Raw genomic sequence first — 66,643 nt, forward strand, 5'->3', positions numbered from 1 at the left:
ATTTTGGTCAAACAGTCAAAAAATAGCGACCAACGTTGGTCGCTATTTTGGTCAAACAGTCAAAACTTAATTAGCTACCAAAAATAGCGACCAACGTTGGTCGCTTTTTGTAAATCCAGACTCAAAAACGGGTTTCCCCCTCCCATTCTCTTATTTTCTAAAACAAAATTTCCCCAACTCTCTCTCAACACATTCCCCTCCCCTTCTCTATTTCCCTCACACAAATCAATCCCCCCACCCCGCGCCACCATTGTGACCGCCTGAGCCACCGCCGGAGCCGCCTCTGCCACCGCATCCACTCGCTGCCGCTGCCCCTTTTCTCTCCTTCTCCACCTAAAAAAAAATCTAGGTTTGAATTATAACCTTGAATCTTTGTTATTTCTGGTTTTTGTTTCAATTATTTCAATATTGTAGTTAAAGGATATGAATTAGTGTTTCAATTCTTTGAACATTGTATTTTATTGAGGATTAGGGTTTAGGTCTTGTTTTAGTTAGCTTTGTTAATTAATTTTATTAACTAATTAGTTTAATTAGTGTTGAATTTAGTTTAGTTAGATTTGAATTATACTTTGTATTGTCTTGATAGTTTAGTTAGAATCTAGGGTTTAGGATATGAATTGAACATTTAGGATATGAATTGGACTTTTAGTTTATGAAGGAGTATTTTAGGATATGAATTGAACTTTTTGGATATGAATTGAACTTTTAGTTTATGAACTGAACTTTTAGTTTATAAATTAAATTTTTAGGATATGAATTGAACTTTTAGGATATGAATTGGACTTTTAGGATATGAATTGAACTTTTAGGATATGAATTGGACTTTTAGCTTATGTATTGGAATTTTAGTTTATGATTTGAACTTTTAATTTATGAATTAAACTTTTTGGATATGAATTGGACTTTTAGTTTATGTATTGGAATTTTAGTTTATGATTTGAACTTTTAATTTATGATTTGAACTTTTAATTTATGAATTGAACTTTTTGGATATGAATTGAACTTTTAGTTTATAAATTGAAATTTTAGGATATGAATTGAACTTTTAGTTTATAAATTGAGTATTTTAGGATATGATTGGACTTTTAGTTTATGAATTGAACCTTTTGGATATGAATTGAACTTTTAGTTTATGAATTGAACTTTTAGTTTATAAATTGAACTTTAAGTTTGTAAATTGAAAATTTAGGATATGAATTGAAATTTTAGGATATGAAATTAATTAACTAAAAAAAAGATTAGATATGAATTAATTAATTAATTTGTTCTTATTTTATTTGTAAAGATGGAACATCGTACTTGGATGTACAATAGGAATTATCCTAATCGGCAGGGATTGCCGGAGGATTTTGTAGAAGGGGTGGATGACTTTATTAGACATGCAATGTCACTTCCACCATACCTAAGTGAAGGAGTAATTAGGTGCCCTTGTGTTAGGTGCGACTGTATGAAGTTTGGAAAACCGGCGGAAGTTAAGCATCATCTTTATAAGAAGGGGTTTATAGCAAATTACTTTGTGTGGACTAATCATGGAGAGATCAATGGTAGCCATGGGATATTTCATAAAGGAAAGAAAGCTCGCGCATCTGAGAAGGGAGGCTCCTTGCACACTGGAGGTGCGATCAGCCTAGGGACAATAATAAGAAGATTGGTACATAATTGCTTAATTTATTTTAATTTTCAAAGTATATCTATTCTGTTTATTAACTAAAATTTATGAGTTTTCAGGAAAAGAAGTTGGGGCGTCCGATGAACCAAGACGAGCTATTCAAGAAGACTCATATTGTAAAGAAGAAGAAAGAGACGGATCAAGAAAGGTGGGTCGAGAGCCGAGCCTCGACTGTACATGTATGTTTTTACTTTTCATTAAGTATTTTGATTTACTTTTATATAAAGTTTGAAATACTAATTCAATGTAATTTTTCTTATAGGGTCGCCTCACAGCTGACGTGGAGGAATTCATACGCAGTCAGCCACGTAATGAGTCGGGCGAGCCAATCCAACCTTCGGACGAGGATGCTGAAAGAATGTGGACGGAGGCTGCTGGCGGTCCAAAATGGGGGAAGGTATACAGGCTTCCTACTAAGAAATTCCATCGCTATAAGTGTGGAATGCAAGGAATAGGGACTTCCTCGCAAGGCGAGCAACTTGATGGGGAGAGCCTCTCCGCTATGTGGGAGACTGTGATAAAGCTCACATCCGAGCTAGAAGCGGCCAAGGAAAGAGAAAAGCTTAGAGATGCTCAGTACATTGGCATGCAAGCTCAGTACCAGGGCATGCAAGAGCAGCTCAAATCTCTCCTAGCTTCTGGATGTTTTTCGATTCCCTGGTTTCGTGATTCATCGCCAGAGGCTCGACTTGAACGTGAGCATTCCTTCCGCCCTCCCCGTGCTCGTTCCTCCCATCCTCCCCATGATCGTTCTTCCCGTCCTCGACAAGTAGACCCTTCTACATACCGTCTTGGTGATGAAAGTTCATCAGACGATGATGATAATGATGTTGTACAAAACACTCCTTGACTTTTATATTCTTTGATGTGATGACCCGGCCCGTCGTCACGTGAGTTACCGCCCCGTTTTCCTCATATTCTGCATCCTTATGTTTTACTATAAGAGTCTTGAGTGAATGAGTCGATTTGGATTGGTTTTGGATGGAAATGAGACACATAGTCTCTTGAAGGAAGGTTTGCCTTGGAAAAGTCAACCGGATGTTGACTTATGAGTTAGAGGGCTCGGATGTGATTTACGGTGATTCGGTTAGCTTCGGGGGATGATTTGTGACTTAGGAGCGTGATCGGAATTGGTTTTGGAGGTCCGGTGTAGAATTAGGCTTGAATTGGCGAAGTTAGTATTTTGGCGAATTCCGGTTGTTAGGTGAGATTTTGATCTGAGGGTCGGAATGGGATTCCGAGAGTTGCTGTAGCTTCGTTAGGAGATTTTGGATATGTGTGCAAAATTGCAGGTCATTCGGAGGTGTTTTAGTCGGGTTTTTGATCAAATGCGTAATTCGGAAGTTTTAGAAGAACTTAGGCTTGAATCTGATGTAATTTGATGGTTTTGGTGTTAATTGTGGTGTTTTGATGATTGGAGCAAGTTTGAATGATGTTTTAGGATGGGTTGGCACTTTTGGTTGAGGTCCCGGGGGCCTCGGGGTGATTTCGGATGATCATCGGGATGATTTTAGACTTGGTGAAATTGCTGGTTTTGCTGGTATCTGGTGTTTCCGCATCTGCGGAAGAAGGGCCGCATATGCGGTTCCGCAGATGCGAGGGGCTGGTCGCAGGTGCGAGTTCCTGAGGAAGGGGCTATTTCCGCAGGTGCGGGCTTGGTCGCAGATGCGGTAGTTTTGTCGCAGAAGCAAAAAGGTGTGACTTTGGTAATTCCGCAGAAGCGGACAAGCATCCGCAGAGGCGAGGTCCGCATATGCGGAAAGAGGACTGCAGAAGCGGTGGGGGGATTAATGAAGATCCGCAGAAGCGGAATATTAACCACAGAAGCGGTAGCCGCAAATGCGGTAATGGAACCGCAGATGCGAAATCACTGTTCTCAGAAGGGTTTTAATGCTCATTTTGTTCCGCGAGTTTAAGTCCATTTCCACCATTTTTGAGCAACCTTAAGAGCTTTTGGACGGGAATTGAAGGTGATTTCGACTGGGTGTGATTGGAGGTGAGTTCTATGACCTAAATACATGATTTAATGGTAGAATTAACATAGAAATTTGTGGAAATTCATCAAAAGAGGGTAAAGCTAGGGCTTGGAAATTTTGTATTTCAAAGTGGGATTTGATGGGTCATTTGGACTCGGATTTGGGAGTTTTTGGTATGTATAGACTCGTGGCGAGATAAGGAATCCGGTGATGTTAATTTTTTGATTTTTCGAGAAGTGGGCCCGGGGCTCGGTTTTGCCAAATTCATAAATTTCGATATTTTTCGAGTCTTTCCGATTGGGTTGTGTTCCCTTAGCCTATTGTAACGTATTCGTTGTGATTTTGACCAGATTCGACGCGCGAGGAGGTCGATTTGCGAGGAAAGGGCATAGCGAGCTAGGATTTTGGCCGGCTTGAGGTGAGTAATGATAGTAAATGATATCCTGAGGGTTTGAAACCTCGGATTTGCACAACGTAGTGCTATATTAAGGTGAAACACGCGCTAAATGGCGAGCGCGGGGTTGTTTACTACTGGGGATTGTGACTTGGTCCGTCCCATTTGATATTTTACTGAGTATTTGATTAATCTGATTTGTTTATCATCATGATTTGGGCTAGTTGCCATGTTTGGCGCCTCGTGCTGACTTGTAGAAACCTTAGGGGTATTATGACTGATTTTCCTCACTTTACTTAGTACAAATCACATCCTCAGTCATGTTTCTAATTGATTAAACAATGTGAACCGTTTTTATAAGTGTTAATCCTAAATGAGGGGGGATATGTGGGCTGAGATCCCTACCCTATACTATTGTGTCCTAAAATGACTGAGAGGGGTTGAGAACCCAACAGTGAGGATATTATATATATTATGGATCGGGTTGCACGCCGCAGCAAATACTCATATGGATCGGGCTGCACGCCGCAGCAAATGTTTATGTGGATCGGGCTGCGCGCCGCAGTAGTATTGCGCTTGTGCTGTAGGAGCCCCTCCGGATTTTGCACCCCCACAGTGAGCGCGGGTACCCATATGGATCGGGCTGCACACCGCAGTGATGGATCGGGCTGCACGCCGCAGCGAGATATGGATCGGACTGCACGCCGCTAGTGGTTATNCCTAAGCAGGTAGTGCAGGGATTACAGACTCCAGAGGCACCTTCAGCTCAGCCAGTTGCACCCGCGCAGGAGTTCAGGGTTCCAGCTATGCCCGAGGATGAGCAGCATCGCCTTGAGAGGTTTGGTAGACTCCAGCCTCCGACATTCAGTGGTGCTGAGGGCGAGGATGCCCAGGGTTTTCTCAATAGATGTCAGCGGATGCTCCGTACAGCAGGGATTCTTGAGTCCAGTGGTGTGGCTTTTACTACTTTTCAGTTTACTGGGGCTGCCTTCACTTGGTGGGTGGCGTATGAGAGGTGTAGGCCGACCGGTGCAGCACCCTTGACTTGGCAGGAGTTCTCCACTCTCTTCTTGGAGAAGTATGTACCGCAGTCCCACGGAGAGGAGCTGCGCAGACAGTTTGGGTGGCTACGGAAGGGAGATATGACAGTGTCCCAGTATGAGATGAGATTTTCAGAGTTGGCTCGGCATGCAATTTGGCTGGTTCCGACAGATCGTGAGCGTATCCGGAGGTTTGTTGACGGTCTCAACTACCCTCTTCGAGTTCTTATGACTAGGGAGCGAGTGTTGGGTGCCACATTCGAGGAGGTGGTTGATATAGCTCGAGAGATTGAGGCGGTTCACCGTCAGGATCGAGAGGAGAAGGAGGCCAAGAGGCCTCGAGGTTCTGGTAGTTATAGTGGCGCTCCTTCGAGGGGCCAGTTCCAGCAGGGTCGGGGTCATTCTTTCAGGACCGCTCAGTCAGCTTGACCCGAGTATCGAGGAGGATCTTCAGGTCGTGGTTATCAGGGTTCTCAGCAGAGTCAGCCATCTCTCATCGCTCTTCCAGCACAGAGTTCGTCTCGTGCTCCATCTGCTCAGGGTTCTTCCAGGCCGAGTGCATCAGCTAGTCACTCCGGCGCGAGGGGTTCCCTTCAGTCCCAGTTCCCAGCCCCGGGAGTTGCTATGAGTGTGGAGAGTTCGGGCATATGCGGAGGGAGTGTCCTCGTCGTGCGGCTAGATCATCTCAGCAAAGGGGTCAGCCCTCATCTTCTGGTCCAGTTCAGCACCCGACCCGCCAGCTAGGGGTGAGGGTCAGGCAGCCAGGGGTCGCCCCAGGAGTGGTGGTCGATCGGGAGGTGGTTGGGCTCGCTTTTATGCTCTTCAGGGCAGGACAGATGCTATTGCTTCGGATGCTGTGATTACAGGTATTATTTTAGTCTACCACAGAGATGCCTCAGTCTTATTTGATCCCGGTTCCACCTATTCCTATGTGTCTTCATATTTTGCTCATCATTTGGGTACGACCCGAGGGTGTCTTGCTTTACCTGTTCATGTATCTACCCCGGTGGGCGATACGGTTGTTGTAGACCATGTATACCGGTCGTGTTTGGTTACGATTGAGGGTCTGGAGACCCGAGTGGATCTATTGTTATTGAGCATGGTGGATTTCGATGTTATTTTGGGCATAGACTGGCTATCTCCGTGTCATGCTATTCTAGACTGTTATGCTAAGACAGTCACCTTGGCTATACCGGGTGTTCCGAGGATCGAGTGGCGTGGTGTGACTGACTATGTTCCCAGCAGGGTGATTTCATTCTTAAAGGCCCAGCGTATGGTTGGGAAGGGTTGTCTTTCATATTTGGCATTTGTGAGGGATGTGGGAGCCGAGACTCCTAGCATTGATTCTGTCCCAATTGTGAGGGAGTTTCCCGATGTTTTCCCTGCAGACCTGCCGGGCATGCCCCCGGACAGGGATATTGGTTTTGGTTGACCTGGTGCCGGGCACTCAGCCCATTTCCATTCCGCCATATCGTATGGAACCAGCGGAGTTGAAAGAATTGAAGGATCAGCTTCAGGAACTCCTAGATAAGGGATTCATTCGGCCTAGTGTGTCACTGTGGGGTGCACCGGTTCTGTTTGTGAAGAAGAAGGATGGCACCCTGAGGATGTGCATTGACTACAGGCAATTGAACAAAGTAACGGTGAAGAACAAGTACCCCCTGCCTCGTATTGATGATTTATTTGACCAGCTTCAGGGAGCGAGGGTGTTCTCCAAGATTGACCTCCGTTCGGGCTATCACCAGTTGAAGATCAGGGATTCGGATATTATGAAGACTGCTTTCAGGACTAGATATGGGCACTATGAGTTTCTTGTTATGTCCTTTGGGCTGACTAATGCCCCAACAGCGTTCATGCATTTGATGAACAGTGTGTTTTGGCCATATCTGGATTCATTCGTTATTGTTTTTATTGATGATATTTTGGTGTACTCGCGTGGCCAAGAGGAGCACGCACAACATTTGCGAGTTGTATTGCAGAGATTGAGGGAGGAGAAGCTTTATGCAAAGTTCTCCAAGTGTGAGTTTTGGCTCAGCTCAGTAGCTTTCTTAGGGCACGTGGTATCCAGCGAGGGTATTCGGGTCGACCCGAAGAAGATAGAGGCGGTTCAGAGTTGGCCTAGACCGACCTCAGCCACGGAGATTCGTAGTTTCCTTGGGTTGGCAGGTTATTATCGCCGGTTTGTTCAGGGATTTTCCTCTATTGCATCGCCCTTGACCAAGTTGACTCAGATGGGTGCTCCATTTGTATGGTCGGACGAGTGCGAGGAGAGCTTTCAGAAGCTCAAGACAGCTTTGACCACACTCCAGTGTTGGTTTTGCCATCAGCTTCAGGTTCCTATACTGTATATTGTGATGCTTCGAGAGTCGGGATTGGATGTGTATTGATGCAGGAGGGTAGAGTTATTGCATATGCTTCTCGTCAGTTGAAGCCCCACGAGAAGAACTACCTTGTTCATGATTTGGAGTTGGCTGCTATAGTTCATGCTTTGAAGATTTGGAGGCACTACTTGTATGGCGTATCTTGTGAGGTATTCACTGATCATCGCAGTCTTTAGCATCTATTCAAGCAAAAGGATCTTAATTTGAGGCAGCGGAGGTGGCTAGAGTTACTCAAGGATTATGATATTACCATTCTATATCACCCGGGGAAGGCCAATGTAGTGGCCGATGCTTTGAGCCGAAAGGCAGTTAGTATGGGGAGCTTGGCATACATTCCAGTTGGGGAGAGGCCCTTTGCAGTTGAGGTCCAGGCTTTGGCCAATCGGATGGCGAGATTAGATATTTCGGAGCCTAGTCGGGTGTTGGCTTGTGTGGTTTCTCGGTCTTCCTTGTACGATCGCATCAGAGAGCGCCAGTATGATGATCCGCATTTTCTTGTCCTTAAGGACAGGGTTCAGCACGATGATGCCAGGGATGTGACCATTGGTGATGATGGCGTGTTGAGGATGCAGGGCCGGATTTGTGTGCCCAATGTGGATGGGCTTCGGGAGTTGATATTGGAGGAGGCCCACAGCTCGCGGTACTCCATTCATCCGGGTGCCGCGAAGATGTATCAGGATTTGAGGCAGCACTATTGGTGGAGGAGGATGAAGAAGGATATTGTAGGGTTTGTGGCACGGTGTCTCAACTGTCAGCAGGTAAAATATGAGCATCAGCGACCGGGTGGCGTACTTCAGCGGATGATTATTCCTGAGTGGAAGTGGGAGAGGATTACTATGGATTTCGTGAGTGGTCTCCCCGGACTTTGAAGAAGTTTGATTCGATTTGGGTGATTGTGGATCGGCTGACCAAGTCCGCTTCATTCCAGTATGTACTACCTATTCTTCGGAGCGACTGGCAGGGATCTTTATCCGGGAGATTGTCCGATTGCATGGGGTTCCAGTGTCCATTATCTCAAATAGGGGTACTCAGTTCACTTCTCAGTTTTGGAGGACTTTTCAACGGGAGTTGGGTACACATGTGGAGTTGAGCACAGCGTTTCATCCTCAGACGGACGGGCAGTCCGAGCGTACTATTCAGATATTGGAGGACATGTTGCGCGCCTGTGTTATTGATTTTAGAGGTTCTTGGGATGAGTTTTTGCCGCTTGCAGAGTTTGCCTACAACAACAGTTATCAGTCGAGCGTTCAGATGGCTCCGTATGAGGCGTTTTATGGGAGGCGGTGTAGGTCTCCGGTGGGATGGTTCGAGCCCGGCGAGGCTAGGTTATTGGGGACAGATATGGTTCAGGATGCCCTAGAGAAGGTGAAGCTGATTCAGGAGAGGCTTCGTACAGCACAGTCGCGTCAGAAGAGTTATGCGGACCGGAAGGTTCGGGATGTGTCATATATGGTGGGTGAGAAGGTCTTGCTGAAGGTTTCGCCCATGAAGGGTGTTATGCGGTTTGGGAAGAAAGGGAAGCTGAGTCCGCAGTTCATTGGACCTTTTGAGGTACTTAGGAGGATTGGGGAGGTGGCTTATGAGCTTGCCTTGCCACCCAGCTTGTCGGGCGTGCATCCGGTATTTCATGTTTCTATGCTCCGGAAGTATGTTGGGGACCCGTCTCATGTATTGGATTTCAGCACTGTTCAGTTGGATGATGATTTGACTATGATGTGGAGCTAGTGGCTATTTTGGGTCGTCAGGTTCGAAAGTTGAGATCAAAGGATATAGCTTCAGTAAAAGTGCAGTGGAGAGGTCGGCCCGTGGAGGAGGCTACTTGGGAGATCGAGCGAGAGATGCGGAGCAGATATCCTCAGTTGTTTGAGACTTCAGGTATGTTTCTTGACTCGCTCGAGGACGAGCGTTTGTTTTAGTTGGGGAGGATGTAACGACCCGGCCCGTCGTCACGTGATTTACCGCCCCGTTTTCCCCATTTTCTGCTTCCTTATGTTTTACTATAAGAGTCTTGAGTGAATGAGTCGATTTGGATTGGTTTTGGATGGAAATGAGACACATAGTCTCTTTAAGGAAGGTTTGCCTTGGAAAAGTCAACCGGATGTTGACTTATGAGTTAGAGGGCTCGGATGTGATTTCCGGTGATTCGGTTAGCTTCGGGGGATGATTTGTGACTTAGGAGCGTGATCAAAATTGGTTTCGGAGGTCCGGTGTAGAATTAGGCTTGAATTGGCGAAGTTAGTATTTTGGCGAATTCCGGTTGTTAGGTGAGATTATGATCCGAGGGTCGGAATGCGATTCCGAGAGTTGTTGTAGCTTCGTTAGGAGATTTTGGATATGTGTGCAAAATTGCAGGTCATTCGGAGGTGTTTTGGTCGGATTTTTGATCAAATGCGTAATTTGGAAGTTCTAGAAGAACTTAGGCTTGAATCCGATGTAATTTGATGGTTTTGGTGTTAATTGTGGTGTTTTAATGATTGGAGCAAGTTTGAATGATGTTTAGGATGGGTTGGCACTTTTGGTTGGGGTCCCGGGGGCCTCGGGGTGATTTCGGATGGTCATCGGGATGATTTTAGACTTGGTGAAATTGCTGGTTTTGCTGGTATCTGGTGTTTCCGCATCTGCGGAAGAAGGGCCGCATGTTCGGTTCCGCAGATGCGAGGGGCTGGTCGCAGGTGCGAGTTCCTGAGGAAGGGGCTGTTTCCGCAGGTGCGGGCTTGGAGCCGCATCTGCGATGCCGCAGATGCGGTAGTTTTGTCGCAGAAGCGAAAAGGTGTGACTTTGGTAATTCCGCAGAAGCGGACAAGCATCCGCAGAGGCGAGGTCCGCATATGCGGATAGAGGACTGCAGAAGCGGTGGGGGGATTAATGAATATCCGCAGNGAACCCTTAGGGGTATTATGACTGATTTTCCTCACTTTACTTAGTACAATTCACATCCTCAGTCATGTTTCTAATTGATTAAACAATGTGAACCGTTTTTATAAGTGTTAATCTTAAATTAGGGAAGATATATGGGCTGAGATCCCTACCCTATACCATTGTGTCCCAAAATGACTGAGAGGGGTTTAGAACCCAACAGTGAGGATATTATACATATTATGGATCGGGCTGGACGCCGCGGCAAATACTCATATGGATCGGGCTGCACGTCGCAGCAAATGTTTATGTGGATCGGGCTGCGCGCCGCAAAAACATTGCGCTTGGGCTGTAGGAGCCCCTCCGGAGTCTGCACCCCCACAGTGAGCGCGGGTACCCATATGGATCGGGCTGCACGCCGCAACGATGGATCGGGCTGCACGCCGCAGCGAGATATGGATCGGGCTGCACGCCGTAGTGGTTATTATATGATACTATTCTGAGAGTAATCTGAGTTACTGTACTGAGCAGTTGATACTGGGCCCGAGGGGTAGTTTTACTATTTACCACTTATTAGCTGTTTTACCTGATTTATCTGCTTTTAAAACGGAGATTTCACATGATTTCACGGATTTTACTGCTTTAAGGGATTTACTGCCTGATATAGAATTGCCTTGTGCTGTTATGTGTTTTCTTATCTTCAGCTATTATTTATTATTATTACTCACTGGGTCGGAGTACTCACATTACTCCCTGCACCATGTGTGCAGATTCAGGTATAGCAGAGTCCGTTCCTGAGCACTGATATCCTTGTTCAGATCAGGCCGCGAGTTTGGAGCTTCGAGGTAGCTGTTGGCGTCCGCAGCCCCCTTGACTCCTCTATTTCATGTTACTTCAGTTATTCCAGACTTCTGTATCACATATTCTGTTGGTAGACTTATAGAAATTCTATAGTAGCTCATGACTTGTGACAGCCCGGTTTGGGCTGTGTCGGGATGGTTTCTACTGTTATGTTCTATACTTCCGCGGATTATTGTTATTAAATTATGCATTAGAATTGTTTAATGGTAATTAACTGCTTAAAAGAGGTGTTGGTATTGTTCTGTCTGGCCTTGTCTTCACGAGAGGCGCCATCACGGCCGGGTTTGGGATTTGGGCCGTGACAAGTTGGTATCAGAGCCTAGGTTACTAGGTCTCACGAGTCATGATCTGGTTTAGTAGAGTCTCGTGGATCGGTATGGAGACGTCTGTACTTATCCTCGAGAGGCTGCAGAACCTTTTAGGAAAACTTCACATTCTTGGAATTCTTGTCGTGCGAACTTGTTGATCCGAGTACTAAACTCCTCTTTGTTCCATTCTCTCACAGATGGTGAGGACACGAGCTACCGGACGTGGCGGACGACCCCCAGTACCACCCACTGAGACCACCAGAGGCCGTGGACGTGGTCGTGGTCGTGGCAGAGGCAGAGCAGTAGGGGCAGCACCTGTTGATCCACCAGTTGCCCCAGCTCAGGATCAGGCTCCAGCAGCACCAGTTCAGGCACCAGCATTGCCCATCGTGATTCCTGGCCTTCATGAGACATTAGCTCAGATTTTGACAGTGTGCACGGGCCTGGCTCAGGTGGTTTCAGCCACTACAGCAGCAGTGGCTACTTCGCAGGCCGGGGGAGGCAATCAGACCCCCGCTGCTCGTACACCTGAGCAGGTAGTGCAGGGATTACAGACTCCAGAGGCACCTCCAGCTCAGCCAGCTGTGCCAGTACAGGAGTTCAGGGTTCCAGCTATGCCCGAGGATGAGCAGCGTCACCTTGAGAGGTTTGGTAGACTCCAGCCTCCGACATTCAGTGGTGCTGAGGGTGAGGATGCCCAGGGTTTTCTCGACAGATGTCAGCGGATGCTCCGTACAGCAGGGATTCTTGAGTCCAGTGGTGTGGCTTTTACTACTTTTCAGTTTACTGGGGCTGCCTTCACTTGGTGGGAGGCGTATGAGAGGCGTAGGCCGACCGGTGCAGCACCCTTGACTTGGCAGGAGTTCTCCACTCTCTTCTTGGAGAAGTATGTACCGCAGTCCCGCAGNGATTATTGTTATTAAATTATGCTTTAGAATTGTTTAATGGTAATTAACTGCTTAAAAGAGGTGTTGGCATTGTTCTGGCTGGCCTTGTCTTCACGAGAGGCGCCATCACGGCCGGGTTTGGGATTTGGGCCGTGACATTTGAACTAGACAAATAGAACCGGTTTTGAACTAGGTGTAATAATCGTTAACTTAGTATTGTTAGTTTAATCTGTTAGTTCTATTGAACTTTAATTTGTTGGTTTTAATGTATTTTTTGAATTGTATTGTTGTTGTTGTGGTGGTGGTGGTGGTGGTAGTGGTGGTGGTGGTTTGTTGTGGAGATTTTGGTATTGTAATTGTAGTTTATGAATTGAATTATATTGTTATTTAGGAATTTGGTATGCCGACAGGTGGTGTAGCTGCCAAAACAGGCAGTTTCTGCCAAAATTGTACCCAGAAAAGCGACCAACTTTGGTCACTTTTCTATTTAAAAAATATATTTTCTGGGCAATAGCGGCCAAGGTTGGTCGCTAATTAACCCGGATTTCCTAAAAAGCGACCAACTTTGGTCGCTATTCTATTAAAAAAAAATTCTGGAAATTAGCGACCAATTTTGGTCGCTTATGTTTAAAAAAAAAAAAAGGTGACCAACTTTGGTCGCTATTTTCCAGATTTTAAAATATAATATTTGGTTTACAGACCAAAGTTGGTCGCTATATTTTGAATAATAATAAATAAATAAAAAATATAATTTAAATATAGAGACCAACTTTGATCGTTAAATTTATATTATTAAAATATTAAAGCGACCAAAGTTGGTCGGTATATTGTTTACTGGAATATTTGGTCCATTTACCTTAGAGACCAAAGTTGGTCGCTAATTAGCGACTAACTTTGGTCTCTAAGGTAAAGGGACCAGCAAAATAGCGACCAAGCCAGTTTGGATGCTTTTTGGTCGCTTTGTGACTTGTTAGCAACCAACTTTGGTCGCTTTTTTCCGGATTTCTAGTAGTGATAGTATCTCAATCTTCTCCTTCTTGTCCCACCTGCAAGTATGTTCACTCTGCTCAAAAGATCACCAAAGATTCCTCCACAACAATTAAAGAGCTATGATACCTTAAGCCTAGTTAGCTCTTGAAATAGAGTGATATTCAGCGTCGAATTCAAGATCTAGAGTGAGCGAATTCAAGATAAAAATGATATTATATTATGTATATATTTTTTAAACTTCAAATAAAAAATAACGAGTTCAGTCAAACTTTATAAACCCGCCCTAAACCCACCTCAAAGAAATTGTCATAGGCAATGGTAGGGTGAAGGCAAGCACTATTCCTCAAATTACAATCATATATATGTGGATGTAGTTTTGCATTGTGTATTTAAAATTAGAACAAGATATTGCCAGAGTACCAAAGGAAAAAGGTTTCTAAAGACAATCGAATATGACCAATTATTTTGAGTTGAAATGATATTAATAGTACATATTCTTTTATAATCTACGTATGCACATTTTCAATTGAAAGATAATAACAGCATATTAGAATAAGAAAAAGTAACATAAAACGAAATATTTTGACTTGAGATTTTTCTAAATATTGTATTGCCAAGAAAACTCATAAATTAAGAGGAGTATATGAAATGATAGCAGTGTGCCTATATATAAAGTCAATACTCAGCGAGGGAGGATAAAGAAAGTAGTTTAGCAACACACCAAAAAAAATGAAATATTAGAAAATAATTGTCCCAATTTGCTAGGAAGGCAAAGAGCCCGTTTGGATTGGCTTTAAAAAGCTGGGTTTTTTTTAGCAAAAATAGCTTTCAAGCCAAAAAATAATAAGTTGGGGTCGCCCAGCTTACTGCTTTTGACTTGTTTTTAGCAATTTTAAACTTATTTTAAGCATTTTTTAATTTTGTCAAACACTGAAAAAAATTAAAAAGAGTTTAAAAGCTGATTTGACCAGCTTAAAAACCAATCCAAACGCCCTCAAAATTGTGGTCGTTATGTTGTATTTGAAAAAAATTGTACAAACTTTATAAGCTATTTAATGGTTGGTAGGTTTTTTATATGAGTTGATATGTCTTGAAATTGAAGAATTGTGTTGGTTACTACTTACTCCTATATTAGAAAAAATGATGGAATTTGAGAATTTTAATAAGAAGAAAAAAAATTGGGGTGAAATTCAAAAATAGCCAGATTTACAACTGGTTGTTCAAAAATAGCTCAGTTTCAAAAGTAATCGAAATTTAGCCACTTTTCATGTAAAGATAAATCTGAGCGAACACACTGTTCAAAACCGGATAAATACGCCAGTATATTATGCTGGAGTTCTAGCATAAGTACACTAGAACTCCAGCATATTATACTGGAGTTCCAGGATAAGTATGCTGGAACTCCAGATGGAGTTCCAGCATAAATACACTAGAACTCCAGCATAATATACTGGAGTTCCAGCAAGTATACCAGTCCAGTGTAATATACTGGAGTTTGGAGCACCGGTGCTCCAGTCTCCAGTATATTATACTGGAGCCAGCAAAGTATACCGGTGCAGCATAATATGCTGGAGTTCATACACAGGTGCACCGAACTCCAGTATATTATGCTGGACCGGTCTCTGTTGCAGTAAAATAGTGGCTATTTTTTATTGACTTGGTAAACTGGCTATTTTTGAATGACCAATCCGAAAACTGGCTATACCGTGGTATTTTGACAAAAAATTGGTTGAGGAAAAAGCGTTGTCGGTGGATTGTTAATTTTTGCTGATTGAATGAGCTCAGAGGAACATAGCCACGTCGGACACTTTTTTTTGTTTCCAATCTAGTATTCGGTATCTAGCATCTACCTTATAATCGATTAATTCAAATTCGCCACAAAAAATTCTACTCAATTATTACTATCGTGAAAAACTTATTATTTTTCCATAAAAAATATTTATCATGTAATCTTATTAGGTTAAAAACAAGTCTAGCAAAATTTTCTAACTGCTGAAAATTAAACAATACTGTCAATACATGAACTTCAATAAGAATATGTTTTAGTTAATATTTAACACTATCCATACAAGTAACTTGTTTTTTATTGTTTAGTATTAGCTCTTAAAGTTAAGATTAAGTGATTCACTAATGTTGTTGAATACATAATCTTGTGCGTATAATGTATTTTCTCTACAACTTAGTTTGGTAAAGAGATAATGAACTTCTCGCTTTCGAAAAATCGCTTTCATTCACCAAAACAAAAACGCAATGCAAATAAATAGACAATACATATAAGGATTGCGTAATATGCGTCTATTACATATACTTTTATAGCTTAATTATAGTTAATCAATATACTACTCACCTAAATTTTTTGCTTAACAATGATAAATGAATATGATTTAGCGTAAACATAGCTGGTTTTTCCTCCTCTCTTGGTGCATTTTGCATTTTGCATTTTGCACCCATACCCATATTGTGTGCTCTATTTCTTATTTGCACCCTATCTTTATTAATTTTTACAATATGCACCCAATATATTCCTTCTTTTTTTGGCAAAACTATAGAAGATTTTATTTTATGAACAAGATAATTTCATTCCGCTCGTCCATATGCGACCTTTCTCTCATTATCATCTGCCGTCCTTTAATGCATATAATTTAAAATGAAACAAACCAGAGGTGAAGATAGAATTTGAAGGTTATAAGTTCTGATCTTATCATCGAATTCCGACTCGTTTTAGTTATTAGGTTCGCAATATATATTTAATAAATTTTTAATACAAATACAAAATTTAAGCAAAAGCTATTGGTTTTGTCCAAACCCGTAGCTTTTACACTACCTAAGCCTCGGGAAAAAGAAAAATTGGAAGGGAGAGAATGGCAAAGGACAGTGTACAAGGAATACAATGCAATAAAATCACATTATAGAATCATCACTGTCAAAAGACGAGCAAACTGCAAGTTCAAAAGCATACATAATATAAAGGCCTTTTTTTTCTCAATCATACACAATAAAGTTAGCAAGTTATGGCCTCTTGATTCTCAAACGGTTGGAATCTTTCCTTTTCCATAATTTTTCATTTATAAACTTATAAAAAAAGAATAGATAAACATTTTTCCTTAAAAGCTTTCAGCTTTACTCTTTGAGTAAAGACAATGTAGAAAAGGCATTAAAGAGAATGATGTCAACACAAACATCCTTCACATCACTTTCCTTCCATATTAAGTTTCACTGTATTTATCTTTGTTGTTTTTAAAATTAGCCACCACTTCTGAATTAGAATTTTCAGGCGATTTAAAGCATAAAGAAGTAAATACATGGAAGATCGAGGAGATTCTTTTTTTTTTTTTTGGTACCAAAGATAAATATTATATTAAGTAAATATATGCGTACAAAAATGTTGGTGTCCAGGTTACACCATATTACGCACTAAGTCATTACTAGTAATAGTTATATTGTTTGTAGCATTCCTAATAGATCTATCACTACAACAGCAAAAGAAGTTTGAGATTATGTGGTAGTTGCTCCTTCCATGCACTGTAGGCTGTTGATCTGCAAAGCCCATGCAGTCAGTGGTAGTGAGCGTGTAGTTGGTAGACCTTGCTTATCATCTTCCCAAATTTTTCTAACAAAAAGTAGTGCCTGATCAAAAACTTGCATTGTATAGTTCCCTTCCAAAAAGCTTCCTGATTTTGCTAGTTGATCTGCTAATCTATTTTGTTCTCTGTACGCATGGCTAACATTGGATTATGGAGCTTCCACAGCAACTGCCTGCAATCGATCAATAGATTAGCATAAATTAAATTGTCACCATGTAGTAGTGCGATTACATGATTACCTCCTTGGCGTCAATTTCCACGTGAATTGGCAGTAGGTTATGTAGAATTGCCAATGTAAGCCCCTGTAACAATGCGTACATTTATGTTGCAATAGTAGATTGACGTGGTATGTTTCCTGAGAAACCTATAATCCAGTCCCCATTGTAATCTCTAATTATTCCTCCGATACCATTTGTATTTAAAGCTGACGAGTGCGCCCCATCCGTATTTAGTTTATATATGTTAGGTTTTGGTGGTATTCGTTTTAGAGGAACCCTGATACGTCGTTATATTTTATGGTTTGAAGCTGCTAGATAATAAAATTCAGTAGCTTGTTGTCTAGTAAATTTGATGCTAACAGGTTTACGCATTCCTTCATGTGTATCTTTGTTTCTGGTGATCCAAATATTCCACAAGCTTAAAGGCAAATAAGTATGTGGATTAATATTGCACAGTAATTTATGATCTTTGTAGTTAATAAAGGAAGTAGTCATTCTTGTGGTGTAGTTAAGTTAAGTAAACTATTTATATGTCTTCCTATTTCAGTTCATTCCAGTAAGTTTTTGCATTAACACAAGTCAAAACAGATGATTTAATGATTCGTCCGCTTCGTGGCAATATGGACATTCCGCGTTAGTTATAATGTTAATTTGTTGTAGAAATTAAAATATTGGCAGTCTATTGTGGTTAAGTAACCAAATGAAATATTTAATTTTGGGATGTATAGGTAGATTCCATATCCATTTGAATTTACACATTGTATTGTGGTCGTCAGTGGATTGATTTTCCAAGGCTTTGTACATTGATTTTACCGTAAATTTTCCATTTGTTGTTAAAGCCCAGTAAATACTATCAACTTCTTTATTGTAAGCGAAGATGTAAGGAGTCCTTATAAGATTTTTTATATCATCTGTAAGTTCAAAAGGCAGCTGGTCCCATTTCCAACCATTAGAATTATAGATAGATCAATATTTATTTTTTGATGTGCCAAAGGTAATGGCCCGCTTATTAGTGAACGAATAGTTATCCCAGCCTTTACCCATGAGTCCAAAAATTAATGTGTGCACGTATTCCTATTTTCCATTTTAATCATAGTTGACAGTATTGCCAACCCTTTAGTATGTTACGCCAAGTTCTGGAGTGATATGTAGATGATGACATGCGTAGGTATTTATTAATTAATATCTTAGCCCAAAGATTTTGGGGTGATTGAAAAACTCTTCATGCTAGGCTTGCAAGTAGTGCGTTGTTCTTTTGGCGAAGGAATTGAATTCCTAAGCCTCCTATTTCTCGAGGTGTAGTAATTTTTCTCCATTTTAAAAGATGCATTTTTTTTTCTTGTTGTGGTTGTTCCCCATAGAAAATTGCGTTGGTACTGTTCCATCTTATTAAGAATGGTTGTTGGAATGTGAATGTATTGCATTATATGATTTGGCAAATTATTGAGAGTTGATTTGATTAGAGTAGCCCGTCCTGCCATAGTTAGGAAGCTCGTTTTCCATCCTGCTAGTCTAGATTTAAAATTTTCTAATAGGAATTGGAAGTCGGTCTTTTTTTGGCGTGATTGGAAAATTGGGAATCCTAAATACTTACCAAAAGTAGTTCCTTCTTTGATTTGGAAGCATTCCAGTACAAAGTTCCTATCATTTGTCGTACAGTTCTTTGAGAAAAATAATTTTGATTTCTCAAAGTTTATTCTTTGTCCTGAATGTTTGCTGAAATGATTTATCACATCTATAACAGCATTGCAACTTTTAGTAGTTATTTTTAAAAAAAGTATAATATCATCTGCGAAGAAAAGATGTGAGAGTTTTGGTCCCGTTTTTACAATATTGATGGGTTGCCATTGTAGATATTCAACAAATAAGGTAATGCATCGTGAAAACATTTCCATACACATTATGTGTGACGACCCAAAGGGTCATCACCTATTTTCTTACTCATTCCATGCTTCCGAAGCCTTGAAAACCTCATTTGTAGTTGCCTCAATTTGCGTGCGCAGTCCGGGCGCGTAGCCGGAAAGCTTAAATATGAAATTCTGTGAAAAATGCTAAAATTTAATATTAAAATGAGTAAATTTAACTCCGGTCAATATTTTGGGTAAACGAACCCGGACCCGTGATTTGACGGTCCCGGAGGGTCCGTAGGAAAATGTGGAACTTGGGCGTATGCCCGGAATCGAATTCCGAGGTCCCAAGCCCAAGAAATAAATTTTTGAGTAAAATTGTTTTTCTGAAATTTATGAAGAAAATTGAAATGAAAATTGGTTAGAACGTGTTGGTATCGGGCCCGTATTTTGATTCCGGCGCCCGGTACAGGTCTTATATGTGATTTAAGATATTTCTGTAAAGTTTGGTTGAAATCGGACATCGTTTGACGTGTTTCGGACTATAAGTTCTAAATATGAAAGTTAATGAAGTTTGAGGAAAAACTTGTGATTTTGAGGTTTGATTCATTGTTTTGATGTTATTTTGGCGGCTTGATCGCACGGTTAAGTTCGTAGGATGTTTTTGAGTTAGTTCATGTGATTGGTTAGGAGCCCCGAGGGCTCGGGTGTGATTCGGATGTGTTTCGGGATGGTTTTAGCGTAAAAAATGTTGCAGAAATAGCTGCTGTTGGTTGCCCAGTTATTCCTTCTATGCGATCGCATAAGAGGTGTCGCGATCGCATAGAGCAAACCTAGGGGGTTCAGAAATCCTTCTATGCGATTGCATTCTACTCTCCGCGATCGCATTGTATAAAACAAGCCTTCCTTTTTATTCCTCTATGCGTTCGCAACCTTACATCCGCGATCGCAGTGCACATCAGACATTACCCTATGCGATCGCAATCCCTTTCCCGCGATCGCATGGAACATTTTTCGCCCAGTTATATTTAATTTCCAGAACAGTAGCTACGGGATTTTTACTAAGTTTTCACGAACTCCTTCTTCTCCAAGGTCTTTAGGCGTCCATTGAAGCATTTCTTCACCAAAGTTCTTGGGTAAGCATTGTTTAACTCGTTTTCTTCATTTCCCATCATCATCTAATGAATTCCTTAGCCTAAAACATGAAATTAAGGGTAGAAATTGGGGATTTGGGTAGAATTAGCGCTTTTTGATTTTTCTTGATTTAGACCTCGTTTTGGGGTCGAATTTGAAAACAAATTACATATTCGGGCACGTGGGTGAATGAGTGATATGGTTTAGGTCCGAACCTCGTGTTTTGACCAAGCGGGCCCGGGGTCGATTTTTGGGATTTTGGGAAGAATGATTGGAAAGTTGTAATTGAACATAGGAATTGGCTTGTTTAGCTCTTATTGATGGTATTGAGTCAATTATGCATAGATTCGATTGGGTTTAAGCCGGATTCGAGAGGGAAAGCGGTGATTGTGGATTGATTTGGCCGTGGAAGTTGAGGTAAGTGTTTGGTCTAACCTTAGCTTGAGGGAATAGGAGTTGAGTCTTATTTGTTACTTGCTAATTGTCGAGTACGATGTATAGGCATGGTGACGAGTATCTATACATTGATGTCTAGCATGACCGTGAGTCCTTATATTGCGAATATCCTGGTTTTGTTATAGCTTCCACACTTAATTGATGATTTCTATATGTTGTAAAGAGTATGTGAAAGGAAATTGTGATCTTTGAACTTCGTGGAGCGTTGGCTCGAGTTGAAATACAAATTGTGAAGGTATATGAGATATTTAAATCCTTGGAGCGTTGGCTCAAGTGATAATGTGAACTATGAGATGAAAGTGAAAGAAAGAGAAAGAGTTATTGGTTTATCTCCCTTGCCGGGACGTGTTGTTTTGTTGATTTTCTCCCTTGCCGGGTCATGGAAATTTATTGATATTGTTCCCTTGCCGGGATTTAATTGCTTAATTGCATTCCCTTGCCGGGATTTCTATCATTATTTGTTTACTTTCTTGCCCCTTATTTGTGATTGTTGTTTGGGTGAGGAAGAGTGATAAAGCACGAAGGGTGATGCCGTGCATTGTATGATATTTGTGGATCGGGTTGCGCGCCGCAACAACGCTAAATGATATGGATCGGGTTGCACGCCGCAATAATGATATTTGTGGATCGGGGTGCACCACCGCAACAATTCTAAATGATATGGATCGAGTTGCACGCCGCAACAGTGTTGTTATATATTGGGATCGGGTTGCGCGCCGCAATAATTATTGATACACGTGTGTTTATTTTGGATATTAGTTTCTTTGTTCGCTGTAAATTCTAAGCTGCCCTTAGACTGTTACTCTGGATTTACTGTTAATACTGGTATACCCCTACAGCATGTTTCCCCCTCCCATCTTTACTTGTTTATTCCTGTTTTGCTTTCCGCTGTATATTATATAACTGCACAGGTTTAATCGGTAGTCCAGTCCTAGCCTCGTCACTACTTCGCCGAGGTTAGGCTAGGCACTTACCAGCACATGGGGTCGGTTGTGCTGATACTGCACTCTGTGCTATTTTGCACAGATCCAGGTTTTGGACAGCAGCAGCAGTAGCGTGGGAGCAGGCCTTCAGTCCAGCGAGACACCGAGGTAGCCTTGAGGGCGTCCGCAGGCCCGGCGTCTCCCCTATCTTTTACTTTAGACTGTTATCTCATTGTATTCGAGACAAACAGATATATTTCTTTCAGACATTGTATTTAGTATTCTTAGATGTTCGTGATTATTGTGATACCAGTCTTGGGTATAGGCTTATGTTCAATTCTTTCGCATTTCCATTTAGTTTTTCGTTAATTTAAGACTTACGCTTATTTAGTTAAATCAGCTGCTTTTATTTTAATGCTGATAAATTATTAAATATGTTGTTAATGATAAAGTAATTAATGTTTGGCTTGCCTAGCTCCCAATAGTAGGCGCCATCACGACTCCCGAAGGTGGAAAATCCGGATCGTGACAAGTTGGTATCAGAGCTCTAGGTTACATAAGTCTCACAACTCACGGACAAGCTTCGTAGAGTCTGAGGGATCGGTACGGAGACGTCCGTATTTATCCCCTAGAGGCTACAGAGTTAGGAAACTTCACATTTGTTCTTTTCTGTCGTGCGGTTCTGTTTCTCAAATACTGATTGAATTTCTATTCTGTTCTTTCGCAGATGGCAAGAACACGCGCTTCCTCATCTACCGCTCAGCAGCCGAGCCCCCAGCAGCAGCTCCCGCCAGGGGCAGAGGGCGAGGCCGAGGCCGTGCTAGAGGCCGAGGTAGGGGTAGAGCTCAGCCCCGAGCAGCAGCACCAGTAGCGGAGCCTCAGGTTGATTTCGAGGAGGAGGTTCCAGCCCCAGCGGTTCCGGTGGGCCCAGCTCAGGTCCCAGAGGGGTTCATTGCCACCCAGTTCTCAGGATGCTCTTCTCAGATTGGTGGGCCTCATGGAGAGTGCCCTCCGTGCGGGTTTTCTTCCAGTANGTACGACGTTACGACGTTAGTTACGTAGTTACTTTACGTAGTTTCGTTACTTAGTTACTTTATAAACTCGTAATTACGTAGTTAGTACGTATACGTAACTAATAACTTAACTTAACTAATTACGTACGTAAGTTAGTTTAAAACGTTAGTAACGTAACGTACGGTAACGGTAACCGGTAACGAACCGGTACTACGTACGTAACGGTACCGTAACCGTAACCGTTAACCGTTACCGTTAACCGTTACCGTTACCGGTTACCCGTAACCGTTAACAAACAAACCTAAACCAAACCCTAACCCGTAACCCCTAACCCGTAACCTAACTAAACCGTTAAGTTAACGTACGTAGTAGTACGGTTAGAACGTATACGTAGTACTTACTTACTTACTTTACCTTACTACTTACGTACTAACACTACTACTATACTACGTACGTAACTAAACTAAAACTAAAAAGTAAAATAAAAGTAAATAAAGTAAAGTAATAATAAATAATAAATAAATAAATAATAATAATAATAATAATAATAATAATAATAATAATAATAATAAGAAGAAGAAGAAGAAGAAGAAGAAGAAGAAGAAGAAGAAGAAGAAGAAGAAGAAGAAGAAGAAGAAGATGAATAAAGAAGTTCTCTATAAACTATTCCCAATTACTAGTAGGTACTATATTGATTTTTCTCTTCCATTGTGCTTTATCTTTAACTAAATTTTCATCAATTTCAAGTATTCATCATGATTGACGATTTTTATGCTGGTTGTCAGCTTACCACAACCCTCATCATTTATCCGAGATTGGGATCGATAGTGTGAGCAAACTCACACAGATGGAGTTATACTAAGTGCGGCATGAAAATATATATAAAATAAAGTATTATATATCTTATTATGATCAATTAAATTGCACAAATAATATAAAAATCATTACACAATATGGTTAGTAGAAATTGGGGATTTGGGAAGAATTAAGGCCTTTTGACTTTTCTTGATTTAGACCTCGTTTTGGGGTCGAATTTGAAAACAGATTACATATTCGGGCTCATGGGTGAATGAGTGATATGGTTTTGGTCCGAACCTCGTGTTTTGACCAAGCGGGCCCGGGTCGATTTTTGGGATTTTGGGAAGAATGATTGGAAAGTTGTAATTGAACATAGGAATTGGCTTGTTTAGCTCTTATTGATGGTATTGAGTCAATTATGCATAGATTCGATTGAGTCGGAGCCGAATTCGAGAGGGAAAGCGGTTATTGTGGATTGATTTGGCCGTGGAAGTTGAGGTAAGTGTTTGGTCTAACCTTAGCTTGAGGGAATAGGAGTTGAGTCTTATTTGCTACTTGCTAATTGTCGAGTACGATGTATAAGCATGGTGACGAGTATCTATACATTGGTGTCTAGCATGACCGTGAGTCCTTATATTGCGAATATCCTGGTTTTGTTATAGCTTCCATACTTAATTGATGATTTCTATATGTTGTAAAGAGTATGTGAAAGGAAATTGTGATCTTTGAACTTCGTGGAGCGTTGGCTCGAGTTGAAATACAAATTGTGAAGGTATATGAGATATTTAAATCCTTGGAGCGTTGGGTCAAGTGATAATGTGAACTAAGAGATGAAAGTGAAAGAAAGAGAAAGAGTTATTGGTTTATCTCCTTGCCGGGACGTTTTGTTGTTTTGTTGATTTTCTCCCTTGTCGGGACATGGAAATTTATTGATATTGTTCCCTTGCCGGGATTTAATTGTTTAATTGCATTCCCTTGCCGGGATTTTTATCATTATTTGTTTACTTTCTCGCCCCTTATTTGTGATTGTTGTTTGGGTGAGGAAGAGTGATAAAGCACGAAGGGTGATGCCGCACAGTGTATGATATTTGTGGATCGGGTTGCGCGTCGCAACAACGCTAAATTATATGGATCGGGTTGCACGCCGCAACAATGATATTTGTGGATCGGCTTGCACGCCACAACAATTCTAAATGATATGAATCGGGTTGCACACCGCAACAATGCTAAATGATATGGATCGGGTTGCGCGCCGCAACAATTATTGATACAAGTGTGTTTATTTGGATATTAGTTTCTTGTTCGCTGTAAATTTTAAGTTGCCTTTAGACTGTTACTCTGGATTTACTATTAATACTGGTATACCCCCGCAACATGTTTCCCCCCTCCATCTTTACTTGTTTATTCCTGTTTTGCTTTCCGCTGTATATTATATAACTGCACAGGTTTAATCGGTAGTCCGGTCCTAGCCTCGTCACTACTTTGCCGAGGTTAGGCTAGGCACTTACCAGCACATGGGGTCGGTTGTGCTGATACTACACGCTGTGCTATTTTGCACAGATCCAGGTTTTGGACAGCAGCAGCAGTAGCGTGGGAGCAGGCCTTCAGTCCAGCGAGACATCGAGGTAGCCCTGCAGGCGTCCGCAGGCCCGACGTCTCCTCTATCCTTTAAAGTTTGTTATCTCATTGTATTCGAGACAAACAGTTTATGTTCTCTTTCAGACGATTGTATTTAGTATTCTTAGTAGTTCGTGAGTATTGTGACACCAGTCTTTGGTAGAGGCTTATGTTGAATTTTTCGCATTTCTATTCAGTTTTCTATAATTTAAGACTTCCGCTTATTATTTAATTTCGTTGCTTTTATATTATTGCTGATAATTGCTAAAAGAGGTAAATTGGTTAATGGTAAAGGTAATTAAGGGTTGGCTTGCCTAGCTCTCATTAGTAGGCGCCATCACTACTCACGAAGGTGGGAAATCCGGGTCGTGACATTATGAATAAGTACGGTGACAAAGGATCATTGGCGAATGCCTCTGGAAGGTGTGAAATAAGGAGTACGTGATCCATTAATGAGAATAGAAGTGGAAGTAGTAGTAACGCAAGACATGATTAACTTAATCATAGATGTAGGGATGTTAAAGTAGAGAAGTGTTTTCCTAATAAACGACCATTCCAGTCGATCAAAGGTTTTTTCAAGATCTAATTTTAGAAGCATATAACCCGTCTTTCCTTTCATTTTTGCAAAGTGATTTAAAGCTTCTTGTACTATTATGGCATTATCAGAAGCTCTTTTACCCTATTGAAGCTGATTTGTGTTGGTCCTATTATTGCCGAGATAATAGGCTTAAGTCTGTTGACTATGATTTTTGTTATAACTTAAGTGTGTGTGTGTGTATATATATATATATATATATATATATATATATATATATATATATATACTAGTCTTAGGGTACGCGCTTTGCGCGTGTACCCCGTATCAATAAGTATAAAATTTTAAAAATTATATAAATAATATTAATTTATGTAAAGTTGAAGTACAACTGTAAGTGTTATTTTAAAAGTATTTCTAGAATTTGATGCGAGTTAATGAATATAAAAATTATCATGAATATTGGGATAATTTATATCTAATTATAGTCTTTTTTGAATGTGTATTTACATTTTGACATAATTTTCATAGAAGGAATATTTGATTAAATAGTAATGGACATACTATTGTATACCCAAATAATCAAATATAAGTTTCTGAAGAAAAAAAAAAAGAAAAAAAATCTCAAGTTTTCTTAGAAAGAATTATTTGAATAGAATACCAAAACCAAACTAATTATATACTTGAGTTTTAACCCTTTGTTGACATGAAGTCTTTCATTATTTTAATATCATCACCGTTTGCATCCTAAATCTAAAATTAAATTAAATGAGATGAAAGTGACGAAAATTATTACTAAAATCTTAAATCTAAAGACAATATAAAGTGGTCGAAACTGAAAGTGCTTGAAATTTTATACTACTCAATTTAAAGGAGTTAACAATAAAGACTTTACTAAAAGGAATTGAGAAATCGAAGTCCTGAAAAGTAGAAAAATAATTAAATTATTATTTCAAATATTGAAAAACTAATTCATGACTACTGTGTCCAGTATGAATTCTAATTTTAAAGGAAAAAAGGGGACAACATTTCGCTAATGGCCTTCGTACTTAAGGTACACGTTTTGTGCGTGTACCTATATCAACAACTATATAATTATTTAAAAATATATTATTAAATAATATATTTTAAATTATAAAATAAAAAATTTAAAAATATATAAGTTACTGAAATGATGAATATTTATATCGTTGATCTAGGCGAGAAGTAAAATAAACAAAAACTTTTTCAAAAAATATTAAATTATATTTAACTCTTAAAATATAACGCAACTAAAAGCGAAAAATACCTTTTCAAGATAGAATTAAATTGTTTTCAACTCTAAAAAATCATAACATAAAAATTCGTACCTCTTTTCTTCAAATAAAAAAAAGTTGCAGTAGTTGTTCCATTTTTTCCGTTAATGGCTTTGAATCCTAAGTCTAATGATTTCCGGTGAGATATTAAAGATTTTGAGTTTCTAATGTATTTCAACGTAAGCTAGTTAACATATTTGTTCCTAAATTAGAACTTTACTTCATACATGGAAGAAATTTAGTTGATTTTAATGTCCTAAATATTAGGGCTTCCTACATAATAATTTAAATATGGGAAATTTTAATAAACATAGTTTTATTTGATTTCAAGGGTAAATGACAATTTTATCTAGTGTGAAATCTTTTTTTAAATGGCAAAAAAGGTGAACAACATTTCACTAAGGGCCTTCGTGCTTTTAATATATATATATATATATATATATATATATATATATATATATATATATATATATATCATTTTAACCTTGCATATGAGGCAACGATAAAATTATTTTTGTGTGATTTATAGGTCATGGGTTCGAGCTGTAGAATCAACAAATGACGCTTGTATCAGAGTAAGCATTACACCTATTGAAGTACGGCCCTTTTCCAAACCCTACATGAACGCGGGATACTTCGTGCACTCGGCTACTCTTTTTTATATACAGTATAATTTTCTTATAGATAAAATTCGAATGAACCCCTAGCTCTCCCCGTGATCATCACCATTTACTTTATTTTGTACCTGATTACCTAAGTTTCTCTTTAGAATAGAAAACTATTGCAACAATTTTATAGCATTGGAATCTTGCAAAATTAACATTCTGTATGGTCAATTGGTCATCTACAATAACAACGAATCTAATATAAGTCATTAAACCAAATTAATGTTGAAACTTACGGCTTCGTGTTGTATAGTAGCCAGTAGCTAAAGAAGCATAGAATTAAACCAATGTTTTAAAAGGCGGGGGCGTGAGGCGAGGCGTTTTACCTCTGACGAGGCGAAGCGTAAGCCCTGAGACATGGGGCATAAGTCCCACGGATCTTTAAATTTTACTGATTTCAAAAATTTTAAGATAGTATGAAATAAAAAATAATTATAAAAATTACATTAAAATCACAAAATTATAACAAATAATCTATTTAAAATATTTATAAATTATAATTCAACTATGAATAATACGAAAAGTATGACATATATCATAATATGCAAATTAGCTGCAACGTCGTTACAACTCAAACATCAAAAGTAATGTATTCGATACGAAATCTTATATGTATCTCTTAAGGAGTAATGAATCATGAAAGAATTTCGATATTATAATTTGATATTTTTCTTAAAATACTCCTTTTATTTAATATGCTTTCTATTTGAAAGAGAATATATAAAATCATAATTCAAAATTTAAATATGATTCTCTAGCATCATTTATTTTTAAGTTTCAACAAGTAAATAAAGTGACACGTAATTTACCATACAATACCATGATAACTAATTATTTGTAAATAGTTACTAGCTAATACTGAGCTATTAAATTAATAAGTATTGTATCTCATAAACGTGAAAAAAATATTTAGAAAAATAATTATAAAAAATTATGGACTATTATATAGTAAAGACATAACAAAAGTTAATAAATAAATACCTTTTAAATGAAAGATTTATTTAAAATTAACTGTCATAGCAGTCTTAGTGCATAACGTGCAATAATTTTTATTTTAATTATGACATAAAATACTCTCAACTTAATGATTTATGATTAAGAAAAAAGTAATTTTGAATAGTCAACGATTTATTAAGCAAAATTGAGAATTTACAAGGTTAGTTACATAAAATTGCATAATATTCTATTAGGCGAGCCCAGTACGCTGGGCGTTGGGCGTGTCCGCGGCGTAAGCCCCAGTGGCCGAGGCGTAAGTCTCACGGAACTAAGCCCCACACATAAGTCCAGGGGCGTTTTACGAGTGCCCCGCCCCGGGGCGAGCCCCGTGCGAGTCCCAATTCTGCCTTTTAAAACAGAGAATTAAACCATAGTAAATTTCTAGTATTTAATATTAGTAATTACGCATTAATATTTGCAAATTGTCAAGACATGGATAGAAAGGAAAAAGGAGTACTATTTTTCTAGCCTATAAAAGCGCAATTAATGTACAATATATTTTTTTTCTTCTTCATACAGGTTGTACCTTTTTTATGTTACAGAAAAGTAACACTGATTATTCAACTATTTGTTTGGAATGAATAATGTAAGTATAGAGATATTTAGTTTTAATTTAAAGTATATCTTAGTTACTAGCTGCTTTACACCCAATAGCCCTTTATGTACGTTAATTTCTTACTAATAAACTAAAGTAAAATAGTAAAAACATCAAAACAGAAATCAGAAAATGAGAAAAACAAAGAATAAAACACGAGAAAAAAGAACATCTATTTACGCAATCCAAATGAGATGATATTTTACCTACCTGAAAACAAATATTAAAGAGATGGCTCGGTTTGGCTCGATTGTATTTAAGGTTGATGCTCGACCGACCTTCACTTGGTTCGATTTAACCCAACTTAGCACTAATAAAGCTCGATATGATCTCAAGCTTGATTTTACTCAATATTGTAGCGAGCTTAGTCGGTATTTATTGCGCTCGGCGTCTAAACCTACTTAGATTGTATGCTCTAGCTCAAATTAGTAGTATTGAGCTTGGTAAATAAGATCGTACAAGTTATTCTTTTTTAGCCTTTAAGTGGTAGGGAAATTACATTTCTATTTCGTTTTCTATATATATAATTCCCGGGCTTGGTAATAAGGTCGCACAAAATTATTCCTTTTTAGCCTTTAAGCGGTAGTCGCTTTTTTATTTTCTTTTTTGGGTAGATCAATCTCGCTACTATTTATATATCTAACTCTTGGTGCAACTACTTTAACTTATGAGAAAAATTCACTAATTTTTTTTAATATTCTGTATCTCAAGTGATAATACTCTTTATTCAATATATATAGATTGAATTTGGCAAAAAAGAATTAGTCCAATCACTCCAATCTCACTCCTTGTCTTTAATTCTTCTATAATAAATATGAAAACAAATAAATATAACTTAAATTGGACAGTTAGTTGAAATCTATTCACAAAACGCAAATACAAAGAACAAAAATAAAGTAGAGAAACCGAAAAAGAAAAAGAAAAAGAAAAAGAAAAAGAAAAGTAAAGAAAAGAAAAGAAATATAAAAAAATCAAATAATTTGTCCCAAATATATTATTCCTTCCTGCGTGTGAGGTGCGCTGTCTTATTTTTCCCTTTCCTCTGTCTTCAACAATAGCCAGCTCTCTGTTTCACAATTTTCCTCTCTGTATCTCTCTTACCATTATTCCCTTCTCTCTCTCTCTAAAAACTATTCAAACGTTTCTCTCTCTAGAAACCATTACGTTTCTCTCTCTTCACATCTCAGATCTGAATCAGGTTCGATCTCATGTTCATTCAATTAGATCTCTTTTATTTGTTATTTTGGATCAATTTTGTGAATTTCGATAATCAATTTATGTTTTTTTTTAAAATGTGAATTTAGATCTATAATTTTAGCTGTTAATTTGTATTATGGAGTTTTGTTCAGCTCCCATGATCTCGATAGGTTTTACAATTTCGCGATTTGATTCGTTATGGAAATGAAGTGAATAGCGTGATTCTGTTATCGCATGAGTTATTGATTTTTTTAAATGTATTTATTTTATTGCTGAGTTTATGATTTTACGCGAAATGGAACTGTTGAAAATCGCTGCAATTGTTAATTTCTGGAATTAAATGTAGACTAAACGAGCATTCGTATTACTGATTCCTGTCTAATTTGAGATTGAGGAGTAGTTGGCTAATTGATTGATTAATACTAAACTAATTACTCCCCCTCTCCCATTTTATGTGGCTGTATTTGTCTGGATACAGAGTTTAAGAAAGAAAGACAGACTTTTGGTGGGTAGAGGTATCCGGTACTAGGTGATTTCGTCTCATTTGCCCAACCTTGGTAGGCAGAGTTACACGGTAGCTGTGCTTGTAGGAGGCAGCAGGTACTTGATGGAATTAGTCGAGGTGTGCGCAAGCTGGTTCGCAAACCATTGTCATAAAAAAGAAGAAAGACTTTTGAAATTTGTGGTAAAAAGAAGCCATAGACATTTATGTAGCTATATATCATCTCATTAAGGATAAAATGAAAATTTTACAGGTAAATTGTGGACAAACTAAAAAGGAAAGCGTGCGACATAATTGGGACAGAGGGAGTAATACAAAACATGTCAATATAAGGGTTCGTTTGGCCTTGGTTAGGCTGGAAAATGAAATCATTGAAGTTGTTCGATGGTAGGATAAAGGGCCCGTGTGGATGTAATTGGTTTTGTTCTGTTTCTGCAGACAACATTTGAGGGGTGCGGAATTTACAGAGTATCGGGCTGCTAAGTATACAATATCAGAATGAAGAAAGCATTTGATCAAACTGTGCGGGACATGTAAGTCTGCTAATTCAAATCCTACACTTCTCAATGTAACAGACATAGCAATATCTCTGTCAGGCCAGTTATACTTGGCATATTTCATCACTACTGCCGAACTTTCATTATGGATGGAGAAAATAGCATTTGATTGATCTTGTAGATGTTTAGTCGTTGATTTGTTAATTTGGATCTTTTTTTTGATATGTCATTTGTTGCTTTCACTCTTTGCTTGCAGCAAGAGAGAGGTGAATAAAAAGGTTCTTAAGGTCCCTTCAATAGAACAAAAAGTAAGTCCTTTTTGCTCGTCTCTTTCTTATTCTTGTCCCCTTTTTCTCAGTGCAATGCATTTATATTCCTGTAGTACCACTAAAATGTTTTTTAAGAAAAATGTTAGAGACTTTATTTACTCAGATCAATCTAGGCTAAGGATAGACCTACGCCAAGTCGCCAACATATCCTCACTTTTGAAACACTTTGGTACATGCATATACATTAATGTAATATCGTTGGTGGTCATTGATTAAACTACTTCAAATCTTTGTTTGAGGCGTGGGGTTGCACCTCTTTGGCTGACCTAGTCAATTCTTTTGTTGTCTAATCTGTTAGCTGGTAGAGAGGGGGAGTTTTAAAATAAGTACCTAGAAGATCTTGATACTGTTTTCAGTGATTTGATTATCTTTTTGTTTGGTTTCTCTCAAGGTTCTAGATGCGACTAGCAATGAGCCATGGGGTCCTCATGGATCACTTCTTGCAGATATCGCTCAGGCTACACGGAACTAGTAAGCTTAAATCACTGATTTGAGTATTTTGGTTGTGTCATTTATATCCTTTTCTATATGTGAGATTCATTTTCAAAATTTTGCAGTCATGAGTACCAAATGATTATGTCTGTGATCTGGAAGCGTATCAATGATACTGGAAAAAATTGGCGGCATGTTTACAAGGTTTGTCCTGCTTGAATTCGTTTACTCTGTCTAGCCAAGTTGCACTTATAATGTCAGATCATATTTCCTGAATCTTGCATTATTCAAGGTTACCAACTGCCTTCTTTGTAAGATGAAGATACATACAACATGCTTGCTTGCTTTTAATGAATACTATTACTATATATAAAAGTGCTTCACTAAAAAGCTATATCTAATGTTTGACGATGAATTTCAGGGTTTAACTGTTTTGGAATATTTGGTAGCCCATGGGTCTGAACGTGTCATTGATGACATACGGGAACATGCTTACCAAATATCTGTAAGTTTCTTCCTTCTTGTTAAATTTGTTACTCTTATGAGATTGCCAACTTGTGGAATCTGGGGAAACAACTAAGTATTGTCTTCATCTTCTCTTTGCCCAGACTCTGTCCGATTTTCAATATATCGACTCCAGTGGGAGAGACCAGGGAAGCAATGTCAGAAAGAAATCTCAGAGCCTTGTGGTTCTTGTTAATGATAAGGAAAGAATTCAGGAAGTTCGCCAAAAGGCAGCTGCTAATAGGGACAAGTAAGTATAACTCAATCCAGTTGGTTCTGCTTCAGTCGTATCCACCACTTCTGCTTCCGGTCATGTATATAGTTCTGCCACAAGTCACAACTATGAACTTTAAACTTCCCGCTGCTCATCCCCCCCATGCGGTGTTGTCAAATGGCTGCTTGAGATGTTCTTAAGCCCTGTACTTGAGGTGCAGCTAAGGCTAGGAGCACGGCTCGACAAAAACCTTCAAGAGGGGCTCATGATCTCCCTCTTGATGGGCAGCAATAATAGATATCGCCCATAAAAATGATGTGTTAATTGTTAAGGAATCAGATTACACAAAAACAATGTGGAATAAGTGATTCTAAAAAGACCCATCAGACCAATGAGAACGGGGATGTTATGGATGTATGGATCAGAAATTAGAATATTTGTATCTGAACTCTAATCTCTAAATCGAACTGAAAATTTAGAAGTGTATCTTTGCATGTGAATTTGACATTTTACAAGTGGTTTTAAACTTGATTTACATGCTGTACTATATATTAAGTATTTCCAATTCACGTATGCATATCGTTGTTGTTTGTGTTTGTACTTTTGCCTCCTGTATAAAATCTTTTCTTCTTTTTTTTTTTCCGCTAAGGTGTGTGTGCTTTCATTGCATTTTCTGCATAAAGCCCCAGCAACCATATGTGCCTTTTGCCTTTTCGCCTTTGACAAGCCATACCCCTCTCCCCAATAATAAATTAAAGCAAAAAAGGGAGTTGTTCTTCAGCCCCTTTATAAGCATTGTTTTAAAGTTTTTTAAGACTATTTTTTACTCTTTTTTTGCCTAGCATTATATCTTTACCAATGAGTTTTTTGCTATTTGCCTTTGACAAACCTCATTAACCTTGTTGATTAATTATTGTTTCTGTACTTCAATTTACTGGCTACGGTACCAATGATTTCCGTAGTTGAAGTGAGAATTGTCACGGCATAAAAGAGTGTATGAGAATATCTGAATTTCCCATGGTGTCTTAATTCAAACTAACATATATTACTAAGATAAGATTTTGTCAATCTGCTATATTTGAAGGGAAACATCTGTCTAGTGTCTGCATGTTATATATGCTCAAGCATGTGAGTATTTGTGAATTACTAATTCAAGTCAGCCATTATCCAAACATTAAGATTTTTTCACATGCTACTTGCACATCCAGCTATCTGTACCCTATATATGTCTCTGTGGTGTCCTTTTTTTTTTTCCCGTGTTCTGATGTACCCATTTAAAGGTATATGTATGACTATGCTCTGATGACGACTATAGCCATATAAATTTTAATTTCATTGGTACTTTCTACAAAGGTAATGTTCTCTGACAAATTTTATCATCTTGATAGATTCCGCAACACGTCAACGGGTGGTATGTATCGCCCTGGTTCATATTCAGCTTCAGGAGGGTATGGTGACAGATTTGATGAAGATCGTTATGGAGGCAGAGATGAAGAAAGAAATGGTTATGGGAGGGAAAGGGAATACTACAAAGATGAGGACAAATATGGCAGATATGGAGACTCAAACAGCCGTGATGGGGATCGCTATGGTAGAGATTATGATGAGCGCAGCCGAGATGGATACAAGGATGATGATTATCGTGGAAGAAGTCGGAGCACTGATGATTTTAATTATGGATCAAGAAGTAGAAGTTCTGACAGGTACAAGGATCGTGGCAATGATGACGACGGTCAATATTCTTCTAGGTTTGTCTTCTCATCTTTTTGTTTAAATAAGGTCAGGACTTTTGTAATTTGATATTAGTTAGATGATTCTAATAGGTAAATGAATAAAATTTAGCGACCAGATTCTGTTGCCATTACTCTGAAATTGATGTTTTATCTATGCACATTCATAAATCTTTTATCCTTGCCCATAATGCATTTCCTTAGCCGAGGGTCTATCGGAAATAGCCTATCTACCTCACACAAGGTAGGGGTAAGGTCTGCGTACACTCTACCTTCCCCAAACCCCACTTGTGGGATCACACTTGGTGTGTTGTTGTTGTTTTGCCCATAATGCATTAATCTAATCTTCATGACTAACAGAGAAAGTGGTGCTAGAGCTGAGGATCACTCTCAGGATGGATGGTGTTATTAGTGTGCCTTTTAGTTATCTTAATATATTTTTGTCATTAAGTATTGGTTTAATTAAGAAATACTGTTATTTATTTGATAAGATTTAAATTTTCGTAACACTGTTTATGTAGGCCGCTTGAAAGGAGGTTTTCTGAACAAAACCTTAGTGCACCTCCTAGTTATGAGGAAGCTGTTGGTGCTTCACGTAGCCCAGCACATAGTGAAAGGTAATAGTTGTGAAAAGGATCCTTTTTCCCGTTTGTTTCCTTGAAAATTTTATATTGATCTATTTTATTATTTGTCAAAAGGGATGTAGACACTTCTTCAGCATCTGCTCCCAAATCTTCTTCTCCTCATGCAAGTGCCAGTCCTAGCCCAGCTAATATGCCTTCTCCGGCACCAGCTACTGCTCCACCACCAGCTCCAGCAGCAGCTACTGCTCCACCACCTGCTCCAGCAGCAGCTACTGCTCCACCACCAGACAACAAGGTTGTTGAGAGTTTTGATGAATTTGATCCCCGTGCATCTTTTTCAGGTAAAACAACCCCCACTAAAGAACAATGGCCAAATTAGTGCTTAATGTTTTAAGTATATTACTGGCAGTAAACATTTTCAAAATATTTGGTGGTAATAAGGAGCTACAAGTTTCCTATTTTGTCTTTAGTAACTAGACTTCCTTCAATGTGGTACTTTGAGGAAGTAACTTGCAGTGTATGTCTGTCTGTCAAAGATGTTTAATCGTGTAGCATGCTGCTGGAAATGTTGCTCAATTAAATAAATAATTGGGACCAACCAAACTCCAAAATTTACGATTTTGTTACAAGTATTAGCAAATTCAGATGTGTTAAAAATTTATTTTGGTAAAGGTGGGTGAAGTTGGGAAGTACGTGTTTGTTATAGAGAGGACAATCAAAATGCACAGGACATTTTATGACCCATGCTGTGTTGGTAAAGGTGTAACTTTTGTATGCTATATAACGTGAATGTGAAGCGTCCCTTTCTTTTTTCTGTTAAAAATTAAAATAATCCCTCTTTGGCATCGCATAAAGAGAATTATTACAACATACATCTTTTAAGACCCACCTTTTCACTATTTATGTTCCTAAGAAATCAAAATCAACGTGTGCCCTCTCCATTTACTTGCACCTTTTATCTTCTCATCTTAATAAAGTGCCCAGCCAGTCTTTAATTCAGTTCTGGCAGCAGTAAAAGCATCTTATTTGAGGATGGTCACTGCGAAGAGCTTCAATGTGTCATTTATTGCTCTAATACCAAAAAATTTTTGCACTGGGTTGATATATAAACTAATTTCATAAGTACTGAGAACAAGAGTGTAAGGTGTTACGAGCAATTTGATAAAAGATTCTCAGATTTCCTTAATATCACACAAACAAATTGCTGAAGCTTTGCTTATATCATATGGGTTTTGAGCAATAAAAGAAGGAACTCCATGGGTGACCTGCAAATTGTATATGGAAAAGGCCTTCAATCATGTTAACTGCAATTTTTGGTTCACAATATTAAAGGAAATGAATTAGGTAGAAAAATGAATTGCATGGATAAATGGTGCATATCCACAGCTAAATTTTCAGTCCGAAGTTCCTAAATAATGAAAATGACTCCCTCTAGCCCATCTTATACACCATTAATATGGAGGCTTAAGAGATGCAAAATCAGATTCAGAGGATAGAGGCTGCATAAAGGGGTTAATAGTTGGCAGTAATTTTCTGCCATAAATTATGATATCTCGGGTGTTATTTGCTGATGACACCTGCCTGTACTATAAGCGAGTGAAATTCTAAATTAAATTAAGGGTAATTGAGAACTCCAAGCACAGAAATGAGGGTTTAATACACAATGTGATGTACTAGTAGAGCTGAGGAGTCCCTTAATGTCACATTGAAACCTCATTATTTTTTGTCTGCTCTGCTAATGCTGGTATCATATTGATTACGGGCTCCTTATACACCAGATTAATCTTTAATTATTGCGCGTTGATTCCCAAGTGCTTCTCAAATGGTTTTGTGAATGATTTGTTACTTTACCATTCTAATGCAAGTAATTTTTCACCTCTATGAGCAGCGGCCCCAGCTCCATCAAATGGTCCTGTGTCAACTATTTCTGGTGGCGAAATGGATTTACTTGGCGCCTTGTCTGAGCCGTTCTCCTCCAACTCATTAGCCCTTGTACCTGCAGCTTCTGGTGCCTCTGAGGTTAATCCTTCTGGGACCACTGGCACTGAGACCGTGTTTGGAGAAGCATCATCAGGATCTACCATCTCTAACCAGGTGGATAAACCAAAACCAGTGCAAGGGCATTTAATGAGTTAACCATATGTGCTGTATTGCACACATGTATGATTCTGTCATTCTACAATTTACTTACTGAAGAGATATTTGCTTTTCTTGCAGATGTTTGAGGATCCTTTTGGTGATGGTCCTTTCAAGGCTATGACCTCGAATAGCATGCAAACTCATCTGCAGAACTCTACATCTTTCCATCCTAATTCAAATCAAAGCCCCGAGCTTCCTCAATCGGTCCCTCAGGGTGCTGAGCTCTCAAGTGCAACATATAGTCAGGTTACTCCAACTAATATGCAATATGCTCAGCAGGAGCTGTCCACCTCCAACCAGGAGATCGATATATTGGCTGATATTCTCCCACCATCTGGTCCTCCACCTCCTAGTGATCATTCAATCCCAAGTGTCCAACCTGCTACACAGGCAGGTTTTGAATCTCATGGTGGGGCAACTACACAACATACAGGTTATCTGGCACTTCCGGGCCCAGCTGCGCCTCCCACAGGTTTTGCAGCTCAACCTGGCCAACAGTCACCACATACCAGTTTTCCAAGTCAAGGACAAACCATATCCCCAGTGGGCTTTTCTGGTCAAGTGAACAATTCTCCACCTTTTGGAGGTTTTCCAGCTCAACCTGGTCAAGCATCACAGACTGGATTTGGACCCCAAGGTGGTCAACCTGCATCTCTTGCTGGTTTCCACTCTGCAACAGGTTTCTATCCACAGTCTGGTTTCGGGGGTCCTGGCGGCTCCTCTATGCAGAACAATGCAAATGCTGGAGGTTACAACACAGGATTAGGATCTACAGGTCCATTTGGTCCCCAAATGGGTCAAACATCTGCTGGACAACCGTACCTTTCACAGCCAACTGCTGCATCCCACATGCCTTCCCAAATGCCTCTTCAATACTCACAAACTCAAACAAGTAATGCCCTAGTGCTAACACAAACTACTCCAGCTTCAACAGCTCCCATCAGCAGCACCCAACCAGCTAAAGACAAATTCGAGACAAAGTCTACTGTTTGGGCAGATACATTGAGCCGTGGACTGGTCAATTTGAACATTTCTGGATGTAGGTGTTCTCTTTTGGGATTATGCAAATTTCCTTTCTTTTTCCCTTATTGTGACATCGCAATTTCTGTTATGCAGCTAAAACAAATCCATTAGCTGATATTGGGGTTGATTTTGATGCTATTAATCGCAAGGAGAAAAGAATGGAGAAACCCAGTACAGCCCCCGTGATATCAACTGTTAACATGGGCAAAGCAATGGGTTCAGGTTCCGGAGTTGGTCGTGCTGGTGCTGGTGCACTAAGGCCTCCTCCATCGCACCAAATGGTAGGTTCTGGTATGGGCATGGGCATGGGCATGGGCATGGGTATGGGTGCTGGTGGCCCTGCAGGGGGACCTGGCATGGGAGCATATGGAGGAGTAAACCAGCCTTATGGCATGGGGATGAATAGACCTATGAACATGGGCATGGGAATGAACATGGGTCAAGGAGCTCAGATGCAACAGCCTACCGGATTTCCTCCTGGAGCTTCTATGCCGGGAGGTTACAATCCCCGGATGGGCATGGGTCCCTATGGCCAACATCCATATGGCGGAGGATACCAATGAACTTTGGCCCAATTCTGAAAGTAAGTAATGTTTAAAGATGTGCCTCATTTGTGTCATAGTATCCAGAATGTTTTCTGGTCTGTAAGCCTATTAAACTCACCCTCTGTTGTAGAGTTATTACTTTTTGGGTGCATGTAGTTTTCAAGGAAAACAGTTATATAGGGAGTATATGTTGATTCCTTCTTTTTGAGGGTTTTGCAATTGCATTACCATTTATCAGTCATTTGGGGTCAAAGATTGCTTGCATAGACCCCTCATATTGTTTTGCTGTTGTGCTTTGTATACACCCGAGGATCACCTGTCTCCGGTGTTCCTCTTTTTGCCACTTGATCCATATATACACGTGTAGATTTTTTTGGACTCGTGATTATTGAAATTGTACACCGACTTGTTGAACTCATGAATTTGATGATTCTTCTTGTAGCTCCTATCCCTGGTTCTCTTACGTAGTCGTAGGCTACGCAAAGTTTTTTGGTTACTTTTCAACCTTTTATCTTGTTTTTCTGTTCGAAGTGAACAATATCTTGAAAGGTCTTGTGGATTCAATTTCATTTTTTAATTAACTTGTCAAGCATACAACTTCACATATTTTGTAAGAAGACTTGTAATTTTCTTAAATTTTCGTTGTAAAAGTATTTGAAAATGCATTTGAAGTTTCGAATTATGAGATCAACGGCACATGGAGGCAACAATTTTTTTCCCCCCAGCTATCTGTTGATCTAGTGTTGAACAATAAAGGGACACTAAAAGCATAAAGCAAAACGGAAATGGCTTTTCTTTCTTTTGGTAATTGAGTTTAACTATATACACAGACGGTGTACATAATTTTTTACACTATACGATCATTCAAAATTTATCTACATATATAACCTTTCATAAGAACTGGGATTCCCAATCTTGAAAATAAGATCAAATACCTGCTTTAATGGCAAGTCTGAGAAGATTTTTTAACGACAATCCTATGATGGACGATCAAATCTGTAAGGGAAAGTAAAATTATATTGAGAATTTTGGATAGTACAAGACCAATTTGGACTTTTTATGGATCCTAAGATCCAAATAAAATAGACACATTTATGAATAGGGATTTTTTCCTTTCCTATACAATATTTGAAACTTATTTACTAAAATTGTCCTAATTTTGTATATTACAACAACAACAACAACAACCCAGTATAATCCCATTGGCGGGGTCTGGGGATGGTAGTGTGTACGCAGACCTTACCCCTGCCCTAGGGTAGAGAGGCTGTTTCCGGGTAGAGAGGCTGTTTCCGATAGACCCTCGGCATCCCTCCCTCGAAGAACTCCCGACCTTGCTCTTGGGGTGACTCGAACTCAAGAGCAATCCATTATTCATGCCTTAAATTAGGGGATTCTTTGCTTGGAAAAAGGCATAACTGAAGGGAACAATGGTGCTAACCACGTTTGAGTATCTGATGGTGGCAATAGCAGCTCTCGTCATCGGCAACGTGTAGGCCCGAAGTATACAATCCTAGATCGTGCTGAGTTGTTGGAATAGCTTGAGTGATTGACAAGATTGGCTTGAACATCAAGTGGGTTATGAGCCTCGGAACGATAAACTTTGGCTACAATATGCCTGAACCAGTCACAAATTAAATTTGGTATTGGACTCTTTAAAGGTGATTGGGTTTTTCATTGAATGGCTTTATTGAAGCATTGTACTTGTAGCGACCCGACCGGTCGTTTTGAGCTCTAGCGCGTCGTCCAGTAGTTTGAGGCCATGAGCAGCTTCATTTCAGGTATTACGACTTGCACGCGTGGTCGGAATTGAATTTCGGGAAGTTCAGAGTGAATTTGGAAAGAGAATTCTCATTTCGGAAGCTTTAAGTTGAAAGAATTAACTAGGATAGGATTTTTGAGTAAATGACATCGGAATCGAGATTCGAAGGTTCCAACAGGTTCGTATAATGATTTCGGACTTGGGCGTATGCCCGGATCGGGTTTTGGATAACCCGGGAGCGTTTTGGCGCCTATTGTGGAAGTTAGCATTTTGGAAGAAATCTCATAAGTTTGGGATGAAGTGCATTTCAGTGCTATCGATGTCCGTTCGGGGTTCCGAGCCCGGGAGTAGCTCCGTATGGTGATTCTGGTGTTCGGAGCGCGATCGGAAGTGAATTCGGAGGTCCGTGGGTCATTTTGGAGTCATTTGGCTAAAGATAGAAATTTGAAGGTTTTTGAGAAGTTTGACCGGAAGTGGACTTTTTGATATCGGGGTCGAAATCCGACTCCGAAAGTTGGAGTAGGTCTGTAATGTCGAATATGACTTGTGTGTAAAATTTGAAGTCAATCGGACGTGATTTGATCGGTTTAAACATCGAAAGTAGAAGTTTGAAATTCTAAAGTTCATAAAGCTTGGATTGGAGGTCGATTCGTGGTTTTAGCGTTGTTTGATATGATTTGAGGCCTCGAGTAAGTCCGTAATGTGTTTTGGGACTGGTTGGTATGATTGGTTGGGGTCCCGGGGGCCTCGGGTGGATTCCGGGTGGTTAACGGATCGAAAATGGAATCTTGGAGAAGGCTCAAGTTGCTGGTTGCTGGTGTAACCGCACCTGCGAAACTAGGGCCGCAGGTGCGGAGCCGCAGAAGCGGAAATGGACGGCTAGGCTGGGACCGCAGATGCGGGACCACACATGCGGAAGTAGAAGCGCAGATGCGGAAGTTGAAGGCTTGGGGGAAGACCGCAGAAGCGGCAATTGGTCCGCACCTGCGGGACCGCAGAAGCGGTCAATAGACCGCATGTGCGAAAGGACTGGAGGCAGTGAGTGTTTTAAAAATCGGGATTTGGCCATTTTCTCTCATTTTTCTCTTGGCTTGGGCGATTCTTGGAGGGTTTCAAGAGGGGGTTTTCATCATCAACGATAAGGTAAGCTATCCCCACCTATCTTGAGTTAAATACATTGATTACGTACAGATTTGAGCATGAAATTGGTAGAAATTTGGGGTTTTGGTGGGAAGACCTAGAAATTTATATTCTTGGAATTTGACCACGATTTTGGGTATGAAATTGAGAGTAAATTATATATTTGAGTTCGTGGGGTTATGGGTAAACTTGTTCTTCGAAAAATTTCGGAATCCGGGCACGTGGGACCGAGGGTGTTTTTGTCAACTTTTCGATCGGGGTTAGGAATTGTTATAAATTGGATTGTAATGAGTAATTGAGCATATATTAATGAATTTGCATAATTATTGGCTAGCTTTGGGCATTTAGCATCGGTTCGAGTCTTCGGAAGGGCGTGGAATGCCGGTTATGGATCTTCGGAGCGAGGTGAGTCTCCTTTCTAACCTTGTAAGAGGGAATTGTCCCCATAGGTGAAATAATTGGTTATGTGCTCCTATTTGTGGGGGCTACGTACGCACGAGGTGACGAGAGTCCGTGCGTAGCTACTAATATGTATAAGTCTGGGTAGTCTAGGACCCTAAAAGCATGCTAAACTTGGAATATCTGTGATCTTATTGACAGTTGAATTTCTTAAATCCTATCGAATTGGTAAATGAATTTCTAAGAGGATTAAACTTCATTTTCTTAAATCATTAAAGGAGAATTGGCTTTTATTTGGATAAATGTTCCCCAATAAATTCTTAATTTGCTGTTTGAGCATGTATTTCTATGTGTACCTGCGTCGCATGTATGATTCGCGAGCAGGGTGATTGTTTAGTTAAATTTGATCGCGTCGCATGTATGATTCGCGAGCGGGGTAATAGATGCATCTATGGTTTGCGCCGTTCGACCCTCGGCAGTGCACATTTTACATTTATGTTGGATCGGGTCGTACGACCTCGGCATGAGTTGCGCATGCTCGCATTGTTTGCCTTGAGATTTATTGATATTGATATTTGCTCTCCCCGACTTGAGATAATTGCTAACTAATGGATTATAAATCCGGAGACTTTTAACTAAAAAGGAACTTTTACCTGTTTCGTGACTCGTTTGAATCTACTACTGTTCTTAATGAATCCGTGAGTCATCGCATTGATAATATTATTATTGGACCATTAGTAAGTGTCGAAGTTGCCATCTCGTCTCTACTTCTTCGAGATTAGGCGGGATACTTACTGAGTACACATTGTTTTCGTACTCATGCTACACTTGCTGTGCATTTTATTGCACAGGTACAGGTATTTCTATGGGCCTACTGGGCGTAGCAGCACGGGTGACCCGGAGACTAGGTGAGCTGTATTTCCTCGAGACGACCCGCAGCTAGTATAGTCTCTCTCAGAACTGTATTTAGTTTCTGTCCAATTTGTGTTCCGGACAGCTGTTGTACTTTATTCGATTTCTTAGAAATTGCTCATGCACTTGTGACACCGGGTTCTGGGATGGTTATAAAGTATTTTGTATTAATTGCTTATCATTTAATTTGATTTGGTACGATTATCTTTTTTTTATTGGTAAATTTGAAGGAAAATCATAGATTTCAAGAGTATTAAGACGAGGATTTAATTAAGTATTTTGGTTGGCTTGCCTGACAGTGGTGTCCGGCGCTATCACGACCCTTAGTGGATTTTGGATCGTCACAGTACTACTGTCCAAAGTTGGATGAAAATCCTCCTCGACGATGAGCAGTAAAGAGTTTTTAGTATTCAAGACAAAGACCACGTTTGTATTGTGCTCTCTTGAAAATCGGATTATCCTGCAGTTTGATAGTCTTTTTCAAGAGATGAATTCAACACCTAGTTAGAAGGTAGTAGGAATTGAAGATTCGAACACTACTCTATCATAAAGCGTTGAATTCGAATTTGGGTTTTCAAAAACCATTATTTGTTTGGATTGGGTGTTATTGCAAACAATCGGAAATATTGTTTGGAGTTTATATCTCAATTTTGAGGGTGCTTGGTGAAGATTAGACTTGATTTTGGCTGAATTTCAGATTGAAACTCGAAGATTAGACTTGATTTTGGCTGAATTTCAGATTGAAACTCGAAGAAGAAGAAGAAGAAGAAGAAGAAGAAGAAGAAGAAGAAGAAGAAGAAGAAGAAGAACACATGACATACCATATACTTACGAAATTGTACTAAAATTGTAGTATAATTGTATGTAAATTGTATTCTGTTGTAGTTATAATTTTTTTATATTTGAATGTTGTATGAAAGTTGAAAAATAGTTGTATAATGTATGAATCGTTGTATAAAATTTGTAATTAAATTATCAATACTATCTTTTTACATAAAGTTGTTGATATGTATCAAAATTTTGTCCAAAGATTTTATGAGGTTAATAACTATCATGCGGGACTAGTAAAGTATTCTGCTTCACTTGATTGGTTAACTTACTAAATACGCTAATCTATCACAAATTAACGAGACCTATTTAAATCAGCACTAAAATGGATACATCGTACTTACAATTAATATTATACAACTTGATGGTACAACAACATACAAATTTAAAAATAAATTTCGCACAAATTTAATACAAATTGATATATCTACAACAACATACATACTAAAAATAAAATTCATACAACTAATTATATAGTATATACTTATTTACAACTTATCTACAACTTTCATACATTATTTTTATCCAGTTAAAATACATCTGCAACATCATACAACTTAAATACAATTTTCATACAAATTTTATACAATATGACTTTTGTATATTTTGTATCTGATTTGTATATATTTTGTATGTGGTAGGTGTTTCTTCCTCTCTAAAATTCCAATCAAAACTTTCTCTCTTAATACAATTTTGATACATATCAATAACTTTATATAAAAAGATAGTGTTGATAACTTAAATATAAATTTTATACAATGATTCATACATTATACAACTATTTTTCAACTTGCATACAACATTCAAATAAAAAATATATATAACTACAACAGAATACAATTTAAATACAATTTATACTACAACTTTACTACAATTTCGTAAGTATATTTTATGTCATATGTCTTCTTCCTCTTCTTCTTCTTCTTCTTCTTCTTCTTCTTCTTCTTCTTCTTCTTCTTCTTCTTCTTCTTCTCTCTCTCTCTCTCTCTCTCTCTCTCTCTCTCTCTCTCTCTCTCTCTCTCTCTCTCTCTCTCTCTCTCTCTCTCTCTCTCTCTCTCTCTCTCTCTCTCTCTCTCTCTCTCTCTCTCTCTCTCTCTCTCTNTCCTCTTCCTCTTCCTCCTCCTCCTCCTCTTCTCTTCTTCTTCTTCTTCTTCTTCTTCTTCTTCTTCTTCTTCTTCTTCTTCTTCTTCTTCTTCTTCGAGTTTCAATCTTAAATTCAGCCAAAATCAAGTCTAATCTTCACCAAACACCCTCAAAATTGAAATATAAACTCCAAACAATATTCCAATTGTTTGCAACAACACCCAATCCAAACAAATAATGGTTTTTGAAAACCTAAATTCAAATTCAAAGCTTTTTAATGACTGTCAATGGTGGAGAGTCAAACACCTTTAAAATTTATTGATTGGCAATTTCAATTTGAATACCAATTGTGCAACATGAAAGGAAATTGCTAAGTTAAAACTCTATAGTAAAATGATTGAAATCCATTTATGAATTTCATTAAAAATATATACAACATGAAGGATAAAAAATTAGAGGACATCAGAGGAAGAAAAAATGGGAAAAGAACATAGAATGAGAGATTGAGAGACGGAGAGAGAGCGCAGGAGAGAGATAGAAAGAGAGAGCGCAGGAGAGAGAGAGAATAAGGATGGGAAATAATTGATCGTTATTCAATTCCTAATATAAATGGATACTCATTTAGTTTCTAAAATGTATATAATTGGTAAATTGTATATGCCTATGTAATTAAATTGAAACTTGAGTAGGGAGTGTAATAAAGTTTCAAATAGTGATAGGAAGGTAAAAATTCCTTATGAATACTGATAGGGGTATTATTACTTTTACCTCGCGCCAGAAACTATTTACATCTGATAGCCCAAAAAGTGTTAAAATTTGTATAATTTTGGTATATAACATATAGAATGTATATATATACAGAAAATATACAACTTTTATATATATTTTTGGTTATTATTTTTACAGCGGCTATACAGTGTCATTTTTCTATTCTGATAAGAATGTAACGAATAAAGTATCAAAAAGGAAAATATATATTTAAATAAATTAATGATGAAATATTAAAAGAACAATTTTGTTTTTTGAGGGCGTGTCATATTGTTTGGAGTGTTTTCTTTACGTGAGACATTTCAATACTTTTTATATTGTTTGTACTTTTCGAATTTAAGAAAATATATTTAAAAGACATCTTTAACATCAAGGTTACAAAGGTTTATAATTTTCAATACTTTTTATATCCATTACTATTTGTTATTTAGAAAATGAATAGTTTCTTATATTTTACCGATGATTCCAAATGTATTATAAGAAAAAGATTTAAGTTCAATACACAGAAAATAAACAGCTTTTATAATTATCAATGCAATTAATTGACTAAAGCATGTTGTAACGCACCTTAGGGCTTAGCAATGATTATTTAGAGGAAACTATACTATATACCACAAAAACCAAAATATTTACCCGTTCTTACCCATTTTGAAAATAGTTACAATATTCACCTACCCCACCTATATTAATTACCCTTGGCCTACCTATCACTCTTTCTCTGTAATTCCATAGTTTAAAGCTGCCTTATATGTTCCCCCGTTTGTCTCCCCATTTTCTCTTTCTTCCTTTTACGATATTAATTCATTTTCTCTTCATATTCTTCCAACAATAGCAATTTCTTTTATTCTTAAATTCTCTCTTCCATATATCATTGGCAAGAAAGTTAAGTAGGAAAAAGTTCTCGGTGAGTCTTTGTGATGACCCAAAGGGTCATCTTTTATTTTAGAATCCGATTCCGTATTTCGAGGACTTAAAAAACCTCCATTTATCTCTTCTCGATTTACGTGCTCAGTCCATACGCGTATCCGGAAAGCTTTTGTGTGAAAAAGTTAAGAAAAGATGATTTTAGTTGACTTCGGTCAATATTTTGGGTAAACGGATCCGGACCCCTGTTTCGACGATCCCGGAGGGTCCGTAGTAAAATATGGGACTTGGGCGTATGCCCGGAATTGAATTCCGAGGTCCCTAGCCCGAGAAATGAATTTTCTTCAAAAATTGTTAACTAAAAAATATAATGGTTTTTGGAAATTGAATAATATTTGATATTGTTGGTATCGGGCCCATATTTTGGCTCCGGAGCCCGGTACAGGTCCGTTATGATATTTAAACCTTATCTGTGAAATTTGGTGGAAAACGGAAGTAATTTGACATGATTCGGACCTTTGGTTGAGAAAATAGAAAGTTTGAACTATCTTGAAAATTTCATGCGTTTTGTTGTTGAATTTATAGTTCTAGGTGCTATTTTGCGATTTGATCGAATGAGCAAGTTCGTATGATGTTTTAAGACTTGTGTTCATGTTTGGTTTGGAGCACCGAGGGCTCGGGTGAGTTTTGGATAGGCTGCGGAGTGTTTTGAGCCTTAAGAAATTTTCTGGTATGTTGCAGATCTGCAGACTTTGCATTTGCGAAGTATGGATTGCAAATACGAGCATCGCATTTGCGAAGTTACTTCGCATTTGCGATCAATGGGCTGGGAGGGGACCTTCGCAATTGCGACTGGACAGAGCCGCATTTGCGAACATTTGTTCGCATTTGCGAAGGCAGCAGGCCAGGCCAAGCTTCGCATTTGCGAAGCATGGTCGCACTTGCGAACCTATGATCGCAAATGCGATACTTGCAACTGTTCAAAACATAACTTAGACGGGATTTTCAATTCATTTCTCAAATTTTCAAACCCTAAGCTTCATGAGGCGATTTTCTAAACAGTAGTTCTTCCCCAAATCATAGGTAAGCGATTTCTAGCTCATTTCTTTCAATCTATTTCATCTTTTTGCAAGATTTCATCACAAAATCTAGGGTTTTTCATGGGGAAATTGAATGTTTTGGGTAGAATTTAGGAATTTCAAAATTTGGGGATTTGGACCTCAATTTAAGGTCGGATTCCAAAACCAATGGAATATCCGGGCTCGAGGGCGAATGGGTAATCGGGTTTTGGTCCGAATTTCGAGTTTTGACCAAGCGGGCCCGGGGTCGATTTTTGACTTTTTGGAAAAAATGTTGGGAAATCTATAATTATGTATTGGAATTGGTTTCTTTAGCGTTTATTGATGTTATAAAGTTAAATATGGCTAGATACGAGTGGATTGGCGGTGGAATCGAGAGGCAAAGCGGTGATTGAGCTTTGAAATACCCTTTGACTTGAGGTAAGTGTTTGGTCTAACCTTGACTTGAGGGATTAGGGATTCCCGACTTGCTTGCTATGTGAAATACCATGTGTGTGGCGTATAGGTGTGGTGAAGAGCACCTATGCGTCGCCAAATTACTTGTTTAGCCTGTTCCCTTGCCCCGTTTCCCCATATTTTACTCTCATGTTTTACTTGCTACTTGCTTATTGATGCTTCCATGTCTAATTGCTTCTTGTTTAATGTTGTTTCTCTATTGGTGTTATTAATTGTTCCTTTGTTCCATTATATTACACTGTTGGTTTATGTTGGCTTATTAGTGCTTCATGGTACACTTTGGTTAGTCTCGCTATGTAGTTTTAACTGGTGAACTTTCATAATTGCAATGATATTTCCTTGTGTTGGTTGAGGTGTAAGTGATGTGGAGGATATGAGTTAACTTGTGAAATACTTGTCTCTATATTGTGATTGGTGCTGATATGTATATTGGGATCGGGTTGCACGCCGCAACAGGAGGGATAAGGGTGAATGTGATTGTCTGGTGGGATCGGGTTGCACGCCGCAACAAGGAGTAGTAAGGGTGGACAAGTGGGATCGGGTTGCACACCGCAACAGGAGGAATAAGGGTGGACTGGTGGGATCGGGTTGCACGTCGCAACAAGGAGCAATAAGGGTGAATGATTATACTGTTATTGATTATATGGTGGGATCGGGTTGCGCGCCGCATCATTTATTGTTTATGTATTCATATTCTGCTGAAATTCATTATTGTGGTGTTGAAAACTCCCTTAAGGATTGGTTATAGCTGAGTATTGGTAGAACGACCGGTTTCCGTACTTATTTAATGCAAGTTACTGCTTTATTTCATTATGTATTTCCTTTCTGTTTTAGTAAAAACTGTTGCAGGTTATATATGTTGTTATGCCTCGCCGTAGCCTCGTCACTACTTCGTCGAGGTTAGGCTTGGCACTTACCAGTACATGGGGTCGGTTGTACTGATACTGCACTCTGTACTTTCTGTGCAGATTTCGGAGCTAGTGGCTGATCGAGAGGTTGGTTGCTTTCACTGCACTCAGGAGACCCAAGGTAGTCCTGCCGGCATCCACAGGCCCTGGCGTCCCCTCCTATCTTTATTTCAGTCTGTTTTATTTTTCTCCGAGACAGATGTATATATTTTCTTTCAGAACAATACTTGTAGTATTCGTAGACTGTTCGTGAGTTGTGACACCAGTTTCTTGGTGGTATTCATTTCAGTGTTCGTTATTAGTATAGAGTAATTAGTTTAATCATGTACTTTCGCTTTTATTTCCGCTGATTTAGTACTTGTTAAAATTTTAATTATAAAATGATAAAGGAAAATGGTGTAATATTTTATAACGTTGGCTTGCCTAGCGAGTGCAATGTTAGGCGCCATCACGGTCCCGAAGGTGGAAAATTCGGGTCGTGACTGTCTTATCCATTATTCAATAGAAAAATACTACAAAGTAGTGGATCCAAATTTAGATCTGAAGAAAAAAATTGAAACTTTATGTGTATGAGTTCAAACTTTTAGGTCTGAATTTTCAGTGTGTGTTTGAAATGTTTTATTATTGAAATTCGTCTGTGTTGTTCTTCGACATTTGGATTATAGTGTTATGCTGATTTTCACAGATTTGTTATTGAAGGGGTCAAATCCACCATTGAAGTACCTTGAAGCTTGAAACTCATAAATTGGGTTTGTTGAGTTTGTAGTTGTTTTGATCCAATTTTTGCCTGGGTTTATTTGAAATGTTAATTGGATGATGTAGCTAAACACTGAGCGAATTTGGTGGAGATTTTGCAGTAGATTTTTTAAATTAGGGTTAAAGTTGAGTTGAACTGGAGAAGAAGAATTTGCAATGTATACCGAAATTATATACTATATACCATTTTGGTATACAGTTTATTCCAACAGTATAATGTTACGATATAAAGTAACAGTATACTATTATAATTTGGTCCTTTTCTAATTTTTTAAAATTTTCATTGAGTTCTTTTTCAACTTTTCAACAGAGTTTTGATATCTTTTCATTTTTTTCTTAAACCAAAATATTTAGGTTGAAATATCTGATAGCAGGTTGTGGCTAAAGTTTGAGTTAATTTGGTGGAAATTCTGGAATAGACTTTTGAAATTTAGGTTGAAACTAAGTTGAACTAGCAAAGAAAAATTTGTACTATATACCAAAATAACATACTGTATACCATTTTGATATATAATATTTAACTCAATAGTGTAAAATTTATTGTGTTGAACTGGTGAAGAAGAATTTGTATTGTATACAAAAATGATATACGATACATCATTTTGGTATACAATTTATTCCAACGATATACTATTACAGTATACTATATAATGTAACAATATATTATTACAATTGGGTACTTTTAGAATTTATTGAAATTTTCATTGAGTTCTTTTTCAATTTTTTCAATGGAGTTCTCATGTTTTTTTTAAATTTTTTCTTAAACCAAAATATTTAGTCTGAAATATTTGATTGGAGGCTGTGTCTAAAGTCTAAGTCAATATGGTAAAATTTCTGGAGTAGATTTTTAAAATTTAGGTTGAAATTGTGTTGAACTAGCGAAGAAGACTAATTTGTACTATATACCAAAATAACATACTATATACCATTTTGGCATATAATATTTAATTTAATAGTATATAATTTATTGCAACAATATACTATTACAGTATATGGTATAATGTAACAATATAGTTAAACTTGGTGTTTTCTTTAATTTTTCAAAAAAAAAAAAAAAATTCAATGGGTCATTTTTTAATTTTTAATTTTCTAATAGAGTATTCGATATTATATACCCAGTCAATATATGATATATAGCACACGGGTATCATAGTATATTGCAATAATATACTTCAACCGCTACTAATATATTTTTTTGATACACTATACGCTAAATTAAGTTATTTTTTAAAAATTAATATAAAAAATACAAATAAACAAAAAGAATAAAAATAATGGAGCAAAAAATGTGTGCAGAATTACATTATGAAAAAAAAGATAAAAAATAATTTGAAATAATAATAAATAATATTAAAAAATAAAATGAAAGCAAAAAAGAGAAGAGAAAACAGTTATAATGTATAAGTTGTTCTAAATAATTGAATTAAAAAAAAGACAAAATATATATTGTACCAGTTATATTAAAAAAAGGTGAACAAATATTTACTTTATCAGTTATCTTTTCTTATTGTATAAAAAAAGAAGAACAATAAAAAAGAGCAAAAAGAGCCAATGAAATTAGATTATGAAGAGAAAAATAAAATAAAAGAAAAAAGGAGTTAAATGAAATTAGAAAAGAAACAACAAACAAAGAAAATAAACAAAGAAAAAAAGAGAGCCGAAATTGAGTGTGACATTAAATAATAATAATAATAATAATAATAATAATAATAATAATAATAATAGTAATAACAACAACAACAACAACAATAACAATAATATGATTTGGGCAAAAGACAAATGAACAGAAAAGAAGAAAAAAGATATAAAAAACGAGAAAAAGAAAAGAAAAGAAGAAGGAAAAAAAGGAAAGAAGCAAAGAAATAAAAAAGAAAATGAGAAAAAAGAGGAAATTGCCCACCAAAGCTATCATGGGTAGAAAATGTAATTAATTTGATGGATAGAAAAGTAAATGGGTAGACAAAGGTAAATAGTTTTATTTTTGTGGGTAATTATGTCATTTGGATAATCTCCGTCTTATTTTTACTAGCTTGAGTTCACGATGTTATTATACTTCATTAAACGTAGAATATATATTAGGACTCGCTACAGATCAGCAGTTAAAATAGCACGGTGTCACGACCCGGATTTTCCACCCTCGGGGGTCGTGATGGCGCCGACTCATGAAAGCTAGGCAAGCCGAGAACCTTAGCAAACATTAACCTATTTCGTTTTATACATTATTAAACAACTAAATTATCAATGAATAAGCAGTTAAAAGATAACGAAAAGTAAAATTTAGCGGAAGTCTGAACTAAATATAGAAACAGCGTCTAGAAAGCCAATACAAGTCTCTACCCAGCACCTGGTGTCACAAAAATACACGGACTGTCAAAGATTACTACAAATAAGAGTTTGAAATAAAGGACATAGTCTGTCTCGAATACAAATGTCAACAGAACATGAAAACTAAAAGAAGAGACGCCGGGCCTACGGACGCCAGCAAGGCTACCTCGGAGTCTCGTGGGCTGAAGGTCGGCTCCCTAACTACTGCTACGCACCGTAAGCTGCTACAACACCTGGATCTGTGCAAAAGAGCACAGAGTGTAGCATCAGCACAACCGACCCCATGTGCTGGTAAGTGCCTAGCCTAACCCCGGCGAAGTAGTGACGAGGCTAGACAGGACTACCACATAAACCTGTGCAGTTATATATATATATACAGCGGAATCGAAATACAGAGACAAGTAATTGATATGGGAGGGGGAGCATGCTATGGGGGAAATAACAATTTCAAGTAAAAGTCGTCCAGTAACGAAGGAAACAACACAACTCAGACATTAATAAAGAAACAGAAAGCAACAAGTGCACGACATCACCCTTCGTGCTTTTACTTTCATCCTCACCAAGCAATGATATAATCAAGTGTGCACGGCATCACCCTTCGTGCTTTTACTCTCTTTCCTCACATATAATCGATAGAATCGGCACGGAATGGTACATCGTGCGGCAAGGCATCACCCTTCGTGCTTTACTCTCTTTCCTCACCATAAGCAAACAATGCACAACATCACCCTTCGTGCTTTACACTCTTTCCTCACAACAAACACACAATGCACGGCATCACCCTTCGTGCTTTAACACTCTTTCTCATCCAAACAACAATCACAAACAAGGGGCAAGGGGATAAATAAAATAATAAAAGAAATCCCGGCAAGGGAACACAATTGAACAATTAAATCCCGGCAAGGGTACAACATCAATAATCTCAACATCCCGGCATCGGAAAACAATAAATAAATAACAATATCCCGGCAAGGGAACAATTTAAATACTCTTTCTCTTCCTTTCACTTTTATTTCACTTCTCACTTTACCACTTGAGCCAATGCTCCAAAGGGGTTCAACCATTTCATATACGTTCACAATTGAAATATAATTTGAGCCAATGCTCCAAAGGGGTTCAACCATTTCATATACGTTCACAATTGAAATATAACTTGAGCCAATGCTCCAAAGGGGTTCATATGTCACAATTTCCTTTCACAAGCTTTTCACAACAATTAGGAATTATCACCAAGGCAAGAGAAATACCACGAAATCAAGATATTCACAATTTAAAGACTCACGGTCATGCTAGACACCAACGTATAGATACTCGTCACCATGCCTATACGTCGTACTCAACAAGAAGCAATTAGCAAATAAAACTCAACTCCTAGTCCCTCAAGCTAGGGTTAGACCAAACACTTACCTCAATGCCTTGCACACAACTTAAGCCTCAAGTATAGCTTTACCCCGCGATTCCACCGCCAATTCGCTCGTATCTAATCACAAATTACTTAATTACATTAATAAACACTAAATGAATCAACTCCAATGCATGAAAATGAGTTTTCCCAAGTTTTACCCAAAAAGTCAAAAATCGCCCCCGGGCCCACGTGGTCAAAACCCGAGGTTCGAACCAAAGCCCGATTACCCATTCCCCCACGAACTCAAATATGTAATTTGTTTTGAAATCGGACCTCAAATTGAGGTCCAAATCCCCAATTTTTGAAAAACCTAGGTTCTACCCAAAACACCCAATTTCCCCCATGAAAATCTTTGATTTTAGGTTGAAATCATGTTAAAAGATGTAAATGATTGAAAGAAATGAGTGAAAACTAACTTACAATTGACTTAAAAGAAGGTTTGTTCTTGAAAAATTGCCCAAAGGAGTTGTGTTTTGAAAATGGTGTAAAAATTACTTAAAAATCGACTAAGTACAGAAAATGCAGGTTGCCGATATGGGAATTGCTAATAGGGGTTCGCAATTGCGAACCCCAACCTGACATGGGAATTGCGAAGCTTTGTCCGCATTTGCGAACCCCTTCCTAAATTCCTAACCTTGCATTTGCGATCCCAGAAGTCGCATTTGCGACCGGCCTTCGCATTTGCGAACCCAGTGGTCGCATTTGCCATCAGGCCTGCTCAGGTCTCCACTTCGCAATTGCGATGCAAGGCTTGCATTTGCGAGATTGGCTTCGCAATTGCGAAGCTTGCAGATCAGAAATGCAACAGCTATCTTTCAAAGTCCAAAAATGCACTCGTGGCCTATCCAAAACTCACCCGAGCCCTCGGGGCTCCAAACCAAATATACACACAATCTCAAAAACATCCTACGGACTTATTCGTGCGATCAAATCGCCAAAATAACATTATAAACATCGAATTAAACCTCAAAATCCATGAATTCTTTCAAACTTCATAAAACATCAAAATTTCCAATTTAAGTCCGAATCACGTCAAACGACGTCCGTTTTCAACCAAATTTCACAAGAAGGACTTAAAACATATATAACACCTGTACCGGGCGCCGTAACCAAAATACGGGCCCGATACCATCGCTTTCTAATCAAATTTTATTTCCAATTTCCTTAAACAATTTCAGAAAACAATTTTATAAAAAATTTCATTTCTCGGGTTTGGGACCTCGGAATTCGATTCCGGGCATACGCCCAAGTGCCATATTTTCTTACGGACCCTCCAGGACCGTCAAATCACGGGTCCGGGTCTGTTTACCGAAAATGTTGACCAAGGTTAAATTTATTCATTTTGACATCAAAACTTAGCATTTTTCACAGAATTTCATATTTAAGCTTTCCGGCTACGCGCCCGGACTGCGCACGCAAATCGAGGCGACTCTAAATGAAGTTTCCAAGGCCTCGGAGTCATAGAATTTATTTAAAACAGGTGATGACCCTTTGGGTCGTCACATTCTCCACCTCTAAAACAACCGTTCGTCCTCGAACGAACAGAAGAAAGAAGTACCTGAGTCGGGGAAAAGATGAGGATAACGGCTCCGCATATCGGACTCGGACTCCTAGGTCGATGCCTCAGAAGGCTGACCTCTCCACTGAACACGAATAGAAAGGAAACTCTTGGATCTCAACTGACGAACCTGTCGGTCTAGAATAGCTACCGGCTCCTCCTCATAAGACAAGTCCTTGTCCAACTAGACAATGCTGAAATCTAACACGTGGGCTGGATCGCCGTGATACCTCCGAAGCATGGACACATGAAACATTGGATGCACGACTGATAAGCTCGGCGGCAAAGCAAGTTTATAAGCCACCTCTCCCACTCGGTCAAGAATCTCAAACGGACCAATGAACCTAGGGCTAAGCTTGCCCTTCTTCCCAAATCTCATCACGCCTTTCATAGGTGACACTCGGAGCAATACCCGCTCGCCAACCATGAAAGCCACATCTCGAACCTTGCGGTCTGCATAGCTCTTTTGCCTGGACTGAGCTGAACGAAGCTTATCCTGAATGATCCTGACCTTGTCCAAGGACTCCTGAACCAGATCCGTACCCAACAACCGAGCCTCTCCCGGCTCAAACCATCCAACCGGAGACCGACACCGCCTACCATATAAAGCCTCATAGGGAGCCATCTGGATGCTCGACTGGTAGCTGTTGTTGTAGGCAAACTCCGCTAAGGGCAAGAACTATCCCACGAACCTCCAAAGCCAATAACACAAGCTCGGAGCATATCCTCTAAGATCTGAATAGTCCGCTCGGACTGACCGTCCATCTGTGGATGAAATGCTGTGCTCAACTCAACCCGCGTGCCCAACTCTCGTTGAACTGCTCTCCAGAAGTGCGAGGTAAACTGCATTCCCCGGTCCGAAATGATAGATACGGGCACACCATGAAGGCGAACAATCTCCCGAATATAGATCTCAGCCAACCTCTCAGAAGAATAGGAGACTGCCACAGGAATGAAATGTGCTGACTTGGTCAGCCTATCAACAATGACCCAAACTGCGTCGAACTTCTTCCGAGTCAGCGGAAGTTCGTAACAAAGCCCATAGTAATCCGCTCCCACTTCCACTCGGGAAGCTCAATCCTCTGAAATAAACCACCAGGCCTCTGATGCTCGTACTAAACCTGCTGACAATTCAAGCAACGAGCCACATATGCTACAATATCCTTCTTCATTCTACGCCACCAATAATGCTGCCGCAAATCCTGATACATCTTCGCGACGCCCGGATGAATAGAGTACCGGGAGCTATGGGCCTCCTCCAAAATCAACTCTCGGAGCCCATCCACATTAGGCACACATACTCGACCCTGCAATCTCAAAACTCCACCATCATCTAAGGTAACATGCCTGGCACCTCCGCGCTGCACCGTGTCTCTAAGGACACACAAATGGGGATCATCATACTGCCGATCACGGATACGCTCCAATAATGAAGAACGAGCTACCGTGCAAGCTAACACACGACTGGGCTCAGAAATATCCAGCCTCACGAACTGATTGGCTAAGGCCTGAACATCCAAAGCAAGCGGCCTCTCACCGAACGGAATATAAGCAAGACTGCCCAAACTGGCTAACTTCCTACTCAATGCATCGGCCTCCACATTGGCCTTCCCCGGATGATACAGAATGGTGATATCATACTCCTCAACAACTCCAACCACCTCCTCTGCTCAAATTTAACTCCTTTTGCTTGAACAAGTACTGAAGACTCTTTGATCCGTGAACAACCTCACATGCCACGCCATACAGATAATGCCTCCAAATCTTCAATGCGTGAACTATGGTCTCAACTCCAAATCATCAACCGGATTAGTTCTTCTCATGAATCTTCAACTGCCTCAAAGCATAGGCAAATGGACCTTGCCATCCTACATCAACACTGCTCCCAAGCGCAAACGGGAAGCATCAAATAGACTATATAAGGCCCTAAACCTGTGGGCAAAACCAACACCGGTGCCGTAGTCAGAGCTGTCTGAGACTTCTAAAAGCTCGCCTCACACTCATCCGACCATCTGAACTGGGCACCCTTCTGGGTCAATCTGGTCATCGGGGCTGCAATAGATGAAAACCCCTCCACGAACCGTCGATAGTGAGCCTGCCAACCCCGAAGAAACTCCGGATCTCTTTAGCTGATGCTGGTCTAGGCTAGTTCTTGACTGCCTCTATCTTCTTTGGTCCCTGAATACCCTCTACATGATACAACATGACCCAGAAATGCAACTGAACTCAGCCAGAACTCACACTTGGAGACTTGCATATAACTGACTATCCCTCAGAGTCTGAAGAATCACTCTAAGGTGCTGCTCGTGCTCCTCCTGGCTGCGGGAATATATCAATATATCATCAATGAAAACTATCACGAATGAATTCAAATAAGCCTGAAACACTCGGTTCATCAAGTCCATGAAAGCTTTGGAGGCATTTGTCAACGCCGAATGACATAACAGAATTCAATAATTTATTTTTTTTTTCGGGGGGCCCCGTAGCCGAGGTGCGGAAGGCTGTCTTAGGGACATCGGATGCCCTAATCCTCAACTGATGGTAGCCAGATCTCAAGTCAATCTTGGAAAATACCCTGGCACCCTGAAGCTGGTCGAACAAATCATCAATCCTCGGCAGTGGATACTTATTCTTGATCGTTACCTTGTTCAATTGCCGGTAATCAATACATATTCTCATCGACCCATCCTTCTTCTTGACAAATAACACCGGCGCAGCCCAAGGTGAGACACTGGGTCTAATGAAACCCTTCTTAAGCAAATCCTGCAACTGTTCCTTTAACTCTTTCAACTCAGGCGGCGCCATACGATACGGCGGGATAGAAATAGGCTGAGTGCCCGGAACCAGATCAATGCAGAAATCAATATCCCTGTCGGGTGGCATACCCGGCAGGTCTGAGGGAAAAACATCAGGAAACTCACAAACAACGGGCACAGAATCAATAGAGGGAACCTCAGCACTGGAATCCCGAACATAGGCTAAATATGCCAAACACCCCTTCTCGACCATACGCCGAGCCTTCACATACGATATAACACTGCGGGTAGAATGACCAGGAGTCCCTCTCCACTTTAAACGAGGCATACCCGGTAAAGCTAAGGTCATAGTCTTGGCATGACAGTCCAAGATAGCGTGATAGGGTGATAACCAGTCCATCCCCAATATAATATCGAAGTCAACCATGTCTAAAAGCAACAAATCTACACGAGTATCCAGACCCCCAATCACCACAACAAAAGAACGATGGACTCGATCGACCACGATAGGATCACCCACCGGCATAGACACATAAACAGGAATACCCAATGCATCACTAGGCATGACCAAATACGGGGCAAAATAGGATGACATATACGAATATGTAGACCCCGGATCAAACAACACTGAAGCATCTCTATCACAAACTAGAACCGTACCTGTAATGAACGCATCTGAAGCCTCCGCCTCGGGCCCGGCCTGAAGAGCATAACATCGGGGCTGGGCTCCACCACTCTGATCTACCTCTCTGGAACGGCCTGCTGCTGGCTGGCCTCCACCTCTGGCGGTCTGAGCTCCACCTCTATGACCTCTACCTCCACCTATAGCACCTCTACCCCCACTTCTAGCTGGTTGGGCGGGCTGTGGAACACCTGGTGCCTGAACCATGGCACGACAACCCTGGTGCTGAGAACTGCTCGGTGCTCGAGGGCAAAATCTGGCAATATGACCCGTGTCACCACAAATGTAACAAGTCCTCGGCTGCTGAGTCTGCTGGCCCTGTCGACCTGAATGACCACCACGAAAACTCTGAAGTGGCGGTGCACTGATAGGAGCTGGCGGTGCACTGAATGGCTGCTGATCAGAATAGTGCGCGTGAGAACCACGGCCACCTGAGGCACCGTGAGAAACCTGGAGGGCTGACTGGAAAGGCCTAGAAGGCTGACCCCTATCATACGAATCTCTGCCTCCAGACGAGGCACCACTGAATCGGCCTGACTGACGGGGTCTCTTGTCTGCCCTATGACTACCCACCTGTGACAATACCATCTCAATCCTCCAGGCCATATTGGCCGCCTCCTGAAATGTAACGACCCGACCGGTCATTTTGAACTTTTGCACTTTGATCGCCAGTTCTCAGGCATGACTTTCCCCGTGTTATGTATTATGACTAATGTAGATCGTTGGTTTTTATTTTCAAGAGGATTTGGAATGAATTTGAAAGAACAGTTTTAGTTGAAAGCTTTGAATTTGAAAGGTTTGACCGAGAGTTGACTTATTTGTATATGAGCTCGGATCAGAGTTTTTATGATTTGGTTAGCTTCGTTAGATTATTTGTGACTTAGGAGTGTGATCGGAAATGATTTTGGAGGTCCGGTGTAGAATTAGGCTTGAATTGGCGAAGTTAGTATTTTGGCGAATTCCGGTTGATAGGTGAGATTTTGATTCGAGGGTCGGAATGGAATTCCGAGAGTTGCTGTAGCTTCGTTAAGTGATTTGGGATGTGTGTGTAAAGTTTCAGGTCATTCGGACGTCGTTTGGTAGGGTTTTTGATCGAATGCGTGTTTCGAAAGTTTTAGAAGAACTTAGGCTTGAATTCGACGTAATTTGATGGTTTTGGTGTTGTTTGAGTTGTTTTGATAATTGGAACAAGTTTGAATAACGTTTTAGGATGTATTGGTATTTTTGGTTGAGGTCCCGTGGGCCTCGGAGTGATTTCGGATGGCTATCGGGATGAGTTTTGGTCTTGTGCAAATTGCAGGCCTGCTGCTTCTGGTATTTCTGCTTCTGCGGAATTGGAACCGCAGAAGCGATATCGCATATACGGCGTGGGAGTCGCAGAAGCGGAAAAGGGCAAGGCTAGGCTGGACCGCAGATGCGGAGTGGGGACCGTATCTGCGGAGTCGCAGATGCGACTTTTAGACCGCAGATGCGACCTGGGGTGTTAAGTTATTTTCCGCAGAAGCGGAGGGAGGAAGCCGCAAAAGCGACTTTTTGACCGCAGGTGCGGTTTTGCCTGGGCAGAGATATTAAAGTTCATCTTCACGAATTTTTGAAGGGTTTCTCATTCTAACTTCGGACTTGGAGGATTGTGGGCGATTTTGAAAGAGAGATTTCAAGGGGTTTCGATAAGGTATGGATTCTTGGACTTAAAACATGATTTTATGGTGTAAATACATGTATTAGAGCTGAAAACTCAAGTAATTAATGGGCAAAAATTGTGGTTTAGGGCTTGAAACTTAAGAGAACAAAAATTGGGATTTGTAGGGTCATTTGGACTCCGATTTTGGTATTCTTCATATGTATGGACTCGTGGCGAGACAAGGAATCCGTTGATGTAAAAATTTCTGAGTTTCGAGAAGTGAGCCCGGGGCTCGGTTTGTCAATTTCGGGATTTTGTAATATTTTTCGATTGTTTTCGATTGGGTATTGTTCCTTTGGCAAGTTGTGATGTATTCGCTCTGATTTTGGATAGATTCGACGCGCGTGGAGGCCGGTTTGAGGGGAAAAGGCATCGCGAGCTAGAGAATTCGCCGGTTTGAGGTGAGTAATGATTGTAAATGACATCCTGAGGGTTTGAAACCCCGTATTTGCACATCGTAGTGCTATATTGGAGGTGACTTGCACGCCGGATAGCGAACGTGGGGTAGAGCACCGTTGGGGATTGTGACTTGGTCCGTCCCGATTAATGAATTTACTGCGTATTTGATTGAAATTTACTTGTCATCATCATAATTTGGGCTGATTGCCATATTTGGGCTTCGTCCAACCTATTTGAACCCTTCGGGGATTGTTGTTGATAATTCCTCACTAATTTAATTATATATTTGAACTCAGTCATGTATTTTCCACTATTTTGAAACTCAGCCAAGTTTATTATGCCTTAAACACTCGAAATGATAATTCCAAAAAATATTTTGGGCTGAGCATCATGTTTTACTGTTGCCCGAGTGGCTTATGTGACCTTGTTGACTGAGTAAGGCCGAGGGCCTGTATTTGTGGGGATACTTTGGATCGGGCTGCACGTTGCAGCAGTAATATACTGATACTGATATGAGGCCGAGGGCCTAGATTTGATGCCACGAGATGGCTTGATATTGCACTTGGGCCGTAAGGGGCCCCTCCCGGAGTCTGCACACCCCTAGTGAGCACCGTCGATGATAAATGGATCGGGCTGCACGCCGCAGCGATATGTGGAGCGGGCTGCACGCCGCAGCGGTACTAGTACTATTTGATGTATTTACCTTATTTCATTTGTCTGCCGTTATATGTTGTTTGTGCTTCTTCTTGCAATATTTACATGTTGTTCTGGTATTATCTGATAACCGAGTGTGGTGCCCGAGAGACGGACTTCTGTGCTTATCTGCACTATTTGTTTTTGGCATTCATTTGCGTTACCGCTGAAAAGATCATTTTCAAAAGAGGTTTTAAACTGAGCTAAGATATTTCTAAAGGTTTTACAGCTTCACTGGTTTTCTCAAAGGGTTTTTCACTGCCCCTATATAGCATGATGGTTTGCTTTACGTGATTTCTTACTGCTCAGTTGTTATTTACCCTTATTATTCACTGAGTTGGAGTACTCACTTTACTCCCTGCACCTCGCGTGCAGATGCAGGTATTGATAACCCGGTAGAGGGTTTTAGATGATCAGAGGCAGAGCTATAGGAGTAGCGAGGTGACTGCCTGCGTTCGCAGCACCATTTTTTTTTCTCTTTTTTGGTTCATATTCCGGCTTGTATATTTTAGGTCTTGTAGTTGTATGTATACTCTGATAGATGCTCGTGAATTGTGACACCCCGGTTTGGGCTGTGTTTGGGTTTTATTCTGCACTTATTAAAGAGAACTTTTGATAGACTGTGGTTATTTAAAATATATTAAAGCGACTTATTAATGTTAACTATTCTAAAATAATAAGTTGGGTTAGTTGGCTGGCCTCGTCTTTACGAGAGGCGCCATCACGACCAGTGCGGGGTTTGGGTCGTGACAAGTTGGTATCAGAGCCTAGGTTACTAGGTCTCACGAGTCATGAGCAGGTTTAGTAGAGTCTCGCGGATCGGTACGGAGACGTCTGTATTTATCCTCGAGAGGCTGCAGAACCTGTAGGAAAACTTCACATTCTTGAATTCTTATCGTGCGTCCTTGATTCAGCTTGAAAAGAAACTCTTGAAATTCCTTCCACGCGTTTGTATGCGCTCATGAGCGCTCTGTATCAGATGTGCCTCGATGGCTTGTGATTCTCCGATCAAGGGGCGAGATGTGATCTCTGTGAGTTTGATGTTGGGCCAGTCTGGAGGACTTGAGGCCGGATCTTTGCCTATGGCTTGAGCACTGAGGTGCTGATTGTGTGAGTAAGTGTTTTGAACTTATATGTTCGGCAGTGTCCCTATTAGTGGAAGTGATGGTTGAATAGCCATGTGATGAGTATGTTAGTACTGCGGGATGTATCTATGTAACTTGGGAGTGACGAGGAAGGCCTGCGGGATGATAGATGAACTATTAAGCGTATGATTTCCATTGTTATTGGATGCGTAGCCCCGAGTTATGGGCGTGTGAGGAATCTTTTCGTGTCTCCTAGTTGGGGGTGAAGTAAATTTCATGTTGCGGTATGAGTTCAGACCCAGGAAGACTAAGTGGCTGTGTAATGTGTATGACGGTGGAAGGTGTATGGAAATGTTATAGTGAGGCGAAGCAGGTAGGTTATCTCCTGCGGAGTGTTCTTAAGTGGTATGATCCTTATGTGTATGTTAGAAGATCTCATGTGTAATTGAAGGGTACGTGTTGAAATTTGAAATTTCGGGTCGCTTAAGAGAGTGGACGCAATGAATGCGAGATTTGCAGAAGATTACATCACTGGATGACCTGTGTTTTCACAAACTTATAAATGATTTGAGTTTAATCTCACTATGGTATTGTGGCATCAATAGAGTAAAAGTGTTACGAGTTGTTGAGTGTGTCTTGATCTATGGCTTCGAGCCAAGTGGGGGAGTCTGCTGTGAGCAGTTGATTGCACGGTTAGGTGCTATGTTGGTTCCAATTTGGGCATGCGAGTGAATTAGCTATGGCTAGAGTGAAGGAAAATTTTGACAAAGGTTATATTATGCTTCATAGGGTATGAGAATCACGGGATGTCTAGAGTGTTGTTGGTAAAGAATGCTCGGCGCATAGAGCAGGAAGTTGCAATTTGAATAAAGAGAGAATGACTCTCGAGAATGGTTCTAATGTGTTCAAGATTCTACAGGAACAATCGGTATCTTAAGGTTGTGTAGGTGGTTAGAAACTGTCATTTTTATTGGAAGAGGTCAAGACTTGTGGTACTTCTATGTGAATTATGGGATTCTATGTATCAGTATCAGGAAGGTAAAGGTAACGGACTTAGATTCGCAGGAAGTTCTTCAAAGTAAAGTATTCTGGAATGTGGCATTTATGGGAATATTTGAGAGAGTATTCAGCGGCTTATGGGCCTTAGACGGCGTGGAGTTATGTTTGTGTCTCGTGAGGTAAACCTGGGTTGAGAGATTGTGGTACTATAGCAAGAGGGAGCATCAAGTTGAAAATGAATCAGAAGGAAATTTAGATAGATGGAGTAGCTTGATAGTAGACAGAATCGGCATGGTAAGGATATGATGAATTCTTTGTATGTGTTCGAGGTAATGGGTTCTTACAGGTATTTCACAGCAATGCTCATGGGTTTTGATGGCTTGCTTAGCTTGGCCTAGTTAGAAGGATTTAGTCCTGGCAGTTTAATTTGTGTAAACGTAATTGGGAGCGTTCTTGTTGATTCCTACCGTGGTTGGAGAGGTGCATTTTCTACGAATATGAGAGGCATAGGATGTGTAATGATTTTTCTTCTAGATGGGATCAATGGAAGTTCTTGACTAGTTGGGTGCATAGATGTCTGTGGCTCGGAAGGGAGATAAAGTTTTCATGTTATCCTCAGATGGTTTGGTATATGCGGTATGTGGTGGAGGACCGAGACTTGTGTGTGTTAGGTTACAGTTCAGTTTTGAAAAGGAGTTCATAAAACTCTTAAGTAGCGGGTAGCCTCAGATAGTTAAGGGAATGGTATCGCTAATTAGAAGTGATTTGACGATAGTATATGTTCAGAAAAGGGTTAAATGTGAGTGAGTTGATGGCACTTCGGTAGTATTGCGACACTTTCTTGTTAGAGCGACTGGTGATATTCGGGTTTGCTTGGTGGCACAGGGAAATTTTAGAGTATCTGTCGTGGAATGATTGGGTATTAAAGGTGTGCGTGTGTTCGGACAGCAAATTGGGATCTGACATGGTGAGTCATGTGCCGTATGGATGTGGAGACGGAAGTCTCATATATAGGCTATTGATGTGATTGTAGATCGTGTGTATTGGCTATTTAGCAACTACCGGGTTCTGGAGGCCCGAGTAGATCTTTCTTTGCTTGGTATGTTAGATTTTAGATATGATATTGGGGTGTAGACTGGTTGTCTCAATGTTGGGTTATTCCGGACTATTGCGCTATGGGCTATGCCGGAAACGCCACGGGTTGAGTGGCGAGGTACGTCGATTTATGTTCTAGAGAGTGGTTTATATTTCAAAGACCCAGCGGACGACTGGGAAGGATTGCTTTTCTTAATTGGGTCTTCGTGATGGATGTCAGTGCAGAGGTTTCTACCCTTGATTCAGTTCCGGTGTTTAGGGACTTTTCGGATGCGTCTCTTGTGGCCGGGCATGTCGCCGGGCGAGGTTGTGGATTTCGGTATTGATTGGTGCCGGGCACCGTATCGTATGGCTATAGCAGGAGTTATAGTAGTGGAAGGAGCAACTTCAGGCTTCCTTGGTAAGGAGTTCATTGGCAGGCCAATGTGGATGCGTGTTCTAGCTTGAGTCGGCTTGGTTGGCCCCGAATTATATTGTTAAGGGATAGGTTGATCCGACCGTTATTGAGTTTACTAGTGATCTGGGAGATCTATGAGTTTCCTTTCTGTGTTGCGAGACGTTATGGTTTGTTGGTTATGGCACAAATGGTGCGGTTCTATTGGGGTTCATAGTAGAAGTCGAGCGGGGAGAATAATTGGGTGTTGCTCGGTGAATGACGTACCGGTTATGTCCTATCGGGTTGCGTGGCGTATGTTATTTGTTTCACCGTGGGTGTAATGATTTGCTTTGGTTCCAGACATCAAATTGTGCGTGGCTGTCGATTTTGAGCATAGTGACCTGAGGTGTTCCATGTGTAGCATGTTTGGTTAGGATCGCGCATTGCAGCGAAGCTATATGGAGATATGACCTTTCGGGGTAGATTCATGTGTTCTATCTCTATGATGTGAGACAGGGTCTCAGCTTTGTGTTGTGATGGTACTGATGAGCTTGAGGTACAACTCTTTCGTTTGGGGTCATTTTTATGATTTTAGTATATCCAGACCGTTTCTTATTGGTGCGTGAATTATACAAGTTGTGGCTTAGGCCGGTATTGATGTGTCATGTTACCAGAGTGGTGTGTTGGATTCGAGGTGATCGTTGGGGTCATTAATGAATACGATCGGATTTGATTTCAGCTTGTTAGAAGGATAATATCGAGGTTCAGCTCGGAAATCTGCTGTGGTATTAGCCAAAAGGGAAGTGACTTCATGAATGGTTGACCTGAGAAATGGTTATGATTTATTGCGTGTTTCCTTTATCATTGGCAGTATGTGAAAGTGTTGGAATGAGACTTTAGTTGATAAGAGGTTTCCTATCGATATTCGGTTGTTATGTGCAGCTACTGTGAATAGAAGTTATCGTTTCGACTGTTTGAGTTAGGTGGTATATCATATGATTGCACCTGAGGTTGTAGGTATGGGTTATTACAGCCGGTTCGGGCTTATTATGAATAAAGAAGTGAGGTTCTGATCATGTGTATGATTTCGGAAAGTGGAATGTGGTTCTATGATTTATAGGCTGGACTGGATTGTGTAATTATAGTTAAAATGTGTTGTCGGACCTATGTGAGATAGGGTGACGTGGGATCACCCCCGGGTATATGCATGGTAAGGTTATTCAACAATTGGTTGGCTTTTAGCACAGCTCTGGGTACGTTCGAGGACTAACGTGTGTTTAAGTGGGGGAGGATATAACGACCTGACCGGTCGTTTTGAACTTTTGCACTTTGATCGCCAGTTCTCAGGCATGACTTGCCCCGTGTTATGTATTATGACTAATGTAGATCGTTGGTTTTGGTTTTCAGGAAGATTTGGAATGAATTTGAAAGAACAGTTTTAGTTGAAAGCTTTGAATTTGAAAGGTTTGACCGAGAGTTGACTTATTTGTATATGAGCTCGGATCGGAGTTTTTATGATTTGGTTAGCTTCGTTAGATGATTTGTGACTTAGGAGTGTGATCAGAAGTGATTTTGGAGGTCCGGTGTAGAATTAGGCTTGAATTGGCGAAGTTAGTATTTTGGCGAATTCCGGTTGATAGGTCAGATTTTGATCTGAGGGTCGGAATGGAATTCCGAGAGTTGTTGTAGCTTCGTTAAGTGATTTGGGATGTGTGTGTAAAGTTTCAGGTCATTCGGACGTCGTTTGGTTGGGTTTTTTTATCGAATGCATGTTTCGGAAGTTTTAGAAGAACTTAGGCTTGAATTCGACGAAATTTGATGGTTTTGGTGTTGTTTGAGGTGTTTTGATAATTGGAACAAGTTTGAATAACGTTTTAGGATGTATTGGTATTTTTGGTTGAG

At 39.7% G+C, this 66,643-nt stretch overlaps 1 protein-coding gene across 3 annotated transcripts; it reads left to right on the forward strand.

Moving 5' to 3' along the window:
• The first annotated feature begins 30,061 nt into the window (after window positions 1-30,061).
• Window positions 30,062-39,181, forward strand: LOC109238593 (clathrin interactor EPSIN 2-like). Of its 3 annotated transcripts, XM_019405081.1 has the most exons (14): window positions 30,062-30,237; window positions 30,715-30,836; window positions 31,177-31,271; window positions 31,492-31,543; window positions 31,956-32,035; window positions 32,122-32,200; window positions 32,418-32,501; window positions 32,605-32,750; window positions 34,103-34,462; window positions 34,966-35,061; window positions 35,143-35,369; window positions 36,917-37,122; window positions 37,246-38,206; window positions 38,284-39,181. In XM_019405081.1, the coding sequence occupies exons 3-14, from the start codon at window positions 31,237-31,239 to the stop codon at window positions 38,751-38,753; spliced, it is 2,796 nt and encodes a 931-aa protein (XP_019260626.1). In that variant the 5' UTR covers window positions 30,062-30,237; window positions 30,715-30,836; window positions 31,177-31,236; the 3' UTR covers window positions 38,754-39,181. The 3 variants fall into 3 exon arrangements, with proteins under 3 accessions (XP_019260626.1, XP_019260624.1, XP_019260625.1); XM_019405079.1 differs by lacking the exon at window positions 30,715-30,836; XM_019405080.1 differs by lacking the exons at window positions 30,062-30,237; window positions 30,715-30,836 and adding an exon at window positions 30,992-31,072.
• Window positions 39,182-66,643: the final 27,462 nt, after the last annotated feature.

The sequence above is a fragment of the Nicotiana attenuata genome, unplaced genomic scaffold (assembly GCF_001879085.1).
Source record: "Nicotiana attenuata strain UT unplaced genomic scaffold, NIATTr2, whole genome shotgun sequence".
In the NCBI taxonomy this organism is placed as follows: Eukaryota; Viridiplantae; Streptophyta; class Magnoliopsida; order Solanales; family Solanaceae; genus Nicotiana; species Nicotiana attenuata.

Coding starts and splice junctions, on each gene's coding strand:
- LOC109238593 (XM_019405081.1), top strand. CDS start 31,237: ATGAAGAAAGCATTTGATCAAACTGTGCGGGACAT. Junction 35,370..36,916: donor TCCCCGTGCATCTTTTTCAG/GTAAAACAACCC, acceptor CTCTATGAGCAG/CGGCCCCAGCTCCATCAAAT. Junction 37,123..37,245: donor GATCTACCATCTCTAACCAG/GTGGATAAACCA, acceptor CTTTTCTTGCAG/ATGTTTGAGGATCCTTTTGG.